Source organism: Notamacropus eugenii, chromosome 1, assembly GCF_028372415.1.
Source record: "Notamacropus eugenii isolate mMacEug1 chromosome 1, mMacEug1.pri_v2, whole genome shotgun sequence".
Taxonomy (NCBI): domain Eukaryota; kingdom Metazoa; phylum Chordata; class Mammalia; order Diprotodontia; family Macropodidae; genus Notamacropus; species Notamacropus eugenii.
The window spans coordinates 303,594,585-303,666,673 of NC_092872.1; the positions used below are offsets into that span (position 1 = coordinate 303,594,585).

At 36.4% G+C, this 72,089-nt stretch overlaps 2 protein-coding genes across 3 annotated transcripts in view; one reads left to right on the top strand and one right to left on the bottom strand.

Annotated features, from left to right (window-relative positions):
* Positions 1 to 5,011: 5,011 nt before the first annotated feature.
* C1H14orf39 (chromosome 1 C14orf39 homolog) lies at positions 5,012 to 44,054 on the bottom strand. Of its 2 annotated transcripts, none has more exons than XM_072629386.1 (19): positions 43,763 to 44,054; positions 43,447 to 43,506; positions 38,200 to 38,253; positions 38,049 to 38,105; positions 36,440 to 36,566; positions 34,871 to 34,960; positions 30,487 to 30,674; positions 30,362 to 30,404; positions 27,655 to 27,775; positions 26,140 to 26,231; positions 24,974 to 25,110; positions 23,192 to 23,268; positions 19,600 to 19,676; positions 19,456 to 19,514; positions 18,365 to 18,426; positions 16,552 to 16,730; positions 13,380 to 13,518; positions 11,940 to 12,000; positions 5,012 to 6,053 (listed from the first exon to the last, which is right to left on the bottom strand). In XM_072629386.1, exons 3-19 carry the CDS (start codon positions 38,243 to 38,245, stop codon positions 5,854 to 5,856), a joined length of 1,755 nt encoding a protein of 584 aa, XP_072485487.1. In that variant the 5' UTR covers positions 38,246 to 38,253; positions 43,447 to 43,506; positions 43,763 to 44,054; the 3' UTR covers positions 5,012 to 5,853. The 2 variants fall into 2 exon arrangements, with proteins under 2 accessions (XP_072485487.1, XP_072485488.1); XM_072629387.1 differs by having other exon boundaries at positions 43,872 to 44,044.
* Positions 44,055 to 71,922: 27,868 nt separating this feature from the next.
* The window catches only part of SIX6 (SIX homeobox 6), a 2,278-nt gene continuing 2,111 nt past the window's right edge, over positions 71,923 to 72,089 (top strand). The window contains exon 1 of the mRNA XM_072640738.1: positions 71,923 to 72,089. This exon is cut by the window's right edge and continues 405 nt beyond it. Within this exon, the coding sequence (XP_072496839.1) occupies positions 71,923 to 72,089 (167 nt within the window).

Consider the following 72,089-nt stretch of genomic DNA (forward strand, 5'->3'; position numbering starts at 1 on the left):
ATGTTAAAAATTGTTTTTGCATGCAACTGGGAAATAAATTATAAAGCAATGGGGTATAGAAATCTATCTTGCCCTACAGGAAAATAGAGGAGAGGGGAATGGGAGAAGGGGGGTGATAGAAGAGAGGGTAGATTGGGGCAAAGGGAGAATGCTGTCCTGGGGTGGGGATAGGGGAGAGATGCAGAGAAAATTTGGAATTCAAAATCTTGTGGAAGTGAATGTTGAAAACTGAAAATAAATCATATTAAAGAAAAAAAGGGAGTGGGTATATTGAACTCCAGGTAAAGGGAGTTTCCTAGACCAAAATTCTAAGGGTAAATTTCAGCTTTGTTGTTTTTGCCATAAACTCCAGTTTGCATATTCATCCTCTACAGTCACTTGTAATTCCACCAGACCACTTTGTATAGGCCATAAGTTTTATTCTGCTCAAGTCCCCAATAAAATTAATATTTTTTCCTAGTAATTTTATATAAGGTTTTCAAAATCTGTATCAAATGCAGAATGTGATGTCTCCAATATCCAAATAAACTTATAAATTTTGGGGTCTTTTTCTTATTGGTAGGGATAGGAAAATCCTGAATCTTTTGTCAGGCTTGTGGGAGAATCTCTCACAGTTCCTTATTCTATTTTATACCTAAAAATTTTACTGTTTGACCTGGTCCTTGAATCTTTGCAGGGTTAATTTCCCACCCTTTACTTTTCATATGCTCAATTAAAAGCATCAAACTCTTCTCCATTTTTTCCCTGTATCATAATATCATCTATGTAGTGAATAAGCTGTATACCAGGTAGTTCTAATTCATCCAAACATTCAGTCACAATCCTCTGACAAATAGTAGGGCTATGCAGATATTCTTGTGGCAAGTGGACAAAAGTACATTGTTGGAACTGCCAAGTGAAAGCAAACTGGTCCCATTGTTTAGAATCTATTGGGATAGTAAAAAAAAAAAAAAGCATTGGTTAAATCAATGACTGTGTACCAAGTCCCATCATGTTTCTGAATCCTTTCTATTAAGGTAACGATATCTGGAATAGCAGCATACAAGGGAAGAGTCACTTTATTCAATTATCTATAATCTACTGTCATCCTCCATGTCCCATCTGACTTTTGTACTGACCAAAGAGTATTATTCCATCTAGTAGTTGTAGGGACTAACACTGTTACCTCAACATATTCCTTAATAATTTTATTATTCCTTTATAATTTCATCTTGCCCATCTGGCATATGATACTGACTTAAAGTAATTATTTCAGAAGGTTCAGGTAAAGTGATTGGGTCCCCCGTTTTTTTTTGCTCACTAAAATTGTGTTAATTCCTATCTTCCTTACTGCAATTTGGTATCCTGTCAGGTAAATTTAAAGTCATACCTCTCAATATTTCTATTCCAATGATGTATTTGGGAACAGGTGCAATGACCATGATATAGTCTTTCTTAGGTAATTGTCCAATTTTCATCATTAGTTTAATTTGTCTGACTGATATTTCAGCTCCTCCCAGTCCTGTGATGATAATAAGAGTATCATGTTCTAATTTATCTGGGTTTCCATATATAAGAGAGGCCTCTGCCCCAGTACCTATTAATGCCCTAGTTACAGTAGTTGATCCATTTTTCCGGTATATGGTGAAACTGATGTGGGATCTGCAGTCCCATCTGTGTATTTCTTTAATCTGAGCTGGGTCTTGGCCAATTTCCTGTTCTCCCTGCAGGTATGATGAACTTGGATACAATGATTCAGAAGGATCTGTAGAGGTAGTTCTTACTTTTTTATTACATCTAATATTAAGTCTCTTTTCTTGGTACATCTTATATAGTTCATTAGTTGAAATACCATCTATTCTTTCAAAACCTATTCCTACTCTTAATAAAGCAGTAAACAATTCTTTCCTTGTTAATCTATTCTGACTTTGAATCCGCTGACCATTGGCTCTTCTCTCTTGAGTAAATTTATCTTTTTTTTTATCTTTTTCCCATTCCCCTAAGTCACCTAACTGTAAAATATTATCCACTACCTCTGAAAAAAGGTGCCATATTTCCCCAATTAGTAGAATCAGAATTATGTGTTTATAAGCAGGAAGAGAAAATCTGGAATTCAAAATCTTGTGTAAGTGAATGCTGAAAACTGAAAAGAAATAAATTGAGTAAAAAAAAAAGAAAAAGAAGAAATGGTGAACAGGCAGACTTCAGAAAAACCTGGAAAGACTTATATGAACTGATCCTGAGTGAAGTGAGCAGAACCAGGAGAACATTGTACACAGCAACAGCCACAGAGTACAATGACTGATTTTAATAGACTTAGCCCTTCTCAGCAATGCAAGAATCAAAAACAATTCCAAAGGACTCATGATGGAAAATGCCATCCACATCCAGAGAAAGAACTATGGAGTTGGAATGCAGAGTGAAGCAGACTATTTTCTTTTTTGTTTTTTTCTTTCTCATGGTTTCTCCCATGTTGTAATTCTTCTTTGCAACATGACTAATGTGAAAATGTTTAATAGGAATGTATGTGTAGAACCTGTATCAGATTCCATGCCATCTTGGGGAGGTAGAAGAAATTTAAAACTTACGGAAGTGAAAGTTGAAAACTAAAAAGAAACATAAAAAAAAGTCCAACTCTGGCCTGATCTTGCTCTGCTCCAGTCCTTTGCCACACTTGTAAGATATCTCCACTCATATCACTGCATGTGTGTGCCCCACCCTCCTTTTTCCATTTCCCCAGTTGCTCTCTTGTGTTATTTTCCCTGATTAGAAGGTAAGCTACTTCAGAGTAAGAACTCTTCTTGAATTCTTCTTTTTGTATCCCCAGGGTTTGGCACAATGCCTGGACACATAGTAAGGGTTTAATAAATTTTCATCTCTCTCTCTCTCTGGTCTCACTTGTCCTAAATGAGGTCAACTATATCTCCCCTTCAGAGCTCTACAAGCACTGAGGAGTTAGGGTCTCTCCTAATATTACAGACTCAAGCACGTAATGCTTGTGTACCCCTGACCATTTCACTGTAAGCCACTATTGCATGCCTATCACCTCACTTCCATTTAGTCAGTTAACATTAATTTTATTTTTCCACAAAAAACCCTTTATATCCATTTCATGTTGTTTTCAAATCCCAGAAATTAGGTGAGAGAAAAAACCCAAAGGGGACAAATACAACTGAAGAACACAGCATCTCCCAAAGGTTCTCAGTTTTCACAGGAGCCTGGGGACAGGAGGTGAACAAGACCCATGTACATCATCTACTATGTAATTTAGTTGAAGGGGCTCACACTCAGAGCCAGGCAAAGATCTGGAGCAGCACAGGCAGGACCTCGGCTCTCATCATCAAGGGACTCCAAGTCTATCTGAACTCATTCCCTTTCCAGCTGGTCATTCACTGGCCCATCCAATTCTGGATCCTCTTGAATGTTGTCATCATGCAGGTCTTCAGATGAACTCTATCTCCCTCTCCCACATTCTGTCCTTCCTCTTGTTCTTTGTCTTCACTACTCTTCCCCTTCTGGGTTGTGAACTCACCATTAGCATTAGTCTCCTCCTCTATCTTCTCCTGGGGGACCTCTCCTTCTCCTAATTGATCTTCACTCTTCACCTGTTTTGACTTTCTCCTAGGCAGGTTTGTTAGTGTTTTGTTTTGCTTCAATTTTGGATCCCAGGAGCCTCCATTTGAGACTAGATTTCTGCTGCTATCTCCATCCTTTTCTGGTTGGTTTTTAAAATGGCAAATCTTTTTTTTAATGTGGCCACCACACCTGTGTTTCAAAGGCTGTTTCTAAGGTTATATTTGACTTGAAGATGGAGCAAGGTCAAAAGCACAAACTTTTCCCCTCAATGCTTCCCCTATCCTAGTCTCTGGGGATAGTGAGCTCAGACTTGGCCTAGTTTCTGCACAGCGGAGGTCCCAAGTTCACTCCAGATGCTGAATAACTGATAGATAAGTTCTCATTTTAGCTACTACAGGACTGGGCCTGTTCCTAGACCCAGAATCTTATAACTTAGATCATTAATTAAAAAAAAAGCTGGGAAGGACCTTAGGTATAATTTATTTCTATTGCCTCTACTTACATAGTTGAAGAATGTTCACAAAGTTTAAATGACTTTTCAAAGGTTATCCAGGTAATAAGTAGCAGAGACAGAATTTTACTCTATATCCTCTAGTTTCAAATTCAGTCTGTATTTGTGTGCTACCACTTCATATTGCCACCATACAGTCTATGTCTTTCTAGCATCAAACCATTTACCTCATTCAAAATGTAGATCAAACCAAATTCTATGTATCTTACAAACAAAAACACAGTAAGCTAACAGACTTAATTTTTCACTTTTCAAAGTTTGTATTGTTATCGTTTAACATAGCTTCCTATTTTCCTAAAGGCTTTCCAACACTGGCTAAGTTATCCACAAGACTTCATGTAATATAGTTAATGAAAAAAATATTCTAGATAGGTGTGTGTAAGGTGGATCTGTTTTATTTGTAAGATACTAGTTTTCAGGCTCATGGCCTGTAAACAATCTCATCATGCTTGTGCATCATTATATAACCTTGCATAATATGAACGTGTGAGTTAAATTGTAAACAATCCACTGCACTTGTGCTATACTGAATCACCACAATATTGCTAAAGTTAGTGTAAACTTGTGAGACTATTGCTGGCAAACTGCCTTCATCGTGCGCTCCTCTATAAATCAAGTGAGCACTGGTCAGTAAGTGATGAATGTGAATACTGTATTTGCCTCAACTGACCCCCACTGAGGTTTAGGGGAATGTTGTAGGAGTTGGTGCCCCCACTCTTATTCACACCTGCACCCCCACAAGAAGAGGCATTGGGGATGCTGGAGGAGTTGGTGTTCCCATTATCAGCAACCCCTTTGAAAAGAATAAAGAAATAAATCTCTATCATGTCTCCACTGCTATTCTTCTGGATACCAGGATCAAGAGTGAACCTGCTAGAGGTCAGAGCTCAAAAGCTCCTGTCTTATAGTAGGAAATTTCTGAAAGAGTTACACATAAACCAAAGGTGCTAAATGACATACTATGTTTATAAAAACTGATGGTCTCAAGTATTTTAACAAAAAAGACATAACCATATTTATAAATTCTATATATAAAACATAAAGAATCAGTCCTTCGTAAATTAACATAAGAAATATAATTTTTACAGGGCTTCAACACAGAATATAATTAGTATATCAACAATATCACTAATGGCACAATAATATAATTTCCTGAATTTGCATCAATTATATAAAATATGTTTCATTTAATTCTATGGAATATAAAATATTAAAATAATTATTCTTGTTCCATTTTCTCTACTGAAAAATTACATAAGCTCTTTTTCTTAGTAGTGCTTAAATCACTTCCTGGTAACTTCTTGGTAAGTTAGATATTTGGATGCACAACACTAGGGTACCATTTGACAGCACTTAGAAGCAGAAATGCCCCCCGTTAACTAGTACCTAAGTGCCTGACAACACCGATAAACACTGTGCAGGGATGCACTAAGCAATACTGCAGTGGCCTTGAAAGAATTATGCTCCTTCCAAAGCATATAATATAGAGCCATAGTGTAATGGGTCCAATCAGGCTCAATACTTATCATTAATACCTGCACAAGTGTAATTCCAGCCTAAATCAGAGACATGGAACCACATTTAACGTAAGTAATAATTAACCAATACCACAGATATAAAATTTAATAACAAAGACTTTTTTCCAAATTCAAATCCATATAATCTCCTAAAACAACAGTAATGTATTACTGCCTCAACTGAAAGGGGAAGAAAATAAAACAATATTTCTATTTTCCAGTAAGAATACAAAATCATACTATAAATTCTTGGGTAGCAAAATCATGAATTCAAAAAAAAGTAAACTGCTTTGAATTTTGTGAAGATGAAAAACTGTTTGAAGAAGAAGAATGCAATAAATGTTGATCCTGTTCAAAGGAAAATGAAAAACTAAAATCATCTTTTCCATCTCCAAATGTATGAGTTGAAGGTTCTGATGAAAATGGGAATGTAAAAGTATCTTCTCCTTCCAATTTTCCGAATAAGCCTCCTGAGAAAAACAAATATGAAATGTATAATATTCATATAAAATATGTAAAATATGGTATATGTCGTATGCAATAAACGAATTATGTTGAAAGTTACAATGAAATAGTTATTAAAATTTTAAACTTTAAAAAGTATGATTCTTATTTCCTTATATTATTTTAAATGAAAATATTAGATACTATTTTTGATAACTGTCTTTATGAAAAATCAGGAATAAAATATGAAAATACATTTGACCATAAATCTTGATTTTAAACAGTACTTTTCTGATGTTCTAACTATAGGCAAGTAACCTAAGAATTTTCAAAACATTCAAAATTTTATTTTATTTCATGAATGCTAATTTAATTGACTATGTAGTAACTCCTTGATGATATCTTGAAATTTTAAAATTTCAAATACTTTCAAATGAAATAGGGATTATTTCAAATGCACAATCTCAGAGTTGAGAAGGACTTCAAGGACCTGACCACTTAGTACGAATCCTTTCTACAACATACCTGACAATGGTCATCTGTCCTTTGACCATTCTACTTACGGATAACTTTAGGATTATCTAAAATTAAGAAATTTTCCTAGAAAAGAGTGTGGAATTTGTAATCAAAAGGCCTGGTTTCAAATCCTAACTCTGTGACTTATTTCTTGTGCGGGTATTATCTGAAAAGATTGACATGGAATGACTGAACGAGTTATGGTAGATGAATGTAATGTCATACTACTGTGGCATAAGAAATGATGAACAGGTAGATGTCAGCAAAACCTAGAAAGACTTATATGAATTGATGCTGAATGAAACATTATACACAATAACAGCCATAGGGTGCGAGGTCTGTTTCTGATAGAATTAGCCCTTTACAGCAATGCAAAGACCTAAAACATTCCCAAAGAACTCTTGATGCAAAATTCCATCCACACCCAGAGAAAGAATTGTAGAATCGGAACACAGAATGAAGCAAATTATTTTCTCTTGTGTTATGTTTTGTTTTGGTTTTTCTCATGGTTTTTCCCATTTGTTTTAATTCTTCTATGTGACATGACTAATGAGAAGATGAGTTTAATAAGAATGTATGTGTAGAATCCATATTGCATGCTGTCTCGGGGAGGGAGTGGAGAGGGAGGAGGAAAAAATTTAAAACTTATGGAAGTGATTGTTCAAAACTAAAAACAAATAAATTATTTTTTAAAAAATAGACTGACATGGACTTCAGAAGGTCTTCACCAGTCAACCTAGACACTGAAGATACATAGAAGATGGAAGCAAGGACAGATAACAGGAATACAAAACTGTGGCATGGTCCTATAAAAGTAGTGTTAAAAATGCTAAAGTTCAGAATGAGGAGAAGTTGGTAAAGAATGCTAAGTAAAACAAAAAGAGAGTTTTGGTTTGTTTTGCTTTAGTTATATTGTGGCAAAGTGGTGGCTTAAACAGGGATAGGATCACTGATTGGAGCTCAAGAGGTGATGAACACAGACTGTGGAGAGGAAGCAGAGCAGTTCAATTCTTATTTTTCTTTTTGCCAAAAATGACTTTTACACTAGAAATGACAATTTTGAAATGTACTAACAGGGAATTAATATAAAAACTACATGAAGAAATAGGAGAAGACCAGCTATTTGCTTTTGATAAATTCAAGACACCTAGCCTAGATGAACAACATTCTCAAGTACTGAAAAGAACTGGCAGCACTGACTGATGATTCCTGGTCAGTAATATCTAAAAACTTAGGGAAGACAGGAAAGTTTTCTCAGCACAAATGAAAAGCAGATATCTCAATTTTCTAAAAAGGAAGAGATAAAGTCTGCTAATTATGGGCCAATGAACTTGACTTCAATTCTGGAAGAAATTACAGAATGAATCATTAAGAAGACGGTTAATGAATATCCAGAAAAGTAAATGAAAATGGCAAAGCACCAGAATGTTTTCCTCCCCTCTGTTGGGTGTTCTCCTCCCTATCTGACCACTCTTCTTATAACCTTTGCAAGTTCATCATACATCTTCCCACCTTCTTAGTGAAGGTCTGTCCTGAAGCTTTGTCCTACGCCTCCTTTTCTCGCTTCTCCTTTCTTCTGCTTTGAGGTATTCAATTATCATCTTATTAATTGCCATCTCTTCCATTATCATCTCTTACTATCTTGCCATTACATATAAATGCTCTGCTTCTGTATTCATGAACCGTGAAATTCCCTTATCTGATCACCATCTATCACAGATCCACCTCTCTGCCTTGCATGCCCAACTCTGTTCTTTATCCTATCTGACCTCCAATCCCTCAACCTCTCAGTTCTTTTCCAGCCATGACCCTGTACACCTTGTGCCTTTTTCCATCCTGACCCATTAGTGAACCAGTTCAACATTACACTATCTTCTTCTCTTGTGTCCCTTGTCCCCTTAATGTAGCACAGGTCTTGCCCTGCCGAGCTTGAGCCTTGTGTCACTTGTACCACCCTTTACTTTTGCGTCTAAATATATGCTGCTAAATAAAGCTTGAAAAAATCATGAAACTATGCTGACTGGGTCCACCAGAAAACTGCTAGATAACTTTAACTAGGCCCTCACTGCAGTTAGGCAATTCTTTTACACTTCCCTAATTAAATTACTACCCTATTCACCACAATAGTACTTCTAAATCTTTTCATCCCTCCTTAAACCTTCCATGGTTCCTTCTCCCTCTACCTTCTCAGTTGAGAACACTGTCTCATATTTTACTTAAAAAAAGAGGCCATTCACTGAGAGCTCCCTCCTCTTCCTTCTCTTAATCTCATTTCACTCAGATGCCTCTGTAACTATATCCTCCTCATGCCTTCTCTTTGCAAGACAAACCCCTCTATATGTACAAGTGATCCCTTTACATTCTGTCTGCTTCAGCAGATTGCCTCCTCTATTTTACCAACTCATTTATTTATCTTCTGTCTCTTCCTATGTACTAGCTGCTTTTATACTGCCTATAAACATGTCCATGTGTCCTGCAAACTCAAAAAACCATCACTTGATCCCTCCATCCTGGTTAACTACTGTTTCACATCTCTCCTGCCTTTTGTGGCTAAACTCCTTGTGGCTAAACACTTCTTACAGTAGTTGCCTCCACTCTTCTTAATTATCTATAGCCTGGCTTCATCATTCAACAAAACTGCTCATTCTAAACTTATTAACAATCTCTTAACTGACAAATTTAATGGCCTCTTCTTAACCCTCATTCTTCGTGACCAGCCTGTGACACTGTCAATCAACCATTTTTTGATATTTTCTTTTCTCCAGGTTTTCGGTGCATTATTTTCTCTTGGTTCTCCTATCTGACTGATTCTCAATCTCTGCTAATAGTGAGTGCCCAATGTACAAGAAAGGGGAGAGAATAAGCATTTATGTAGTATCTACTATCTGCCACACATTGGACTAAGTACTTTACAAATAGTAACTCAATCTTCACAGCAACGCTGCAATGTAGGTACTGCTATTATTCACATTTTACAGTTCAGGAAACTGAGGCAAAGAGAGGTTAAGTGACTTTTCCAGAGTTACATAGCTAGTGAGGGATCCACCCTGGGTATTCTTCTGTTCTGCCTCTATACTATTTCACTTGATGATCTCATCAGCTCCAATTGATTCAATAACCATCTCCAAGCCAATGCTTCTCAAATCTGTGTATCCTGCTCAAACCTCTCTGATGACCTCCAGTGTGCCATCTTCAACTGCCTATTAGACATCCTGAAGTGGATGTCTTATAGATAGCTCAAATTCAACATGTTCAAAAGTGAACTCATTATCATTCTCCCCTCAACCTTTCTTTCTTCCACACTTCCCTATTACTGTTGAGGACACCATCATCCTGCCAGACACTCAGACTAGCAACCTAGGTGTCATCCTTGACTCCTCACTCTCTCTCCTTCCCCATACTCAATCTGTTGCCAAGACCTGTGGATTTTACCTTCATGACATTTCTTGCATACATCTCCCTTCTCTCCTATGACACTGCCACCATCCTGGTGAAGGCCCTCATCACTCATGCCTGGACTATTGCAACAGCCTGCTGGTTGGTCTGTTTGCCACAAGTCTCTCCCCATTCAAGCCCAACCTCTACTCAGCTATCAAAGTGATCTTCCTAAAATGAAGAATTGACCATGTCACCCTTCTACTTCATAAGCTGTAGTGACTCCCAGTCACTTCCAGGATCAAATGTAAAATCCTCTGCTCAAAGTCCCTCATATCCTGCCCCACCTGTCAAGTCTTTTTACATCATCCTTCCCAACCCCCAAAATACTCTGAGATCCAGTGGCACTGGTCTCTTTGCTGTTCTTGAAAAAGACACTTCATCTCTTACTCCAGTTATTTTCACTGGATTCCCCCACACCTGAAATGTTCTTCCTCTTCATCTCCACCTCTTGGCTTCCCTGGCTTCTTTCAAGCCTCAGCTAATATCTTTGTTTCTATAGGAAGCCTTTTCCCATCACTCTTAATTCTAAGAAATAATCTCTGTTGATTATATTCAATTACATATATATAAACAATTATATCCAATTTATCTCATATATAGCTTGTCTGTACATAGTTATTTGCATGGTATCTTCCCCACTGGAAGCTCTTTGAAAGTAAGGACTGCCTTTCCCCCTTTTTTGTACCCCCAGCACTTAGTACAGTGCAAGGCACAGAGAAGGTGCTTAATTAATGTTTACTGACTGATTACAAAATCTATATATCCAGCCCCAATCTTTCTCCTGAATTCTTGTACATTTCTGGTTGCTTGCTGGCACTTACACTGGATTTCCTATCAGTATTCCAAACTCAACATGTCTAATACAACATTCATCATCTTCCCCAATAAACTCACTTCTCCAAACTTTTCTATTTCTATTAAGGTCACCACTATCCTTCAAATCACCCAGGTTTAATACTTTAGTCATCCTTAACTCTTCTTTCTCCTTCACTATCCATTTCTTTTCAGTCCTACTTTAATATTTCTTATATCAATCTCCATCTTTCCATACACGTAGACTCTACTCTAATTCAAGCCTTCATCACCTCTTACCTAGACTTTTGAAGCAGCTTCCTCATTTATCCAATGAAGTAACATGTAAAACATTTTGCAGACATGCAATTTCATTGCTAGCAATACAGCTAGGCACCTTGTCGTTAACTTGTTCAAGATCACAGGGCCAGTATGTGTCAGTGATGGAACTTCTGAACCCAGATCTTGTTGACTCTGAAACCATCTCTCCTATGCTACCTTGTCTCTTAAAAAGCTGTATAAATATCAGGTACTATCATTTGTTTCTATTATTTTTATCAGTCTCTTTGTTTCTAGTCTCTCACTTTTCCACAGAACTGCCTAAGACTCAGGTTTGACTACTATGTCACTTTCCTGCTCTAAAACCTTTACAGGCTCCCCAACACCTCTAGGATAAAATACAAACTGCTCAGCCTAGTATTTAAGACCCTCTACAGCTTGACTCCTGCCTACCTTTTCCACCCACGCTTTAGGCAAATTAGCTTTGCCAGAATTCAAAACTATAACTCCCACCTCTGGACAATCACTCAAGTATGTATTACATGACCTCTTCATCTCATCTTTAAGAACCTTTCATGTCCTTCAAGGATTCACTCAGGTGTCTCTTCCTTTATTAAGCCTTACCTGGTCCCCAAGTTAATGCTCTTCTCCTCAATTTGCTTTGCATTATATTTTCCTGTTTATGTGTAGTGTTCCCACCAGTAGACTGTTAACCCCTCAAGAGAAAATAGCTTTATTTTTGTCTCTGTATTCCTAGTGCTTAGCACAGTACTTAACAAATTTCCCAGCAAATAGAAGACATTTACTAAACATCTATTGAATTGAGCCGAATTTTTAATAGATAACAAACTTCAAGTCAAGGCTATTATATTTAATAAAATACTTACCAATATCTTTTTCTGAGGAGGAGACAGGATTTAAATTTCCTGAAGAATAATTTTCATCAAACTGAAAAATAATTTCCATTCAATTTAACTTATAAGAGCAACATGAAATAATTATAAAATACATATTTAAAAGTGTAATGCAGTCCTTTATGGTTTTCATAAAATAAAATTGTAAAATAAAATTGTACAAATTGGGCTAAGATGTGAAATTATTGCATATATATATATATATATATATATATATATATATATATATAGTAATATATATATTTATATATATACAATAAAGAATTGGCTGCAAAACTGGACCTCCATGGTAGCATGAAGTAAACTGACTTGTATGCTGATGCTATGAAAAATGGTACTTATTGTGTATTAAATGCATTGACTATAAATGCTAGTGAAGCATAATTTTTAGTTATATTCAATTCTCCTATCATTCTGAAGGAAGGCTTGTTGGATCAAACACTTAAGGTAGAATTATACACAGTAAAACTAGAATCTAAGAGCAATTTACAACACCTTTTCCCTATGTATTATTCCACAGAGTTGAATTTATACGTATACTTCAAAATATGGAAGAATTAAGTAAGCGTTAAATACTTGTAAAATTTAAAATACATAAACTGAAAGGCAGGATGGAAGAAATATATAATATTTTAAAATGATTTATTATTTGAAATGATTTAATTTAAAACAAATTTTTTAAATAAATAAATTACTCAAAATATTTTTTGCAACTCCCCCTTTGGAATTCTCTCCACACATTTTAATTCATTTGCATATTCTGTGATAGCAAATTTTTGTCACTAAAAAATGGATCTGATTTTCTGAAACATCTAAAACTCATTTAGAGCCAGGTATTCTGAAGAGTAAGATAAGTGATCGATCTAGTTAGATATAAACTGTTAAACTATTCCCCCACAGATAAGGGTTATCCAAATAAATATATGAACGGGCAGTTTTTAAAAGAAAAATGCAAACTATCAATAACCACATAAAAAAATTTGAAATCACTAATAATAAGAGAAAGGTAAAACTAAAGTAACTGAAATTTCACCTCACACACAACAGACTGGCAAATAGGACAAAAGGCCAAAACTACATTTTTGAGGAACTGTGGAGCTATGAATTGGCCCAGTATTGTGTTCTGCTATGTATTTGTATAACGATTCAGTGTATGTATTCTGGTGAAGCAATTTGGAATTGCACTAGAAAAGTCATTAACTTTTGGTTATGTGCTTTGACCAAGTAATAGCATGATTGGACATATACTCCATAGAGGTCAGAATGGGAGCGGGGGAGGGGTTTTAGGTCTCTTATATCCATAAATATTTTAACAATACTTTTTGTGTTAGCAGAGAACTAGAAACAAAGTAGGTATCTATCAACTGAGACAAAAACAATTTAAAAGAATAAATTGTTGGTTTCTGATATTACCTGATCAGGTAAGTTTTCGTTTCCAAATTCAGAAGACTCAAATAAATTAAATCCAGGTGATGTGGAAGAAGAACCCAAAAGAAAAGAAAATGCAGGTGGTGTCTTTTGTGATTTGGCTTCAAGTCCTATATTGCTAAGCCTGTTGCATAAACAGAGAAGTTACTGTTATACTCTTATAAACAATTTTTAAGGAGAACCATCCCAAACATCTCTGTATGTACTCATCTCTTCTTTAACCGTGAACAAGCCAGTAGCCAAATTTTCTGATAAATCAAGCATTTATTGAGTGCCTAAGTACTTAACACTATTCTAAGTACCCAGTAGATAAAGAACATAGTCTTAGTTTCAGTGAACTTATTACTAATTAGGAAGACAAGAATAAAATCAATAAAACAATTAGAAAACAATAATAAAAATGTACTAAGTAATGCGGTAAAGACTGGAAGGGAATGATCAGTGAAAGTATAACCAAACAAGATCTGATGTGGGCCTTCAAGGATAAATAAAATTTAAATAAATAAGAAAAGGGACAGAAAAAACATTCCAGATTGTAGGAGGAACATAATCATGTGCATGGTGAGTGAAACGGAACAGGATATGAAGAGGAAATAGTGAGGAGACTAAGCATAGTACCACAGAACTTGAGAACTGGGAGGGAATGCAGCTGTTATTCAGACTACCTCATACATAAAGGAATCCCCACTATGACATATCTCACAAGTATATAGTAATGAGAACTGATGATGGATTATGAAAGGATGAGAAATAAGGATGTTTACTTTGGGATCTATCACTGCGGGCCTTGAAAGCCAGTCAGAGGAGTTTGGTTCTATTGTGATATGCAGGCTCTTGGGCAAGGGAGAACATGACAAAAACAGTGTTTTAGAATGATTAGATTAAGCATCTGCTCCAGTAAAGACCTAATCTGATGTCTGATGGTGGCATGAAAGTCACTCTGGGTTCTCAAAAGCTATGACAACTTGAGAAAATTCTGATAGATCTCACCAAATTGGAAACGCTTCATATAAAAAGGTGGATATAGTACATGTACAGTCATGACAAAGGATATATCTCATCTAGATTAGCCTAGCTAAATTCAGAGAAATTCATTACCACATTGGCTTCAGCTACGTCACCTACTTGCCTTGAAGAGAACACTAATATGGACAAAATGACAGATTGCTGAAGGATTGAATTAAGTCCCATAGTGATGTGAAACGTTATTATTGTGTGATCCAGATATTAAAGCCTGGATGGACAAGTAGGTGGCACAATAGATAACAGTACTGGGCCTGGAATCAGGAAGACTCATTTTTCTGAGTTCAAATCTGGCCTCAGACGTTTACTACCTGTGTGACTCTGGGCAAGTCACTTAACCCTGTATGCATTAGCAGTTCCCCATCTGCAAAATGAACAGGGGAAGGAAACGGCAAACCACTCTAGTATCTTTGCCAAGAAAACCCTAAATAGGGATAACAAAGAGTTGGACAGAATTAAACGTCTGACAATTTTTTTTTTTAAAACCTGAACAAGTGTGGTGGCAGTGAGATTGGACAGGAAGGGACACATCCAAAAAAGCATTTTGGAAGAATCAATATGAATTGATTATAAATCAGACATAGTGGATAAAAAGGAGGACAAAGTGTTGAAAGGGACTATAAAATTTCTAGATTAGGAGATGGTGTCAATAAAGAAATAAGGAATTTGGGAAAACAGAACTACTTTTGGAAGAAACTAGAAAGTATTAGTACAAAAATACTAGTAGAAAGTACAATCTTATAGGCAACAAACTGAAGACCTTAGAGCAATAGGTGAATACAGGTAAATAAACTTCCTAATACATACAAATGTTATTATAATCACGTATTTAGAGATAGGAAGGGCTTAATTGGTCATCTAGTGCATCCAATCATCTCATTTTTTAATAGATGAAGAAACTAGGGTCCAAAGAGGTTAAATGACTTGGCCAATATCAATTCCAAAGGTAGTAAATCAATCAACAAGAATTCATTAAGTTTCTTCTCTGTGCTAGGTGCTGGGAATACAGACACAATGAATGAAATAATCCAGATTTTTCACTCTAAATCAAACATTCTTTCCTCTACAGTATTACAAATATTGGTTATAGAAATAAAAAAGAAAAAGTCAAAAGAATAACTATTAGCAATAAGCAGAAATAATTATCTTTATGGACAACAGGGTGATTTATTTGAAAAATCCTGGAGAATTAAAAAAATGAGAAAATAGTTTCAGGAAAGATGGAGGAAACAAATCTACAAAAATCAGCAATTCTACTTTTATTTGCTATTTCTATTTGAGCAGTTTTGACATCACAGAAGGGACTATACTAAATTAAAAGCTGAAGGCCTTATTTATTTGGCCCTGCTGATCTCTAAAGTATGGGACTTTATGTGATATGTAATATTTTATGCAATATTATATGATATTCCCAACGGAGTACCTAACAGATTACAACTGCAGTTTCACGTTCTATAACATGGACAAAGGAGATGGATGTAGGACTCCTCCATAGGCTGAATGATGGAATTTCTATGTGATGGTATCTTTTGTTTATTCTGTATGAAATCATTAATCTATAATAGGACAGAGACTAGACCTAGATGCAACTGATTTAAGGAAAACCCAGATGAGGAAATTCCCTCCACTAGTGTAGATCAGCATCTTAGCTGCAAATTACAGTCTTTGAGCATTTCCTAGGTCACTGAGAGGTTCGGTGACTTGTCCAGGGTCACACAGCCAGTCTACATCAGAGACAGGACTTGAATCCAAGTCTTACTGGCCTCAAAGTCAACTCTCTATCCACAGCTGTTCCTTCAAGATAATTAAATCTAACTGTTCAGCAATGTAATGTTAAACATGTTAAATCAGGAGATAAAGAAGCACAACTTCTTAGTTCTAGTACTGTCTTCCCCTTGACCCTGGCTCAGTCACTTATTTGTTTTTACCGTTTGTTTCCTTAGCTACGAAAAGGGAGAAAATCATTCACCTTGTTTAGTTCTTTGGAATTTTCATATAAAAATCTATAGGCACTACGGTGTACTGCTATTATATCAATTATACTTTTAAACTAAAGCAAATCTTTAATAATCTATTATTATTATAAATAAATAATTTAATAAATAATGAAACATGAAAGAAAATAAAACCCTACAGTTCAGATGAAGGACTTTTAGAAAACTCTAATTTCTCCACAAATTCAGGTGTTTTCAAAAATTCAGGAGTTCTTAAAAATCGAGGCCTTTCAGGAGTTCTTGGAAATTTTTCAATGTTTTCTCCAGTTTCATCATGATTATCTTCTACTAATTTGCCCATGTGTTCTGTGTGGCAGTCCTGTCAATTCACAATACATAGAAAACTATCAGAAAAATTTTACAGTATAAATTAAATAACACAAAACATTTTGAGTCCTGATGAAGAAATAAACTATAGTAATCCATAATGAGAACAAAGCAGCCCCAAAACCAACTCAATTTGCAAACATCTGATTTCTTTATCAATCAAAACCATGTGGCAGACAGAGGTAAGACTAGTTTAAATATAAACTCAATTGTGAGGCGGAGCAAAGATGGCTGAGAAGAAGGAAGTAACACAGTGAACAATCCCTAAACCTCTTCTAAATAGATATAGAAAACACACCAGACTGAATCCTGATGGGGAAATCTGAGACAAAATCACAGCCAAGTTGTTTTCTAGCCAAGTTCAGCATAGAGAAACAGAGAAGTCTATGGACACTGGAGACAGCATCTGGCCAGTTACCCTATGAAGTACTCCAGAGCATAGGGAGAAAACTGTGCCTCAGGGCAAGAGGAGGTCATAGACCCATATTGAGCACCATGAGGGGAGAAAAATGTCAACTGGCAGCTTTGTCATACACTACCTAGTTCCAGGTCACAGATTTAGGACAGACTGATGAGGGGAAGTGCATTCCCAGGTAGGGAAGCCCTGGGCTGTTAATGGAGAAAGGAGTAGATAAAACCTCCAGAGAAATAACCAGGGTGGCAATCCCAGATCTAAGCAGATTTGTAGTATTTGTAGCTCTGTCACTCTACACCAGCAGAGCTTCCTGCATGGGCACTCCAGTATCTACAGGAAAGCTTTGCACCAAGGCAAAAGAAGGTCCCAGACTTATATTAGGGTACCTGAACGGGGATAAGTGCTAATTTCCAGCTTTGTCACGCACTTCTCAATTCTAGTTCAGAGATTCAGGGCTGAAGGGGGAATTTTATATATATCTGGGTATTTAATATTTCTGGGTAGGAAGACCTGGGCAGTATACAAAGGAACAAGTTCAGAAGCAAGCAGCAGAAGGGTCACTCAGACCTTAAGAGGAGAACAAGGTATCTGTTCCAGTGCAGAAATCCCAGATCAAAGGGAGCTGACTGAGCCAGTAGCAGTTTACTGTTGCTGAGATCCAAACCTAGTTCCAGAAATTAGAGGTCAGGAAGGGGAGGTGGGGGTGGTGGCTATCAGACTTCACTCTGGTTCAGACCACTTTGAGAGCAATAAAAGTTTGCAAGTCCCTTGCTTGAGTTGTCCCTGAGATCCTGGAACAGCAATACTCAATATCCCAAGAAAGCAGCAATAGGAACAACCCAGATCTCCCCTACAGAAATATACAAAGCCTGGCCCAAACAGCAAGCCTGAAGTCAGAAAGCAGGCTGGAAGAATGAGCAAACAAAAAAAGCATCCCGCCATAAAAACAAAGAGTATCCTACCACTATAATGGTGGCAGGAATACTAAAGACACAAACCCAAAAGAAAAGAATGTCCCCAAAACATCTCAACAAAACAGAAAACACAGCACGCATACAAATTCTACTATAGTCCCTGGAAGAGATAAAAAATTAATTTTAAAATGTTTTTTATTAATGAAATGAGTTTTTTTCAAAGTCAATTTAATAGCTGTCATGCTTAAAATTTTTTTTAATAGATATGAGGAAATCTGAACCAAAAGAATTACTTACTTGTGGGATATCTGTTGAATCTTTTAATTCTTTTTCTGTTTCTTTTTCTCTGAACTCAGAATCTGTGTTTGTTAAACAGGAACATGCTATTGTTTGCATAATATATTAACTTATTAAAAAGAAAGGTTTAGTGGTAAATGAAAGTAACATTTTACATATAGATGTACATATATACATATATATACTCTCGTAGGAATTGCTCTTCCTTTCCAATCTGAGTTATTTATGTGCCTTCCAAGATACAGAACCTTCTGGCACTCTTTTTAGATGATACAGGAATAAGACAGTTACCTATGCACATACCTAGTGTACATAAATAACAGCATCCCTTTATAACTCTACAAACTGCTACCAGAAGTGTCTGCTCTTTGACTCTAACCTATTTCTTCCTAGTCCTACTCTGCCACATTGAATGAGGGCTACACAAGGGCAGAACAGAATGTATATGAGATAAGGATGTAATTTTTTTTCCTCTCTATAGTGGTAACACCATTCCATTGCTTTATGACAAACTAATCTTTGCTATACTGATGGAAGGAGAGATAAACTAATAGTATTGGGGCAAATTATTTAACTGAATTCAAGGAAAATAATAAAATATCTATTAAACAAATTATTAGTATGTCAGTGTATTATTTGGACTATTCTAATGTCTTTATGATACAAAGAATGTGGCATTTTTTAATAACATCAATACCAAGACCCACTATTTTATCATCAAATAGATGGGAAGACATAAACTACATAAGTTAGTGAAAACTGTCATTATCTTTTATATTACTGAACTAATTTTTAATAATTGTGGAAACTCAAGTAGAGGGCCTAAAAGCCAAGTATGCCTGCCTATGCTCAAAAATCAAAAAGAAATTAGGATATGCCAGAAAAAAAATCAATGTATGAGCAATTAAGAATGCAGGAAAAATTGAAAAAATATTATAATGCAAGTAAACAGCATTTCTTCATCTTATCCTATCAAATGTACAGTAAGTAAATTAAACATTTACTTTTAAAAGCCACTATTATTGTACAGGGTAAAATCTAGAAATAACTTGTCCTCATTAATTCATAGGAAAAATAAGAACAGCAGATACCTGTACTTCCTTTGTCAAAAGTGTGCTTACAGTTTGACTGTTTCTCAAGAATCAGTGATCTAAAATGTACAAATATAAGTTTGTTATTTACTAAGTTATTGTTCATTTCAGTAATTAAAGCATTTTCTAATTCTAGAAAATTACCTGAATTGTATCAAGTTTTGTGTACTTTCATGAGCTGAAACTTGAGAACATTTGTTCATCACAGAGTCATCAAATTCCTGCCCAAAATAAACACAAAATTTGAAGTAGCTATACAAAACTGTTACTTAGAAACTTTTTTTTTGCTTTTGATTTGGCACTGCCACTGAAATACCCTACATTTAGTCAAGGTCAACACACTTTGCCTGGATACTAAATGCAAAATATTATGCAAGGTGCTGAGTTTCACCATCTTTGTTCTCAACGACATTATGTACAATCTTACTTGGGGAGACAAGGTGTTATTAATTACAATAGCTCACATCTATGCAATGTAATACAATGCTTTATCAAGAATATTCACATAAATATTCAAGTAACAATACAACGTAACATTGCTACAATAAAAGGATGGCTTTTTACTTATCTCTTCCACATCTTATCAAAGTTAATTTGCCAATTTATTCTACCCATTCCCCAACTTCTTGGTCCTCAATTCTATCCTCTCAATTAAAACAGAAAAAACCTAGGCCACAAAATCTAGAGGCTTAAAAGCTGAGATTTTTACATACTTGATTTAAAATAAAGGTTAATGTTTTTAGAGGAAAAAAAGAAACTATTATCGTCTTCCTTAGGATGGCAAGAGTCAGAATTGTTTTGACTGAGGAAAAACATCACAGTTGTGAAGGTACTGGAAGGGACCTTAAACATCATGAATCCTATCTCATTTTCTTGATAACCAAAGCCTTGAGAGATGAAGTGTCTTACCCAAGACAACACAGAACTGAGATCTAAGCCCCAGTCCTTAATTCAAATCCAGAACTCCTCTTATCACTCCCTGTTGCTTCTTTGTTCATTGCTTGAACTCTGCCTTGTTCAACTTTTTCTGTTACTCTCTTTGACCTCTATCTAGACTTGTAATGATATTAGTTATCCCTTCCACATGAAGGGGGTTAAGGATGTGGGGTCTGTGCAACCTAGAAAATCTGTTTTTCTGCTCTTCTTCTGTACCAGAGAAGTTGATTTTTTTCTTCCTCTTTTATGGGGTGTTGACAGTAACTTACTGTAAAATTTGGGTTGATACAATACAATACTTTATGCATTTCTGAGTTTCTAAACTTTTTCTGTGTTATCTGTTGCACAAAACTCCTCAAAAATTCCCATTTAATTTCTTGTGCCGGACTACAATATATCAAAACCCCAACGGGGCAAATCAAGGTGTGGAAGGGATAATTATATTATTACATTAAGGTCAAACAAGACTGCTTTACATAATACTTCACAATGACATAATCCCTTTACTGTCTGCCAGGCAATTTATTTACAACTCATAAGACAGAGCGTGCACATATGATTGTTCCTCTAATTTACACACAAGAAGCTGAGGTTCAGATTAGCTAAATGGCTTGTCCAACATCACTCTGCTAGTACACGGTGGAAAAACAGGAACCTTTTCTCCACCCCAGGAGGAAAAATAGAAAAGTCTAGAGTGACTTATCTTTGCAAATTATCCAGGAAAATGAACTGTTCCTTGAAAAAACTGCAAGACAATTTTCCAAGAATAAAGAAGAAAATGGAACTGAAGAGGTAAGAGGGAATCCTTATATCACAGTGGTGTTGTTGAGCTTGTAAGAAGGTAGGCAGATGTCTGTCACTCTTTCCCTCACACCTTTCTGTGGGGCCATGCTACTCTTCTCCCCTTAGGTGTGACTTTCTGATCTTTCCTGTGGTTCTTCCCCAAAGAACAGTGGCTTTTCTTTTAAAGTAGGCCTCTGAAAATGGAAAATCTCCTATTCCTACCTCCACTTTCAAGCTAGCCAAGCTAATCACTGTCCAAGTCACTGCTGCTAACACATCTGTCTAAAGAAACTCCATCAAAAGTATTCTTTGCCCTCATAAATCGTAAAAATGAATCAATAACTACTCTCTTCTGACACCAAGCTCTGAGCCAGAGATCTCACTCTGACAAAATACAGGGACTTTAAATCTATTATACCTCCTGATACATTCACACAGTAACATGTGCAGTCTAACAAAAGTAGTTAAAAGTTTTTTACTTCCTGAGTATTTAAACATAGAAGGATAAACAAGCTTTCAAGAAACAAGTATAAGTCCACTACTTCTGGGGAAGGCATCAGGCTCACTTTCTCTTGAAAGACAGGAAAGGAAATGGAAGAAGGAACTGAAGAATCACTGTCTTCTGCCTACAGCCTGATCAGATTTCAGCAATACAAGATCTGGTCACAAGTCCCAAGGATGGGAGAAGCTAGATTATGAATCAAAGAGGAAGAAGAGGCTGGAAGATTTCTTTCTGAAACCAGCAGGAGATCAATACTTATCTCCTGAGAGACACTGGCAAGAGACAAAGCCAAGATGGTGCTACAAATTCTCCTCAGTGACAGAAATACTTCTGTCCCTTGCAAAAGTAACAGTAATATACTTGACATTTACTAACATGCATAAAAATAAATACCAGCACTTCATATAAAAAGAACTATTAATCTAGCATCCCTAGTACCCCAGGTTGCTATCACAGAAGACAACTATTATTAATGAGGGTCCTGGTGAATATGGAATCCGTTGCCCAACTGAAGGAACTAGGAATATTTAAAATGGAAAAGGCTTAGGGGACCATAATTAGTTCTTGTTGTTTAGTCACTTTTCAATTGTATCTGACTCTTCGTGGGGTTTTCCTGGCAAAGATACTGGAGTACTTTGCCATCTTCTTCTCCAGCTCATTTTACAGATGAGGAAACTGAGGCAAACAGTGTTAAGTGACTTGCCCAGGGTCACACAGACAGTAAGAATCTGAGGCTAGATTTGAACTCAGAAAGATGAGTCTTCCTGACTCCAAGCCTGACACTCTATTCACTGTGCCACCTAGTTTTTCTTTTCAAGTATATTAAGGTCTATTTTGCTGAAGAGGGATTAGATCTATTCTGTTTGGCCCCAGAAAGCAAAAGTAAAAGCAGTATGAAATTGGGAAATTTCAGATTAATTTAAGAAAAAAAAACTTTCTAATGATAAGAACTGCCCCAGAAGTTAGTGGACACCCCACCTTAGAAAGGGTTGGATGATGCTCTGAAGTTGTATTACATAAGAGTTTTAAAAATAATGGTAATTGATATTTGTACAGTATTTACTAGTATTAGGTACTACACTAAGCATTTTACAATTACTATCCCATCTGATCCTCACAATACTCTTAGGAAAGTAGTTGCTATTATCATCATCCCCATTTTATAGATGAGGTGAAATGACTTGCCCAAGGTAACACACATTAAGTATTTGAGGTCACATTTGAACTCAGGTCTTCCTAACTCCAGTCCAGGGCTCTATCCACTGTGCCACCTAGCTGCCTTAATACCTTGAGCTAGTGATACATGTGCTAACTGGTATGGTTGGCTTAGACTATACAACACACATAAAAATTTGCCCTATTTTTGTATTCATATTACACACACACACATATATATATATATATAGATAGATAGTACACATATTACATACATATATATAATATAGCATTGTGTGTGTGTGTGTGTAACACACATAATACTTAATTCTTATTCTCTTTATAAAAAAGAACAGATACCGGTATTGCCTTTCTCTCTGGTCTGAAGTCAATCTTGGCAAGTGTTGAATGACTTGATGAACTTTCTTCTTTTTTATCTAGGTTATAAATAATTAAATCAAATTATTTTCAAAAAGTTCATATATCATGTCCTATAGGATTGAACTTTACCCTGTGACTTGATAAAAAAAATCAGGTTTACATATGACAGTGAATTAAAAGTGATATACCTAAGAATTATAAAAGTACTATGTAACCCCCCAAGCCCTGGGTTACAATTAGACAACCCTTTATTCTACCAATATGGCTAGGCACAGGGCCTAGACCTGTAATTTCACTGAAATAGGAAATTTCCAGATAAAGAAACACCTTCTACCAATGCAAGTCAGCGTCTTCTCTGCAACTCAGAGTCTTAGAACAGGGAGGTCTTAACCTGGGGTCAGTGAACTTACATTTTTTTGTTAATATTTTGACAACTATATATCAATATAATTGGTTTTCTTTGTAATTCCATAGATTTTATTTTAGGCATTTAAAAACATTATTCTGAGAAGGGATCCATTTTGGACAGCCAAAAGGTCTATGACGCAAAAAAAAGTTAAGAAGCCCTGTCTTAGAGAAATGACTACAGCATCCAGCAGGTAGGTGACCTGTCTAGAGGCAGAAGCAGGCTATAAACTGAGGACTCCCTGGTTTCCAGGTCAGTTTACTATACATGATGCCATGCTATCTCTACAATAGTTATCTTTGCTGTGAATGACAATGAACTGATTACAGTGCCTGGTGAAATACAAACACACTGATTCAGCTTACAAGGTAAGCAGTGTCAGAGACGGGGGAAAATTGATATCCCTACTTAAAGGTACAGTGATGATACGAGTTAGTTGATCTGCAGAACTATTAAAAGGAGCCAGCCTAAGAAGTATTAAGGGCCAAGGCCAAGTCTAGAGCAGCTCAGACACTACAATTCTGCTTTACAATTTAATTCAATTTAATAACCACTTATTAAGTGCCTATTATATGTAAGGCATTGTGATGCGTACCAGAAATTATTATTGTTCAGTTGTTTTTTTCAGAGATGTCTGGTTCTTCATGACTCCATTTGGAGTTTTCTTGGCAAGGATACTTACTGGAGTGGTTGCCATTTTCTTATCCAGTTGATTAATGCAAACAGGGTTAAGTGACTTGCCCAGGGTCACACAGCTAGCAAGCATCTTGAGGCCAAATTTGAAATCAGGAAAATGTCTTCCTGACTCCAGGTTTGGCATTCTATCCACTGTGCCACCTAGCAGCCCCTAACTATACTAATAATACAAAGACAAAAAAACAGTTCCTGTCACTGAAATGCTTACACTCTGTTGTAACTTACTTACCAGTCTACAATTTTATCATACAACTCCAAAAGAGAAAAAAATATTTACTTCTAATAGATATTAGAATTTCTTATCTTGACAACTGTACAACCAGAGTAGAGTTTCTGGTTGTGGTTTTACTAGTCTCCCTCAGAGAAAATACAGGTGCTTAAAAGAGGAGGCTCATTTCCTTTTTGCCTTCAGGAAAGAGCAGAGACCACCTTCCTCAGCCTAGAGGACAAAAATGGGTTCAATGTATTATTCAAGGGATATCTCACAATAAAGACTATTAAAAGGGTTTCTTACTCTATTTCTTTTAATTGAATAATCTAACTTTAAAATTATATAATGTTTTCTATATGATGGGAAGCATCATGGCATAGTAGATAGACAGCCTTTGATCCAGAAAGAAAAGAAAAATAAGAGATTTAGTTGTAAACATAAATTTTACCTGTTCCTCTTGGTTCTGAGAAATGTCTATCATTCCTTACAGGTCTGACTAAATTCTGAAAGCTATAAGGAAGAAAGTGTTGACTATTTTGAAGATTCTCATTTAATACACGAAAATGTCCATGTTCTTCAAAAATTCTAAACAGAAAATTCAGTAAAAATATTAAAAATTAGTCAAGCATAACAGGATTTAGAATAGAATTCAAAGTGCCCTTAGAGAAAAAGCACTGGCTATGGCATCAGAGAACCTGGGTTCAAAACCCAACTCTCCTTCAGCGTCTATGTAATGTTGGCAAGTCATTGCCCTCCATGGACATCAATATTCTCAACTACAAAATGAGAAGGCTCAATGATAAAGGTCCCTTTCAGTTCTAGATTCTATGGCTACTATTGTACAATCTAATCCTTTCATTTTACAGATGAAAGACGTGAAACAGAAATGGATTAAATAACTTGCCCATGGTCACACAGTCAGAGGAAAAAATACGACTAGATTCTAGGACTTCTTATTAGCTTCTGTGCCATTTCCATAACACTCTATTTCCTTATATCTTCACAATTCAATAAACATTTGTTAAATGCCTACTATATGCCCTCAAGGAGCTTACAATTTGAGGTAGACAACATACTAACAAGTATATACAAGCCAAGCTATATACATGAAAAATAGGGAATAATTGACAGAGAGAAAGCACTGGCATTGAGGGATTGGGGAAACCTTCCTGTAGAAGGCAGGCTTTTGTATGGGACTTAAAGGAAGTCAAGAAGTAAGTAGTTGGAGTGCATGAGTGAAAGTGTTCTGGGCTTTCAAATGAAGCTCACAATTTAGATACACATATGTTGTATTTCTTTCATCCATCTATAAATATTTTACTCCCATCTAACTTTATAATCTGCCTAATTTTCCCCCTCTCCATGACACAACAGTAAACACTGATGGATATAGGAAAGCCCAAAATCCTTCTCCCAATGCAGATCAATACCTTTTCCACAAGAATGCTAAGAGGTCACATAGGCAGGCAGTATGTGAGATGGGGAGTTTAAACCTCTATGAACTTCCTATCTCTAAAGTGGACTATCTATCCATTATGCTGCACTGCCTTTATAATACAGGGCACTATATAGTTTTACAATTAGAATATTTTGTTCACATAAAATTAAACTTACCTCTCTTTAAATTTTTTCGTTGTTTCTAATTTTTTACTTTTTTCTTCTGGGATTTCTGAAAGGTTCTTAGTTTCAGAAATTCTAACAGTCGGCTAAAAATTTTAAAAAAACACAACAGCATTTAAATAAATATTTCTGAAAAATGCTAAACCTTCATTAAATTTGTGATAACTAATGAGCACTAAAATTCTGCATATAACCACATTGCTACTTTATGCACTTCCAATCTGTAGTTGAAAAAGTTTCCCACTCTGCTCTTTACAACTACTGGCAAACTTAGCTTCTGAAAAACTTCTAGACTAACTTTCCTATAAACAGGGAGTTAGAAGCAAAAGGCTATTGGTTTCTCCCATTTGTTTAAAAGAAAATGGCAGGCAGGTGGTACACACCTGTAATCCTTGCTATTGGTGAAGCTGAGAATGGAGGATCTCTTGAACTTGGGAGTTCTGACTTCAATGGGTTAGGCTAATCAGGTGAATGGACACTAAATCTGGCATCAATATTGTGAGCCTTAGAAGTAGGGGAATCACTAGATTGCCTGAGGAAGGAGGAGCTGGCCCAGGTCACAGATAGAGCAAATCAAAGCTCATATGATGATCAGAAAAATAGCCCCACAAGTAACTCCCGCATATCCAGTGTGAGGGAGGGAGGGAAGGAAGGAAGGAAGGAAAAAAGAGAAAGCATGAGAAAGAAAAAGGAAGGAAGAGAAAGAAAATTGTACTGTCCTCAATATTAAATTATATAATACTATTTTATATTTTAGAATTGTTGATACAAAATCATTAACATGAGATTTTTAAAAATTTATAAAATTTTTAATGTCATTAGGTTATTATAACTTTAAAGAGAAAGAGAAGGAAGGGCAGAAGGAAGGAAAACAAAATTCTTGTAACAAATATGCATAGATAAGCAAAATAAATTCCCCCATTGGTCATATGCAAAATATATACATATATGTGTGTATATATATATATATATATATATATATATATATATATATATATATATATATATATACACATACACATATATGTCATTCTGCACTCTCAGACTCTCTGGCAGGAGATGGGAGTAATTACTATTTTTAAAGGAAACTCCAAGAACATATATTCAAGAACATGATAGAAAATAAATCTCAAGCTCAGGCTGAATTATTGCTGAATACTTAGAATGAGTATGTATACTGTTACTTATTTGCAAAAACAAGGCCATTTGAATTACCCCATGTGAAAATTTAAATAAGACTTCTGTCCATGACACAGTCTTAAAAATAAGAATGTTCAAAGAAAATCTTAATTGCAACAATTTTTTTTAATTTAATGTTAAAAAAGTCATTTATATCACTTCTGATTTCAATAAAAGGATTTATTCTAAATTATAATAGCTTTTAAACCCTGCATCAAGTATTTCTCCATCTTAGCCTACCTTAAAATGGACCATTTGAAAATACAGACTATAATTTATGTATTTACTTCTGTATTAGCTGATATTAAACATCTACATCAAAACCAGTACCTGATTTAAATAATTAATTTTTCTTTCTATTTCATCTGTTTCTTCCTTCAGTTTAGATGACTTGTGGATCAAAGTTGAAGCACATTTAAGGACGTCATTAGTTTTAGATCTCCAATGAACACTTTTGTGTTAAGAAATCATTATTAGGGAAGTACATTTACATCTATAATTTATACAGTATAACCAATTTTAGATAAGATTATTTGTGAAAATTGAACATTTTATAGCTACAAAACATTTACAAGTATAAAACTATTATTTAAGCCTTTAACATATCATAGTTTTATAAATATTATTCTGGTACATTGTGAAGCCAGAATTCCTTAAGGGTTGGCAAGATTTTTCTGGTGTATGTATTGCTGCTGCTACTATATTATTATTCACTTCAACATTTTACAAAATTAATTTCAGTCATTTAAGAAAATAAATTTAGCTAATGATGGTCATATAAAATGCCTACCAATACCAAATGTCTATTTGAAAACAGGCATAAGTCCAGTTCAAGAAGATAGTCTGAAAAGGATATATATGAAGGATTTAATCTTACACAAGCTCTTACAGTGTATGCTTTTGTGTCATATAGAGGTGGAGATTAGAAATCAGGCTGGGAGCAAAATATTTACAGATGGATAAATGAAATATAAAATAAGCAGCTTCACTTTAATCATATATTATGAAATATGTCAGATTATGTAATCAACTTTAAGATGTTCCTTATTTACATGTCTAGTTGAGAGGAAAAAATATCATCAAAGGTGTCTGTCACCAAAGGTTACACAGTATCCAAATCAAGGATTTTCTATAGATGACAAAGTCCTAGAGATGCTCTTATTTGTGCTGAACTTTGTGATAATTGCATTACATCCTAGACTACTACAGAATTTCCTAAATGAGATCCAAAACTATTCAAAAGAGTTCAACTCAACATTTCACAAAGGAAAAACAGAGTGGATGAAGTATGCCTATGATATGCAGTTGAACAGACAACCCACTGAGTTGTTGACGCACTGTCAATGGATAATAAACAGGCCAGAATTGAAAAGAGGAAGACAGAAAGCTGTTTTTCATTTGGAAATGGGTAATACTTTTAATGACCCTGAGGTTCTCCTTGAAACAAAAACTAATCTGTTAACACCAATATTTTTCAGGGGTGCTACGTGGCTATGACTTCTAGAATACCCAAATATCTGAAGAACAATGAACTGTGGTACACATAATAAATCATATGCCCAGAAGGGATACAGAAGACATCATCACAGAGATGTCAGGTGATCCCACAGTAAGAGATGAACCTCCGTATCACACAGGTGACACAGAGGAAGAATCCTGGCATGATTTGTGAGAAGACACGGACAAGATTCACACAGGATGAGGTGGGAGGGACTGCAAATCTACATCACAGGAGAGAGTATGTAAGTCAATGAAACCATAAATCCATTTAAATTTTTAATTACTGACAACCATATTATTTGGGAAGGCTTTTCTTTTTCTAAGAGGATTTACAAAGCATATACCATACAGTTCCACAGGAAACAAATCATGACCTACATGGATGTCCATATGTTCAAGCTAATTTCACCTCAACTCCTATTTAAGGAGCCAGGATTCAAACCACCTAGAGGGTGTGGGCCTTACTACAAATCTTCCCTAATCAAACTCCCCTCAACGGGTGGGTAAGATCTTTAAAGACTCTTGATTGGTAAAGGCAAGATTCAATCAGGGCACTTGATTACACTAAAACAAAAACAGCAAAAGACCCTACTTTACTTGCCTTTACATTTGCCATTACACCCCTGTACCTAAATCCTCTTCTTTATCATTCCCTTCCTCATCCCCTTACCCAGCTCCACTCAATTTAATCTAATACTTCCCCCTCATATGATTACCTTTCTGCTGGCTTTTATCATTTTACTGTTTGTCCCATCCCATTATATTCCTGCTCCACAACATAGCTTTGCTCCATACCTCCAAAGCAACAAGTCTCTCCCTCAAGGGGTTAAAGAATGGATAGGAAGCATGGAATACAGCAAGTGGACAATGGGGAACTAAGTAGGCCACAGCAGAAGACAGACTGAGACCACTGTCTACAGGTGAGAAAACAGGAAAAGTAACAGGAAAGTTGGGGAAACTAGCAAGGTTTGGAAGAGGCAATTGACTAGAGAAAATACAAAGAGAATGGACAAGAAAGGATGATAATGGAGTAGGGGAGAAAAAGAGATGTCAAAGTGGCAAGACGTCAACCAAAGGGTTATGGATTCGGGAAGATAAAAGTTCAATGTCAGGGATGACTACACTCCTGCTAATCTGGTAGTTTGGATCCATCAGGAGACATTTAAGAAAGAGAAGGGGAGAAACAGCTTCTACTACACTGAAAAGCAATTATCAATCAATATAAATGAAAGCTTTCCCTCAATATGACTGAACATACTATAAGAAACTGTCACTGGAAGCCATATAAACTATATAATTTTATGTCGTCTTGAGTTTGTTTCTCCTGAATACATAAATAAATACACATATATGTAAATATACACACATATGGACACATAAATATATATATATATACTGTCTGAGAGATTTTGAAGTAATTGATTTGAAAAATTCACCGTTATTGAAATAATAATGACCTATGGTCCTAAGTGAAATATTAAAATTCAAATTCAAAAATAACTTTATAATTAAAAATTGGAAATACAGGTGTGGATACATTTGTAGTGTCCATTGAGGAAGTGATTTAAAAGGAGCAGGCACTGAAAAACAAGATTATATTTAATATTAACTCATAGTATTTGTGGTAAAAACAATATATTAATAATATAACTATTTTTGTACCTAAAAGTTCCATAAGAATACTTTCCTTAATTTTACATTGCTCAGTACATGTTAATATTCGGTTTTTTATTTCTTCCATTTCTGCTTTATTCCTATAATACTCTTGAGCAAAAGGAGATTTTGAATACTGGAGCTGGTATTGCTTCAAAATATCTTTACATTCTCTCAAATGATCTTGATACATTTTTCTGTTAAAACAAGAAAGTGGAAATTGATAAACAATATGAAAGATATATATATATATACACACGTCAGTAAACTGGTAAATAATTTTTCATTACTTTTCAAAATAAGTAGATAAAATACTATAGATGCAAAACAATAAGTGTACTATTCAATTAAGACAAATACATTCTAATTATGTTCCTGTATAATCACAATACCAGATACCATCCCATATCACTGTGGAAGCATTACTGAATTATCCATATTTATTCTTTTAAAATATCAACAAAATGGACTCTCACACAATACACATGTGGACAATCCCTTCTCCATTATTAATAATGCCAAATTCCAGTTCCAAGAGCTTGCCAGCCTCTCTCTTAGCTGCTATGCTGGCTGTCCTTATCTACTCTGAGTTGGTTCAGACCTCAGATTATATTTATCAATCGTTCCCACAAAGTACATTTTAGACAATATATGTAGACATATAAAACCTACAAAAGCAACATATTCTTTATATTGACAATACAAATAATTTCAACGAGGAAGAAAATGAGACTGCCAAGAGAAACCAATATGAATATATATGCTGTCTCAAAAGTCTTAGTACAGTTTTAAATTTTATCAGTGTTAGTAGCTTAAAACTACACTAAGACTTTTGGAATAGTGTATACAGTCAGATAGTTAACAAGTATTTATCAAGCACTTACTATATGCCAAAAAGCACTGAAGAAAGGCCAAATGCAAAGTCTCTGCCCTCAAGAAGTATACATTTTAATGGTGGAAAAATGTAAATAACCAGGTGCACACAAAATATATACCTAGTAGATGAAGGCACTCTGAAAGAGAAAAGCATTAGCAGCTGGAGGGACAAGGAGAGACTTTCTGCAGAAGGTGGGATTTGAACTAGGTCTTGGGAAAGTTAAGGGAAACTGAGAGGCAAAGACAAGGATGCAGAGAACTACAGATACGGGACATGGTCAGTCTAAAGTCACAGAGGCAGAAGATGGAATATAATGTCCAAGATTATTGTAGCTGGACTGTGCAGTACATTGAGGAGAATAAGATATAAAAAGTCTGGAAAGGTAGAAAAGGACCAGGGTATTAGCAGCTTTAAAGGACAGAGGACTTTTTATTTGATCCCAGAGGTAATAGGGAACCACTAGAGTTCATTAAGAAGGGGGAAAGGGCAACATAGATCTCCCTCCAGTTAAGAAAAAAATCTCCTCAGCAGCTGATTCAGAATAGAAGAAACCTGAAGCAGAAAGACCAAATATAAAGTTACTACAGTAGTCCAGGTGATGAGAACTAGGTGAGACTTGAGGTTTTATGAGCAGAGAGAAGGGTACATACATGAGAAGTGATGTAAAGGTAGAAATATCAAGATTTGGCAATGGATTGAATATGCAAAGGGACAAGCCAATAATAACACCAAAGCTCCAAACCTGGGTGACTGGAAGGATGGTGATACCTCAAAGGGAACTCATAGTAAAAATTAAATTTTAAAAAGACAGGTACAGAAGATGAAAATATGGAAAAATAACTGAGAAATATTAATTACAAAAAAGAGGCAGGGTCTTGTAATCTTTTAAGATGTTGAGCTCCAAAGCTTAGAACAAATTGAGGCTTAGCAATGGATACCAAAGATAACAAAAAGGATTTTTTTAAGGTGTGTTATGGAAAACAGAAATATTGAAGAAGGGACAGTACCACTGCCCTGGGTGCATGGGATTATGACAATGAGCAAGAAAACAGAACTACTCTATTTTATCTTCCAAGAAAAACAGCCTTTAGACTAGTAATAGGGGGAAAATAAATACAATACGGCCTGAGACCTCATTGAGAATACTGGGAATTATAGTTTCTCTTTGCCCTGGGAGGAACGGGGCACTCTATCAAGGACTGTGAACTGGAATACAGTTTCTGTTTCAAGAGGAGCTTCTGAACTGCTATGCAGAGGAGAGAGTAAGGAGAGAAAGTATACAGATGCACAGCTGGACAGATGGTTAAGACAAAGAAGGAAAGAACCTAAGAAGATAGTGTTGAAAGTGTCCAGGCTATACCAAGGAGCTGACATACTCTTCCACAGAGGGCAGATGGGACAGCTGTAACCAAATCACGATACACTCCTGATAGTGAACTTGCCCTTGGCCAAAAATTCAGGTTTCTTTTTCCTTTTCTTTTTTCCCCCTCCCATTCTGACCAAAAGGGCAGATATTTAAATCCAGAGTTTTCATTAATTAGAAAGATGTTTCATTTGCTGCTTTAAATAGTATTTTAAGGCAACTTTCCATAGATAACGATAAAATCAATCTATAATTGTTTTTGACTTGTGTATATCATTAATTACAAACAGAACATAATGGAAGATGCCAGTGATTACACTGGTTTATACAGAATAATAATCCACAACAGAAGGGCCATACCTCTGTCCACAAGAATTAGAGGAATCTCTAATTCTGAGCTTAGGACTTTATTAGTAACCTGCATTAATCAGACCTCCAAAGTAACAGAAAAATTAATCCACATCCAGATTTGGTATTCACACCTCATCACTGGCCCTCTGCCCCTCTAATTGGAGGATAGGGTCATGAACGCCAAAACCTCCACTTAAGGAGAGGACTCTAGACAAATATCTTATTTTCTACCTAGCTGCCTTGCCTTGGGATTTTTCTTAACTTCTCTGTTATGCTTCTGCCCAAGTACCTTCCTGGGCCTATCCTTACCCTCCCACTTTTCAACCTTCTTTGTGTGTTATCTTCTCCCATTATGCTATAAGCTCCTTGAGGGCAGAGACTGCCTTTCTTTTTTGTATGGATTTGTATACCCAGAGATTAGCACAGTGCCTGGCACACAGCAAGTCCTAAAAAAATGTTAATTGACAATTAACAAACCAAAGTATTTGGTCTCTTCACTCATATAAGTTATTCAAACTAAAATTGCTAATTTTCCTCCACTAAAGTCCTAATAACTCATCATGGTATGGAGATGACACAGTTCTTCAAAGCTATGCCAGCAGAACATAAGCCCTTCTAGTGAACAAAGACAAGAGCCATTGGACCAACGGTTTACTATGATGTCCCAAAGGGACAGTGAGGACCAACAAGTGGTTGTCAGGCCATCCCAAAGAACAAGTCCTCCAGTGCTAAGCCTCTTAAGAGCACATATGGCCAACTAGAAGGGCCAGGGCACATAATCACCCCACTCTTACCCTCATTACAGAACTAATACATAAAACATTCTTCTCTTCTAATTGTGTTTAAAGTACAATTAATATTTACTTCTAAAAAATATCATGTTAAATGTGAGGATTATGTTACATTCAGCATTATCATAATCTTATTTTGTTTTATCATCTATGAACTACATCTAACCCCTTTCTTTTCCTTAATAATACACAACTCACCAGCTAAGTAAAGTATCTATAAAAAGAAGAATCTGTGTTACAAAACAATAAATATCATCTCCCAAAGTTTCTGCAAAACAGTAAAGTCCACAAATGGGTAGAAACAAAAAATACTGTTTCTAATTATCCAAAGTTTAAATGTAAAGACCATTAGTCAAAAAAAGCTTTCTTGCTACACTGATTGCTCCTAGGAAAGGGTTCATAAATAAGGGCCTATTTGTGCATACAGTGGGTTACATGGTATTTGGCAACATGGAAGATGAAGCACACTTCTGGACAGAGTCCCAGAGAAGAGCCAGGATTCCCAGACTAACTATGGAAAACACTTCTGGCCCATGGACTGATTCAAATATATTAAGATCTGTGAATGAAAAGAGATGTCCATAATTTGAAAACTACATGTCTATATTTATACCATGCTGATGCACTCATCTTCTGACAATGTAGATGTGCTCATATTCCATCTAAATGTCCCATATTTTTATGTATACTTGGCTTTGCTCCAAGAACATGTGTACAAAAACTCTAAGGAAACCTTGGGTACAGAGATCCCAACAGTGATACCAGCTGTCATTTTCCTCTCACACTTACACAGCTTTTGTAGCACACCCTTTGGAGATCATTGATCTACAGTCTTACGATTCAGTTGCTAAACATCAGAAGCAATATAATTCACAAAGAAGTGCTAACACAATTACTTTTTAAAATTTCCTTGAATACAAAGTATTTTCATTTCAATTATCATTCTTACATCCTATTTCTTATTGTTAACAATTATATTGTTTAATGATTTGAATTAGCATTGTACAGTACTTGTCTTTTTCAGTAGTTTCCTGGTGATTCTGAAATTGGTCCTGCAAATAAACTTCATGTTTATGAAGAACATCATGTGTCGGAGTCCAGCTGTGGAACAATTTTATATTCATTAAGAGCTTATCAGATGATGATAACAAAGATAAATTTTAGAAAACAGATGTACCCAACGAAGGGTATCAATTTTCTTCTCTTTGAGATGACTTTCACGATTTCACAGAGGAAAATTTACCATGGGCTTAAAGAAGAGAAGATAACTTCCTATGCTCTGTTTATGCATCCAAACACAAATGCACTAGGGTTTTTTTTCAAGAATATTTCCTTACATATGCACTGGTTTGGAAAGTGGAAGAGAAGAGGCAAATATTAAGAAAGCTGCCCACAGAAATTACTGTTATTCTATTTCAGTTCCAACATGACTTAGTTCCTTTCTAACACCCAAAAGCCAGTTTTTCTTTATCACCACATGGCTGAAATATTAACTCAACATTTCTTTTGGGGCAGCCACTTCAGAGAACTGGGTAGGGGGTGAGGAAAGATTTTTCTATCCTATAGAAACTTAGAAGGGCTTGTTGTTGCATCTTCCTAAACTAAAAGGAGAAAACCAAACCCAGTTCAGTTCTAGACAACTAAAGAGTGAAATGACAACAAACAACCATAAAATCATTTTTTTTCATTTACATGGCCTGGCCCAGGAGGACACATGGGGGAAAGGACCCTAGCAATATGAAAATCTCCAAATCTTACGATAGTCGCCATTTCTGGTAGACAGATCCTGCCCATTGCTCAATGTTTCACCTCACTGCTATATTCTAGTGCCTTGAAATTCTCATAAATTTAGGTTTCTGTTTTTCTTTTATGTTGGTATTCAGATTTTTTTCCATTTTTCTAGTACTCCTTATGTAAGCCTTGCAAAATACTTCCCACTTATTTTTTAACTCTGGGACATCTAACCTATTTTCAAAGAAATAATTTTATTTTCAAACACAAAGTATAACAGATTCCATAATGATTTGTATATAATAGGCATTCAATATTTTGACATAAAAATAGGTATCAGTAAAACGAAGCAAGTTAAAAACCTAGTAATGACAATATGATCATATGATATAATGCACAGAAATATTTTAACCTAGAAGAATTAACTACTGGACCCAGAAATTAGATGTTGAAGGAATCTTTACTTTCTGGAATATTTGTTTGGAAAAGCAATTGGTTTTAAATAGGATTCTCTTCATTTACAAAGAAGGTCCTGAAAACGGAGAAATTATTTCTAACATTTTACTCAAAAATAATCTTGTATCCATTAAATTATCTAGAATTTGGCATTAATAGGGTTTGGTTTAGTGGGATCTGAATTAATGAAATGTTTTTGTACATTCTTTTCTACGTTGGTAAATGGCTTTAAAAAGTTTATACCTGATCAACTATTGCATTTGTCAATGTAAGATACTTCCTTATGCCCCTAAAACTTTCAGAGACATACTTTTAGCTGTTACATTTATTTAGAAATCCTAACTAAAAAAAATTAATAACAAAAATAAAATTTAATCTCTATCAAGTACTTACTTGGCACAGTCATCCTTGATATATTTGCTATGCTTATGGTAATGATCAATTTCATCTTCAGTTGTGCTTATTTTGTCATGTAGAGTAACAATATTCTTCTTTTTTTCTCTTATACTTGTAGAGAGTACTGAAAACAGAATAAATATATTTCATCTAAATACACTTACCAGAGGACTAAAATAAACTTATATGATAACTGATTCTACCAAAAAATCTTATTATTTAATGACACTATGAAATTGAAGACATTTAAGGGTGTTGTACAATTTTTATTAAATCACTTCTAAATTCTGAATGAATTTCACACATACCATTAAAACATATAGTCACTATCTCACTCCTTCCAAATAGAGTAATACAACTAAAAATATTAAAATCAAGCCAAAAATTCTTAATACTCTGCAATTTTAGACTGTGGGGAAAGCAAAAAATTCATGTTTTTAGGAAGAATCAAGAACTTAATGGCTTTTTTCTTTTATCAATCTTTAAACATCATTTAAAGTTTTCTTTTTATTCATATCTTTTGTTTTTACAGCATCTTCATTTCTAAATCTTTGACCACTTTCTTCCTTATGTAGCAAGCCATCACTTATAACAAAGATTTAAAAGAGAAAAAAAAGCAGTTTGGCAATATCATCCAAGACTGACAGTGAATGCAATATTCCATGTTCATAATCTCATCCACTTCCCAAAGAATGGAGGTAAGTACATTTTCTCACCTCTTGTCCTGGATCAAACTTATGACACAGTCTTTAGTTTGTGCTTTTTGTTCCTTCTATCTATCTAATACAATTACTGTGTATAATCATTTTACTTAATTAGCTAGTAGCTAATAGTCTATATTGCTTTACAATTTATGAAATATGTTTTTTCCTCTGATCATTACAACATGAGATAGATAAGATAAACAGTGTTATTCCCATTTTATGGAAGAAGAGAAGGTAAGTTAACTTATCCAATGCTATATAGCTAGGAAGTGGCAGTCACGACTACAACCCAGTCTTCTGAGTCCACACATAACGCTCATTCCATTATACTACTGCCTGGCCTTCATATTTATAAAATTATTTTCAGAACTATTTTACTGGAAATATAGTATTTTTCAATTATGACAGTCTGCATAAGTCATGATGACTGCATAAACAAGCATCATGGTGTAGTGGATAAAAAACCAGTCTTAGAGTCAGGAAAACAGGAGCATATACCTTGTCTCTGATTCATACATAGAAGTCATATGACCACAAGCAAATCAACAAGCAACTCTAGAAGACAAAGGGGCAGATAAGTTATCAATCTGCATTGGTGGAGGGAGTTTCACCACTGAGTTCCCCGTACCAATGAACCACAGGTTTAGACAAAAAGAGAAAAATGAAAAAAGTATTCTCTCAAACAAAACAATATTTAATATAAAGTTCTTGTTGTATATTATTATAATGTTTGTGTCACGATTACTCAGTGATTTAAAGCTATACTGAACAAGACAGAAACATGGCTGCACTCAGATGAAGCCATTCTTTGCAAAGAGAATGCTTTTTTCATTTTTCTCTTTTTTGTCTAGATCTTAAGTACTAACACAAATAAAAAGTATGTATCATATAAAACTACTTACAAGCAATCTGTTGCTTTGCATCTTCTTTAGCATTTGAATCTTGCTCAGTCTGGAAAACTAAAATTTTTTTTGGTTTACTTCATCGGTAAAGTATATTAAAAAATAAAACAAAAGGCCTTCATAATTTTTTTAAATTTACTTTGTAACTTACCCAGTTCTAGCAAAAGTTTGTCCAAAGCGATAAATTGGTCGTTCATTTTGGATACTTTGGGAACAAAAGTGGGAAAAATCCATTACTAACAATTATGAATTTTCTGAAAGTAATAAACATTCTTATACTCTAAGATTTTTTTTAAGTTACTACTTCTCCCTGTCCTTGAACAACAACAAACAATTTCAAAAGAACAAGTTTTTGAAACTATTAATAAATATAGAGGCCTCAATGGAAGAGAGAATGTTTTAATAGTTAAATCAACCAACAAGTATCTATGTACTGAACAATGTGCTAGGTCCTGGGAATACAAAGATAAAAATCAAACTGTCTCTGCCTCAAGGAGTTTATAATCTATCAGGAGCAACCACATGCTCACATAAATAAACAGAAGCACTAGCATATAGGTGGGGACAAATCACTACAGACCTCATGTTGTAAGCAGCACTTAAACCAAGCTTTCAAGGAAAATAGGGATTCTCTGAGGCAGAGATGAAGGGCAAAAGCATTCCAAGGAAAGGATATAACCTGTACAAAAGTTTAGAAGGGTAGACGGAATGTCACAAATGGGAGAAAAAAGTGGACTAATTTGGATGGACTACAGAGTATGTGAAGAGGAATAAACCTAAGTCTGGAGTTTAAACTGTTAAACAACACATAGAAGAGTTTTGTACATTATCCTAGAGGCAAGGGGGATGCTGGAATGTCTGAGCAGAAAAGTGAAATAGTTAGACCTATGCTTTAGATATAACTGTGGCAGCTGGATTGCTTAGAGATTTAGCATTATATTTGTGGGAAGCAAGAAAGTTCTGTTTTCCACACTCCTAGGTGATAAGGGTTGTGACCTAGCATGGACAGGTTAGAGGTCAGAAGCTAATGCACAGGCTCAAGGAGCTGTGTGAGGTATCTATCAGAGAGGAAAACATGGAATCACATGGTCAGGGGATGGTATCGCGGGAGATCCAAAGTCAGGAAAACAGTGTAAGTCCCATCTTTCTGCATGTGTTGTAGCCATCCTATAACTTCTCTGAGGAGGCTACCTGTGAATGGACATAAAGATTAATAAAAGCTTTCCTGATTTCACAACAGGTATTGTCCTTTGTTTAAGGTGAGCATGTTTCTCACTGTTGGGGGCTTGTTAGATAGGCTCCCTTCTAACAATTCTCATCTAGGTCAAAAAGTTGGAGGCAAAGACCCCAAATAGGAGGGTACTGCAACAGTCCAGATGACAGGCTGTGGCCATGTGAGAAGAAGCTGTGCAAGCAAAATAGACAATAGAACTGATCTGACGGAGGGAGGTGGTCCAAAAGTGCCAAGTGTAAAAGATGACTACAAGGTCATGAAACAGGGTAATTAGAAGGATGATAGTGCCTCAATAAAAGTATGAAGGTAAAGGGAAAATAAATTCAGGAGGAAAGACAAGTTATTTTGGACCTAGTGAGTTCAAGATGGCAATAGGACATGCAGCAAAAAATGTCCAATTGCCAATAAAGACTTGAGCTCAGGAGAAGAAACAAGAATTGGGTATACAAAACTGGGATTCATCTGCAGAGAAACAATAATTGAACCCAAGGGAGCGGATAAAATTATTCAAAGGTATAGAGGGAAAAAAGGGCCCACTAAAGAGCCTTACGTTTCATCTACAACCAGTGGATGATCCAGGAAAAGGAGACTGAGTAGTCGCACGTAGGAGAACCAGAAAGAACAGTGTCACAAAAAACCAGAGAGGTGAGAGTATCCAAGAGAAAAAAGCAGCAATAGTGTCAAATGCTACAGAGAAGTCAAGAATTAAGTCTTGTGAACAAGTCATTGGATTTGACAATTAAGAGATCACTGGTAATTTTGGAACTTTAAAATATGAAGTCAGAATGCTGATGGTGAAAGGCAGAAGAGTGAGAGGAGAGGAAGTGGAAGTAGTGAGAATAGACAAGATTTTTTTCTGATCTGTGAAAGCAAAAACAGATATAGAAAGAAAGCTTGAGGATATGGTAAGGTCAAGTTAATGTTTGTAAAGATAGCCAAGAGACTTTCATCTACCCTCTGTAGATGAAAGGCAAAATACTGTATGTATCTATTTATTTACATGTTGCCTCCCCCATCAGAATGTAATTACTTTGAAAGAAGGGATTGTTTTTGCTTTTCTTTACATCCCTAGCACTTAGCATAGTGACTGGCACTTAGTAAGGACTTGTTGATTGACTGATTAGGAAACAGCTAGAATGATATACTCCATAAAATATCTAAGACTTGAGTTCAAATCTTACTCCAAACACTAGCTGTGTTACTCTGGACAAATCAATGAACCTCTCTCAGTCTCAGTTTCTTCATCTGTAAAATGGGGATAATAGTATCAACCTCACAAGGTTAATGGGAGGATCAATGAGACAGGAGATATAAAGTTTTTACAAATCTTAAAGCACTATACAAATGGTAGTCATCATCATTATTATTGTTGATGGAATAGGCATATTTTTAGAGGCATCAAGAGGAGGGAAGGAAGGAGGAAGAAAGAAAGAAAAAAGAGAAAGAAAGAAAGAGAGAGAGGAGAGGGAGAGCGCACAGTAGAGAGAAAAGGACGGAAGAGAGGGAGTAAGGTAGAGAGAAAGGGGGGGAAGGAAAGATAGAATAAAGAGAACAGGGAATGATTTGGGGAGCAATCTGCTCCAGGAGATAAGAGGGGATAAGATCAAAAGTACAAATGAAGGAGTTGGCCTTGGCAAGGAGAAGGCCACCTTTTCATCAGAGACTGAAACAAACAAAAAGAGAATAGGAAATGCCAAGTTTTGAGAATTCATGAAAATGGCCCCTTTTCACCATAAAGTATGAAAAAGAGAGGGAAGGGAGTGGTGTGGAACCCGTGAGAAGATGAGGCATGCATTGTATTTCAGTGAATTAAGCATAGCCCTAAACTTAGTCACAGTATTTGGTCTGGAAGTTCAGCACTGACACAATTTCTGTGACCTTAGGTGAGTAACAATCTCCCTCAGCCTCAGTTTCCTAACCTATTAATATGGGAATGAACTGATAAGCAATTCTTAAACTGTGGGTCCAGATCCCATAAATTTGGCAACTGAATGTGCAGCAACCAAAACTTAATACAAAACCAACTGCATAATGAATCAGAGGTATTTCTGGCAGTGCTTGCTTGTGTTGCATCCTGCAACTTCACTGTAGTCTTGGCTCAGACACAAAACATTCACACTTTGAACTGTGCATACCCTCAGGCCACACAACACCAATGAATGTTGCCAAAAGAAAAAGGGATCTTAAGTGGAAACCAGATGATCTAAATTTCTTTTCCAGATCTAAATCTATGAACCTAAGAAGAGATCTGGAACAAACACTGAAGGGAAAAAATTACAAAAGAGTAAGAGAATGGCCTTGCAACAGGGAGAGCCCAGTTGAGACTAGATAATTTAAATTTGTAATGGACCCCATTAGCATGGCTACATGCTTGGGAAGTCATGCATACATGACTTCTTCCAGCACAGTTTGGCAGTAATTTATAGGAGTAAAGGAGTCAGATAGTGGGATAATCCAGGTTTGGAGTTTGGCAAGACATGAGATATTGGACAAGGATGCAAGCAGTTTGCAAGAAGAAGTTAAACTAGTTCACTAACCATCTGATGAAGATCAGGAATGGAAGTGAAGCTAGAGCAGGGTTGATGATCTGGGAAAGAAGAGAATGAACTGAATGAATGAAAAAAAAGTATGGATTCATCACTCACTATGGGCAGAACACTACACAAATCTCTGGATATACAAAAACAAAGGTTAAAAGTCCCTAGCTGCAAGTCAGATGGAACGGTCCCAAAGTCCTTAGAGCACAACAGTAAAGCAGATGGAAATATTTCTTCTGTCATTTCCACTGATAAAAAATAAATCTTATCAGCTGAACCATTTGGCAATGTCAAGGGTTTTGGTAGCAGTAGTTTCTTTTCGGGATCTTCAGTAGGCATGGCTACAGCATCTACAGTGGTGGTCAGGTTGCATCTCTACAAGTCTTTGCTTCTCAGGATGATGTCTGAGGGCACTCGGCTAGAAGCATTGCTATTCCAAAGCCTAGTGGGCTCAAGATCCTGGGCTGTCCCCTTCGGTGTTTACTAGTTTACATTGTGACAATGTCTTTGAGACCATAGAGATTTGGTGGTTTTTATAAGACATGTTTAGTTTATCCTACTTTAATATCACAATAAGACCACTAAGATTCTACATAAACCAAAAATAAAGACTTTCACACTAATATTAACTGATTTGAGTAATACATATTTTATGCCTGAAGTACACGGACTGCTCATCTCATCCTTTACAGGAAACCTTTCTCAACGCTTTTATCCCATATATGGCTTGGAGTGTGAGTGCTCATAAACCACATGCATGTGCACACATGTGTGTTTGTGTATTGTCTCTCTCATTAGATCACAAGCTTCTTGAGGGCAGGAATTGTCTTTTGCCTCTTTTTGTATCCTCAGCGCTCAGTGGTGTCTGCAACCTAGCAGGTACTTAATAAATATTGATGAACTGCTTCATCTATTATATACAACAAATATTTTTTGTCCTGATTTATGATTTCATCAGTGTAGGAATTAAGAAAAATTACATGCAAATCAATAACCCTTAGGTAACTTTTCTTGAAGAGTTGCCCAGAGCCTTAAGAGGTTCCAGATGATTGCCCAAGATCATACAGCCTGCATATATCAAAGGCAGGGCTGGAACCTAAATCACCAGGACTCCAAGATCAATTATCTATTCTTTGAACAAGGAGGGTTGTTTATGTGTATGTAACCCAACCTCCTAACTAAGACGGGTGGGAGGGAAGGGCAGCCCTGTGGTCCACAGCTGCCTGCAGAATGGAACTCCTGACTGGTCAGCAGCTGGTATCACAGTGGATAAAGCCCAGGGCCTGGAGTAGGAAAGACTTGAGCTCAAAAATGAAAATGCTCCATCTACTGGAGAGCTTTGCATTAAAATATGTAACTATTCACTGTTTGGTTGTTTCAGTTGAGTCCAACTCTTCTCCACCCCATTGAGGTCAGCAAAAACTAAATTAACTACTTTCTCTCCAAATATTATGCACCTAGAAGCAGCTAGGTAGCACACTAGGCAGAGCCCTGGACTTGAATTCCAGAAGACCTGAGCTGAAAGCTAGCCTCAGATACTTACTAGCGGTGTGAACCTGAGCAGTTCATTTAAACTCTTTGCCTCCCTTTCCTCATGAATAAAACGGCTGATAACAATAGCACTTACCTAGCCCAGGGCTGTTGTGAGGATCAAATCAGATACTTGTAAAGTTCTTAAACACAGTGCCTAGGACAGGGCAAATACGTGTTTTATACACATAAATGTTATATGCACATACATAATAAAATACAGAAATGTTACATATAATATAGATATAAGTGTTACATAATACAGAAATGTCTTATATGCTATATATAAATAAACGTTATATCTAAATCATCATCCCCTCCCCCTCTCCCTCCCCTTCCCGCCCCCTCCCCCTCCCCGCCCCACCATTCCCCAGCCTGGCCTGGCCTCGGCAGTCCCCACAAGACGGAAGAACCTTTCCTGAGGAAGCCTCGGCTGGAGCGCCCCCGGTGAAGTCACTTCGAGCTCTGGGGGTCTTAGCCCCGGAACCCCCAGGCGCGGCCCCCCGGGGTCGTCCTCGTTACCTCGAGAGCACACGCCCGCGACAGCCTGAGCCACACAAAACTCCCCCCGCAGCTTCCAACGATAGGCTCTGACGTCACCGGCTTTCCGGCCTCTGTTCGTGGCCAGGATGGAGAACAGAACGCAATCACGTGGGGATTGCGTGTGTGTCACGTGGAGGTTGCGTGGGTGTCACGTGGGGACGTAGTGCGTCCCTTGGGAGGGGCGCTGCGAGAGTCTCCTGCCTCGCCCTGCTGAAGCGTGATTGGAGGCTTCGCTAGCTCTTGGAAAGGACTCGCAATGCTCCTGGTGCTAAGGATACAGTGTAGCACAGTTCTGTGACTGTAATAACCGCTTAATCAACGCTTATTGATTCACTAACACAAGTTCCCAAAATGAAACCAAACCAAACTTTTTGTTTGAGGAGCTGTGCAAAGGGTCCTTAGTAATCCTCTAGGGTAGAAAGAGTTGGGGGTCTGTCAAGGAAACCCCTTTTTAATGTGTAAGATTTAGAGCCAGAAGGGACCTTAGAAATCATTCATTTTGCAGAAAGAGAAACTGAGGTTTGACTTGCCCAGGGTCACCCAGAAAGCCAAAAGCAGAACCAAGATTCACACCTACGTCATCTCCCTCCTGCACTAGCTCTGGTCAACTTTTTCTGATGTTTTCATAACATGCAGGTGTCAGGGCTGTGTTTTGCTTTCAGGTGTTCCTAATAAGAGAATGTGCTCCTATGTCTTATATTAACCCTAAAAGAATCAAAGAATCAAAATGTGCAATTGTAAAAAAAAAAAAAAAAGCAATGAAGAAATGTTCTTTGCCACAATAATAATAAGTTCAAGTCGGTTTTTTTAAAGTATGTTTCAGTTGATCAATGACAGGTAAGGTCAACTCATTAAATACAAGATACCCCCAGATACTTGATACGTTGAATTGTGTGTGTAAGGGTTAGGAAATGGTCTTGTGATGCCACTGGTAGAGGGAACCAGCTCCTAGATGAAGAAACTCCCTCTTTCAGCGCAGGTTAGCATCTTCTCTCAATTTATAATCTTAAGAGAGTTGCTTAGAGCACTGAGACAGACATCAGTGAGGTACTCATTGTCACAAAGCCAGTAATGTGTCATAAACTGTACTTGGTCCTTGATACTAGTATTGGCTTGCAAAGTCAGTTTTCCATCCATATCCCCATGCTGACGCTTATGTTTTCTGTATAACCAAAGTAAAAGGAAATTTAAATTTTTTTTAAATTTAATTAAAGCAAACTAACTTCAGAGAATAAAACTTACCTTGCCTTAATTATCTGTGTGCTTCAGATTAAAGTAAAATTTGATTCAATCAGTCCAGATAATTCCTCTGTTCTGCATTTTACATTTATAAAATCAAATTTAGTTTAACAAAATTATAATTTAAAAACTCGCCAACTCCAGGAGTCTTCTTTACTTAAATACATAACCATTAATTTATCCTGTATATTTTTGTTCTTCACATTCTAAATTAAGGCAACACTGAATTTATATTTTTTTAAAAATGTTTTATTTTATTTTTCTCAATTATACATAAAAAATGATTTTAACATTTCTTTTTCATTTTTGAGTTGCAAATTCCCCTTCCTCTCACCCCTTCTTGAAAAGGCAAACACTTTAACATAGATTACATGTGTGCACTCATGCAAATTATATTTCCATATTAGCCATGTTCCATACTATCCAAAAGCAAACACAGCCAAAAAAAAAAAGAGAGAGAGAAATAAAGAAATTGAAAAAGAATACTGTATAAACTCATAGGAAGTTTGAGTGTTCAGTCTTGCACTAGCCATCCTTGGAGGGGCAGCTAGGTGGTGCAGTGGATAGAGTACCAGTGCAGGAGTCAGGAGGACCTCAGTTCAAATCTCACCTCAGACTCTTGACACTCACTAGCTGTGTGACCTTGAGCAAGTCACTTAACCTCAATTGCTCCATCTTGGGTCATCTCCAGTCATCCTGATGAATATCTGGTCACTGGATTCAGATGGCTCTGGAGGAGAAGTGAGGCTGGTGAGCTGCACAGCCCTCCCTCACTCAAAGTCAAGTGCAAGTCACGTCATTAGTTCTCTGATGGCATGGTCTTCTTCAGAAGCAAGGACAAACACACAGACTCCATCAGTTCTTTATCTGCAGATGGATAGTAGTTTTCATCATAAGTCTTTCAGAATTGTCTTGGATCATTGTATTGCTGAGAATAACTAAATCATCCACAGATGATCATTGTATAATATTGTTACTGTGTACAGTGATCTTGTTCTGCTCATTTTACTTTGCATCAGTTCACATAAGTCTTCATAGGTTTTTCTGAAAGCATCCTGCTAGTCATTTCTTTATAGTACAATAGGATTCCATCACACTCTATACCACAACTTGTTCAGCTATTTTCCACTTGAGGAGCATTCCTTCAGTAGATAACTCTGCCACAACAACAAAAAAAATGATACTATATATATATATATATATATATATATATATATATATATATATATATATATATATATATATATATATATATACATAGGATGTTTTCCTTTTTCTTTGATCTCTTTGTGATACAGATCTAGTAGTAGTAATAGCTGGCTGAAAGGGTATGCACAGTGTGGTTGCCTTTTGGACATAGTTCCAAATTGTTCTCCAGAATAGTTAGATCAATCCACAACTCTACCCAGAGTGCCTTAGTGTCCTCAATTTTTACAGCATTTGTTGTTTTCCTTTTCTGTCATAATCTGGTAGATATGAGGTGGTACCTCGAAGTTGTTTAATTTGCATTCCTCATCAATAGTGATATAGAGCACTTTTTCATGTGCCTATAAATAGTCTTGATTTCTTATGCTGAAGCTGCCTGTTCATATCCTTTGACCATTTATCAATTACTATTCGTCCTTTATTTTCAAAGAAGACCAGTGATATAACTTGGTGATGTCTCAACTTGCTCGTGAATTGAATTTAAGTAAGGCAGAATTGCACAAGATCATCAACTTCACTCTGTCTTCCCGAGTCATTGAAGTCCAGTGGCAAGAAGAAAGTCAAGATGACTGGCGATGGTCCAGGATGCAATGGATAACCTTGGCATCTTAGATGTCTGACCAAACTCTAGGCACTCCACAACACCTGCTTCATCCACCCTCATGGCCACTTGAATAAATTGTTCTTATCTTCTCATTCTGCCAGGAAAAGTCTTCACATGCTTGGGGTAAACATCCTCCTAACTCAAGCCCTAGAAATGATTGTTTTGTAATCCACCTTCCCCCTCCTTCACCACTTGTAATTTATGTATATAATCTGTGTCTTTACTCCAGCACAGAGAGCATTCCTCACTGAAACTGATTAATTACACTAATCCTTAATTCCTGGCATTCCTGTCTTTAGACCTGGTATTCAGAGATTGAAGACTCATCCTGTCCAGACTACATTTAAAATTCTCTTAACACTATAATGCAACAAATATAATAATCAATTTGGAAAACAGAAACAAAAGACACTAACCCAAATCAATTCTTAACCATGAATCCTACGTAATGAATGGCTCAAAGGACAAATCACAGAAACAACTAATAATTATGTGCAAGACAATGACAAAGATGAAATGACATGGCTATGGTGGCATGGTTGTTGTCCTTTGTGCTTGAAGAGGACCAAAATGACATCACTATGTTGCAGTCAAAGTACAGTGGCTAATCAGATCAATACGAATCCGGAAGTCTCTACCACATGTTGGGCACAAATAGTCCATATGAATTTGTAGAGTGGAGATGTCTCCAAATTTGCACATCTCACCTTTCTCTTTAGCTGCTGTAATTCCACTTTTTTCATAGAGTACAACTCCTTCTTTGATTCAGGCATGTCAGGCTTATGTTTCACAATCGATTTCCAAAGTTCTTCAGAGAAATCTTGAGAATGACTTTGAATTGCTTCTTCTGAGCTCTATGTGAGTGCTTGCCTTGTGTGAACTGGGATCCAGCAAAATCAGTCTTCAAGGGAAAAAATATATCCCTAAAAACTTAAATTTGCAAAATAGAAAAAAGAGGTGATTAATGAAGTGATTGTGCATTTTTGAAAATTATAAACCCAATACATAAATTTAAAGTAAGCACAAAAGAGGATATCTTGAAAATCAGAGAAATCAATAAGTAGATAAAAAAGGCTATAGAAATTTTAAAGAAACCTAAAAGTGATGTCCTATTTATAAAGAAAGCTAACAAAATTGATAAATTTTTATTTACCTGATAAAAAGAAGAGGCCAGATAATCAAATCAACAAAATGATAAATGAGCAAAGTGAAATCACAATGAAAGCAGAGTCTGCTATGCAGTCATAGGCCAAAACAACAACAACTTGAGAACAGAGAAGAAATACAGATTTGCTAGGTTTCCAAGCATACATGAGTTCCTTGTCCTGTTAGCCAGTTGTGTTTCCATGAGCAGGTGAGGGAGGCTGTGCAAAATGTTGCTGTATCCTTCATATTTTATTTATATGTAGCTACGAAGATTTCTTTTTTTTTTTAACAGAATCTATCTATGAATGTCTCAGTTCATCCCAAGATCAGATCTGAACTTAAAAGGGCCTCAGTCTCAGGCTCATCCCTGATATTTGGTAGAGTTGGCCATTGGGATGAGATGGCTCACATTTTGGTTGTATTGGAAAAACGTCAATGCAAACACAGGGTATATAATTCGATGGCCAGATGCCTCCTGGTGATACCCAGCTTCTAGTGACTTTCTGGTCATGTGTAGGGAGTCCTCTCAATGAAACAGGAAGCACAATGGGTGCTGGAAGAAGCTGACAGAGAAGGCAATCAGAGCATCAGGTTCAGCATTTCCTAGTTGCTATTGACCATTCTACAGAAGTTGGTCTGCTGGCATAAGAATGAAAGTAAACTGGTGCAGCACTCTTAACCTTTGAAGAACTTGCTCTGAAGGCCAAGGGGCAATTCATAGAGCTAGTGACCACTCTTGATGGGACTGGATGGCCACAGTTGGCAGCTAGGCACCCACTGACCTGAGGAAGGAAATAAGACCCTGACCTAGAAGCTGTACTGCAACCCACTGAAATCAGAGCCATAAAACAGAAGAATGAATGAGTGACAGTGTCCCAGACTTACTCTGTTACTACACTACTGGAATATGATTTTCTCCACTAAGGTACCAGGAGGAGGGCCAGCTTTTTCCACAAGTGAACTTTGTAGATTATAAGAGAAGTACAAAGAGTACCCTGATGAAAAGTCACTAGAAGCAGTGACCTCTGAGAGTCATTAGAACCAGTGCAGAGACTCCCTGCAACAGAATTCTATAGGCTTAGGAAACTCCCTTAGGACTAATTTCTACAGTCAGCTAAGTCAATTAGAGAATCCAGACAGGAACTCTACTTAAAGTGGCTGAGATCAAAATTTCTTTTTACCTGTCCCCTTAAAGATGAAATCACGTTGGAGTCAGTTTCCTAATAGTTGTGTGTATGCTGAAATCTGGTTCAGAAAGTACTCTTATAGCAATAATTAGTCATTTCCCTTATATTAAGATATATGTCGTGTGTGTGTATATGTGTGTACGAGTGAGAGAGAGAGAGAGAGAGAGAGAGAAATAAAGAGAGAGAGAAATAGAGAGAGAGAAAGCTATTGTTAGGAATCCATATTTAGCACCTTATAACTCTCTACAGGAAGAAAGTATTGATGATATATGCATATGATTTCTGAATAGGTTAACAGTCATTGGCCTCTTCTATTTCTCTAATGAGCCATACTTTTAGCCATCTTCCCCGTACTGATCTTGGACTGATTACATCATGAGTTGATTTTTTTCTAATGCCTTTGGACAAATTAAAATTGATTCTACAGACTCCTCTATTTGCTCTCCAAGGAAAAGTAGGCTTCCATTTAGCTACAACTTCATTTTGTCTTCCAGTTTCATTTAGGCCAATATTGATAGAATTCAGTTCCTCCAACAGCATGTGAACACATTAAACATTAGAAAAGGATTTCACACTTGGCCCCAACACTTAAACTAATATTTATAGATAATAAAAATTTTGTGATTCATAGTTTTCTCTGCCCATCTTTTTTCATTTTTCAACTACTAAAGAAACAAAATAGTTTTCTTTGTTTTTGAATTATTATGGTGATAAACACATGCATAGCTAGGCAAGCAATGATAATAACTGATGTTTTATTTGAAAAATGCTTTACGCTACCTCACTGGAACCTCACAATAATCCTGTAAGGCAAGAATTAGAGATATCATTACTTCTCTTTTGCACATGAGGAGACTAGCACTCAAGGAGGTTAAATGACTTTCCCTTGGTCATGCAGGCACTAAGTATTTGTAGTGCAGTGGGAAAAGAATTGGGTTTGCAGTTAGGGGACCTAGGTTTGAATCTCAGATCTGCTGCTTACTACCTATAAGACCTGAAGCAAGTCAAAATCTCACTGGGCCTCAGTTTCCTCATCTATAAAATGAGGGTACTTGAATAGATAGTCCTTTCCAGCTCTAATTCTATGACTCTATAAGCTTAGGTGTTATATTCTTAATGTGTTTTTGCTTAATTCAAAGATCTTTCCCACCCATGAATAGGCCATGTGACCTGCTTAAGTCGCATGGAAGCCTAAGTCACATGTGGTGGAAGGAGGTAGAAGGAAGTGGAAAGAAGGGTAGAACAGAGCTGGGAGGAAGTTGGTGAGAGAAGTTAGAGTGGAGGAGAGAGAAGACACAGAGAAGACAACTAGTCTTGTGAATGTTTGCTTGTGGGAAGGCCACAGCAATGGGGGAAAGGCTTAGGAATGGCACTGTCCCCTGTAGTGTTAATGTATTTGACTTCTTGGTTACTATGATGGATTTGGCTTTCTGGTGTTGGGATTTGGCTTTCTGGTATCTGAATAAATGTTTTTCTTCTGCCTTCTATATAGAGAGTCTACTATACTTTGTGATTCAGAACTATGCTGGCATATTCATAGTCACCATTGGTACTACGAATTTTTACCTTGGTGATACAAGTGTCAATGGTAGAATTCAAAACCAGGTCCTCTTTCTGCCATGTTTAGCACTCTAGCCACTATGCCATGTTATTGAGGTGGTAATTTCTATTATGGCTTAAACAGTCAAAGCTTGTTGACTTTTCAAATCCAGTGTCACAATGAGCATAAAACATTTTTGGAAGATGACAAATAATAAAAGCTGCTTTATTTTAATTGAAAAATCTTTTTTAAAAGTCACAATAAACATATTTCATATGCTTATGTGTGTAATTATTTTTTAATGTCACTCAAGGGCATTGCATTTTGATAGTATGGATTATATTTAAGAGCATACTATACTGAGACCAATACAGTACAATATATATTCTATTTTCATCATTAACAGAAAAATACAAATCCCTATTTTTAGTTTAGAGCCTATAATTTTTATTGATTTCATTTAATTAATTAATTCAACAAAAATGTATGACGTGTCTACTATTACTATTGCAAAGCATTATGCTAGGAACATGAGCTCATTTTGACAAAGAATGGGTTGTAGACCTACAATAACTTATTATTCTAAGAAACAAATACTCATGCTAAGGAGGGAGAAACTGGGCAGGCCCAAGTATGGCAGAAAAAGCTTTGGGAATTTAAGTACATACTGAATAGGAGTTAACAGTAAATACTTATTTTAAAAGCAACAACAGACATGATATTGAAATTAATGAGTTTGAATCAGAAAAAATCCTTATATTCAATATTGATGAAATCTTTATAGAATGTATCTAGTTTGGTTCCTCTTTTTATAATTATAAATTGGCTCCATTAATACCAAAAGTGATTAAATGAATACAAAATGTGAAGAAAAAAAAAAGGAAAAAGGAGACTGAAATGCTGAATCAACAAAAGAAAGGACTTTTTTTTAAAAAAAGGTAAGAATAATGACTTTTGAGTATACAAAAAGTTACCAGTGATTTCTTCATCTCTGAAAAGTGTTGAAATGGGCTTAACTTGCTCTGAGACTTCAATGAAACATAAGCAAGAACTTCTTGACTGTAATGGTCATTAAAAATTTAAACTGTCAACCAAAGAAGGTTATCCAAACTGTATCCATATAGCTCTTTAGTAAAAGGGTAGAGAACCATTTATCTTAGATGCCACAGGATTCATCTGCCTAAAGGCAGGAAAATAAACCACATGACCACTTGATATCTTCCTTTCAACAATCACGTAGGTTAAAAGCCAGTTTAAAGCCATATTATATGTGGAGGAAAAGAATCAATATCTAATAAGTGCAAATATATTTTGGGAACTACTTGAGATTATATGGACATTCTGACATATATTTCGGCCTACAAATAGGCCCTTTTAAAAAAAATCTATTTCTATCTTAATTGTGTTGCAAACAAGAGAGATTGCCAAATAAGTATTTAGCTAGATTCAAAATAGGTAAGATGCTCCTGTAGCAATTTTTAAAAATTGATTATTTTCATGTAATCATGCCTGTTCTAAATAGAAATAGCTATTTCATCATTGTGAGGCCTTCCCAGAATGGAGACTCCCTCCACTGTTGCGGATCAATAATTTTTCTGCAACTTGCAGTCTTAGAAAATCAATAAGACAAAGTGACAGCCATACTGTTGGATGAATAACCTTGATTGACTTAGCTCTTCTCAGCAATGCAAGGATCTAAAACAACTCCAAAAGACTCATGATGTAAAATGCTACCCCCATCCAGAGAAAAAACTTTGGAATCTGAATGCAGATGGGAGTATACTATTTGCTTTATTTTTCTGTTGCTTTATTTTGTTTCTTCTTTCTCATGCTTCCTCCCATTGATTCTTATTCTTCTTTACAACGTGATTAATGTGAAAATGTTTAATATGAATGTATATGTAGAGCCTAGATATGTAGAGCCAGATTGCATGATGTCTTGGGAAGGGGGGAGGGAAGGGAGGAGGACAAAATTTAAAACTCAAAATCTTATGCAAGTGAATGTTGAAAACTTAAAATAATTTTTTTTAAAGAAAAAGAAAATTGCCTGGGATACTGTGAATTCCTCAAGGTCATACAACCAGTGTTTGTCAATGACAGGACTTAAGCCCATGTCTTTCAGACTCCAAGGCTAGTCTTCTGTCCACCATACCACATGACTTCTCAAAAACTGCTATTACTATGTACCACTGCTAGGGGAGATTGAGATTAACCAGAAGAAACTGACAGGGGATGAGTATTGAGGCTTGACTATCTTTGCCTCTCTTTGTGCTTATTCATTCCTGATTAGACAAACAAGTATCCTGAGGTATAAATGCCCAGGTGACCTTGAGAATTTTGAAAGGTCTGGAGGTCTTATGGCTACATCACAGTAGCAATGTTTACTACTATAGTGACACAATAGCTTGTACCAGAGGGGTAATGGATCACTAAAGGAAAAATTTCCACATTGGATTTTGGCTACTGTAAGGAGAAGATTCTAGGGACTTCATTGAGGCAAATTTTTTTAATGAAGGTTGGACACCCTGAGAAGAGTTTTCCCTCAGCCTCTCTTCAACCATTTATAAGATGGAGGAAACATCTCTTGGGACTTAAAACGGGGAATATGAGATCTGGCAGAGAGGCTCTGACTGAGAGGCAGCCAGCCAGAAGAGAAGTAGAGACTGTTGCCTCAGAAATGGGGAAGCAAGGCAAGGCTGCTTCTAGGTCAGTGGGCAACACATCTAGCAACAGCAACTGCAACAACCTGATTGGAAGAAGAGCCCGGGTGATAGTGGACTAGCTCCCCTTGTCTTCTTTTTCATCTTTTCTCTCCTCTCTCCATATGTTTAGACAGAGCTGAGTAAAATCTAACATGTCCTATTTTTTTAGGCTCCATTGCTGATGGTAGTTTGCAAAACTGATTCCCTTTTTATGAGTATTTGCATTGTCGGCAGGTGTGTCATTGCTTGAGATCAGAGGGTGCGCGGAGGGAAGGCACTGAGGGGTTTTGTATTTATGTTGGGGTCCTGAAATTCTGGCTGGGAAAATTGAAAGACTTCTGGGACTATCAGTTCACTGTTTGATTTGACAAATGATCCTATAGCAGAAAAAATAAAATTTAAACTCAGAGCTCTTTTAGATTTCCCCTAGAAGAGTGAGCCCTCTGGAGTCAGAGTGCTGCTAAGGGAGTGGGGTTGGATTCCACCTCTTTTACCCAAAAAAAGGGAATCACTGCTAGTAGTGGAGAAGAAGAAAGCCCCCGCTTCAAAGCCAGCCCAGTTGGCATAGTCTGTGAGGATTTTTTACTCAACCTCTTTCAGGTTAGGAGGGGAAAGTGAGAATAGATACTCCTTGTGTTGTATATATAATGAAATGGAGGCCCAGAATGATTATATTTTTTTTTAATCACTTGAGTAAGTAAGAGTTAGGACTTGAACCCAGAACTCAAATCTAGAACTTTTTCTACCATGCCCCTATAGTTCCTTATTCGTTCATTTATTTAACATTACATGATATAGTACATTGTACTAAGGCACTAACAGAGATAGTCCAAACTAAATGTGCCAATAGCAGCAGCAATTGTTATGTTATTGAAAATAAGACTTGCCGTCATGGAATTTACCAACATAGATAGCTATAATATGTAATCTGGGATTATAAGCACATTGCAAAGTTATGAAAAAAACAAAATGTTATGTGAAATCCATGGGGGGAAATTGTTACTGATGGGAGGGGGGGGTGATCAGAAAAGGCTTCATAGAGGTATTTGTGTTTTTCAAAGAGAAGAAGGATTTTATTTAAACTGTCTAGTTAAGTAAAAGGAAAATACAAATAAATTGTAAAAATTATTCTTATGTCTTCAGAGTCAACATAATGGTAATATTGATTCACTCTTGGCAGTGAGGTAGTGCAGTATATAGAGTGCCAGGCCAGGAATCAGGAAGACTCAACTTCCCAAATTCAAATCTGCTAGTCATTCAACCCTGTTTGCCTCAGTTTCCTCATCTGTTAATTGAGCTGGAGAAGAAAATGGCAAACCATTCCAGTGTCTTTGCCAATAGGGTCATAAAGAGTCAAACATGACTGAAATGACAACAACAATTTCACTCTCAGAACAGAATATTCTCTGAAATATTCTATGGAAAAAAGATTTTCGAGACAGATGTCATCCATTCTTATTATTAATTTTAGGCATTATCTTTGGGAAAGTTCTAACACCAGTGCATAATTCAGACCAAGTGCTAAAAATTATTAATGAAATTTATTTTTTATCTGATTTCTTTCCAGGTCTGATGCCAAGTCAATGTGCAAAAACTGCCTAATTAAAAACAAATCAGAGCCAACATGATTGCTTTTCAATTCAGACCAAACATTGAAAATGTTTTATTCCTCAAATTTGTCTCCAAAAGATACCTGAAACCAGTGCATAATACATTTGTCTTATAAGTGGAGTCAGCCTTTGAGGAGTTGATTCAATCTTTTGCTTTCTTCAGTCTGACTACAATACCAATCTGATGAGATAAGATTTCAGAATAGGAAAGTCACCTTGCAAGTTTTAAGGGTTTGCTTTTAGGCTTCTAATAAAGAATCAAAGGACCAAGAACATGAAGCAGTACAAAACATAAGTAAAGGAGATGCAGTTGGTATTATTTGGAAATCCAGTACGTCATGTGAATTGAGAGACATCACTACTATAAAGACCTCTCTTATGGCTGTCATTTGTCAAAGAGGACCATGACATCAGGGAGGTGATGCTTGATGTGCAAGGGAATTGGATTTAACAGAGAGAGGGCTATTCAAAGTCACCAGCCTTACTTTCTCCTCCAGAACCATCTGGGTCCCATGGCCAACTATAGATCAGGACGACTGGAGATAGCCCTCCCTTAGACTTTTAAGACCAAGATCTACCTAATGATTTGTCAAAATGATGAAGAATTCAAAGAATGAAAGAAAGATGCATAAACCAAAGCAGAACCAAGAAGATAATGCATATAACAATCACAGTAAGGAAATAAGCATTTATTGAAAGAACACCAACAGAAAAAGAAAGTTGTATAATTACAGTGACAAAGTTTGACCTACAGAAAAAAAAGAGAAATTGTCTCTTCCCTTGTTTGTTGAATGGGAGAACTATAGATTTGAAACATTACATATTCTCTCAGGGATGGTATACTAATGAACTTTGCTGAACTTCTTTTTCTTTTCCTATTTTACTCTTTCTTACCAGGGATGTATCTTGGCCATATCCACTTCAGGAGAATAATTTTTGGTGTCATATAGAGACAAAATAGCTTTGTGATATGGGGAAATTCTGAATGATGTAGCTCCTAATAATTTAGCTCAGCACTTTCTCTGCAATTTATAGTTTAAAAGAATTCCTAAAGCACTGAGAGGTTAAGTGAAAGATCTCCCCTATAGAAGTGTCAAAGGCTCTAAATTTATAACATCTGTGACTTTATGCAGCAAGGTAATGAAGCAAGCTTTTTCTAATTTGCCCTTCCTGGAGAGTTATAGAAAATACTCACAGATATTCTCTACCTGGGAACTTAGGAGAGCCTATTTCACACCAAAGGTAACTCAAGTGCTTGTAATGATCCCTTAATTGACTGCTGATCAGAAGAGCTTAGGGGAATGTTGAAAAGAAGAGATTACTCATGGCCAGAACTTCTTCACTAAGGCTCTCCAGGCTGGGACCTCCTGGCTATGACTTTTTAAGAACAAGCTTTGACTGCAAGGAGGAGTGGGAAAGAACAGTATCTTCTCTCTACCCTTGTGATATGGTGATCTCATCCATGTGTCAGCTAGTGTTGGGGGAGATTGAGATTAACCAAAATTGACTGACTAGGGGCAAGGGGAAGGGCTATCTTTTCCTGTCTTTGTGCATGTTCATTCTTGATATTAGTGCCCAGGTGACCTTGGGAATTTTGAAAGATCTGGAGACCTGTGGGGAAATGGGAAAATGCCAACTAACTTTTGAAAATGCACAAAGCTCTGTACTGAAGGAAAAAAGACATATATAGGAGTCAAGCTCAACGCAGACACAGACATGCCTAGGAGGCTACATGCTAACTCATGGTCCTAGAGGCAAGGAGGACTGGACTGGCCCTCAAGAACTCAAAGAGTAATTATTACATATACACATCAACAGGAAAGAGGTTGAGGAATGAGGATTACCCTTTAGTGTATCCACAAAGTTCTATCTCAACAGTCTGAGTCCTCATGGTTGCCAGGAAGGACACCTCCATCATGTATATCCAAATATGCTCTGCTTCTTACTCCACTTTGAAACTTTTCCTGTGCTCAGCAAATCTATAGGGTACATCTAGCAGTTTTATTGTTCTTAGGGTCAGAAGGGGGCTCAGAAATGTCCTTTTCCAATGCCTTGAATCAAAGCAAATGGTCCATGTGACATAAATGTTACACAGTCCCAAATTTAAATGCAAAAATCTCAATTATCCCCCAATACAGAGTAGTGTAGAGTAATAAAACAAATGATATTTTACACAGCAATAAGAGGTTCTTGTATGCTTAGTACATATCAAGGGCCTATTCCAACCCAGGCAAATCAAGAAATGAGACAGAAAATGAAAATGGTGGGGGGGGGGGAATACAAGGAACCAACAAAAGGAAAACTAGAGAAGATAAAAAGCCAAATTTCTCCTAATGGAGAAACTTTAATTCTAGCCTACCTCCCAAAACAGATAGATATTTATCCACAAGGATTTGTGACCCAGGGTCAACTAAAAAGTAATTCTTTTACCCTCAAGTAAGAAATAAAACTTTCCTAAGTGAAAACTTCCACAATTCTCTCAATGTATAGGGTCCAACTAGGACACAGACAAAATTTCTAGGGGTTGAATTCCACATAGGGCCCACCAAAATTTCCCCAGGGGTCTCTGTACCCTTTATCAAAAGATGATTCTCTTGGAAGTCTAGGTAAATTTCCTTTGGATTTCTACACCAAAGGACACCCCCAGATTCTCTCAAAGGACCACTGCCTTGCAGAAGTAATCCTAGTGGAATTTCAAACTCACTTAACAAAAGGACCAAGAAAATCAGTTCAAAAGAAGAGAAAAAAGGAAATGAAATGGGATCAGGAAAGCTCCCGAAAATGATTAAGTACTCCAGATTAATTTGAATAAACCTCTCAAAATGGAAAAGGTCTCCCACATCTAGCTCTTATAGACTCAGAGTTTCATTTTCTCAACTGCCACTCACCCAAAGAGAGGCTATGTCTCCCTTCTAGGGCACTTTGGGTATCTCTTAGGGCCTAGAATGATTTTTCTAATGCTATCAGAATCAGCCCTCATTCTTATTTATTCCTCTCAAAATCAATATCAATGATTACTGTACCAAATAATTTGCTAGTGCCAGCTAGTATCTCTTCAGTATCATTTAACAGGTCAGTGTCTCCTCACTGTCAACAATTAGCAATTAATATCAAATCAGCTTTCACAAAAGAATATTTATTGAGAAAATATAGTAATATCCAAAGTACAAAAAGATCCCTCCAAGTCAGGGAATTTACTTCAAACCCTAAGGAGATCTGACTCAACTGGGCTTAAAGTGGTAGCTACAAACATTCTTCTTACCAAGTCCATTTCAGAATGCAGCACAGATGAGAAATGAGTCACTCTCTTGCTTATTGGACACTGCATCTTGGCTGCTAGGTTAATTCACAGTTGATCAGGAATGTTCTCTCTAAGTATGCTGCTATCAGCTTTAGGTGATATATAGTTTCTACTTACTAGACCTCCTCTTATCTTTCAAGCTTTACATGGTCCTGACTGAGTCCATTCTGCCTGGGACATCCCTTCACCTAGGATCAGGAAAGAAAAACTACAATAAGTCAAAGAAACAGAGATGTTCCCACATGTTGGCAAGGAATAGCAGTTGAAGTGGTCACCTCCCCTCCAACCAGACACTTACTCAAAAGTTGACAGAGAGAGAGAGAGAGAGAGGGAGGGAGAGAGAGAAATATTTTAATTGTTTGCACCTTTTGTAAGGACAGGAAACACAAAATACCTGGACATGCTCTGAGGAGGAGGGTGGTGGTCTCCATTTTATATGCCTATAAAAAGGTTCACTAACCTACCTCCCTCATTACTGATAGCAGATTGTACATGCTCAAAGGACTGAGCCTATATTGGCCCATCCCCTGTAATTTCTAATTAGCAATAATGCACAGCTCTTATATGTGCTAAGGCATAAAATATTAGCCCCACAACTAATTATTCTAAGATTTAGTTTTTGTTTTAAAAGCAGGTTAGTTTAGTTTTAAAAGCAAGATTCCTAGAAGCAATAATACAAACTAGTTTTTTGAAAATTATCAATGGCATCTTAAATTCAGTTTCGTTTTCAAAAGAAGAAATGAAGAAAGTATTTAAGATGGAGTAACTTGATAAGGAACTGGATGAAGTGTAATTTTGATGAATTCAGTCATTTTTCAGTTTTCTTGAATTCATTTTTTCAGTTTTGTTTGACCCTTCATGATCCCATTTGGGGCTTTCTTGGTAAAGATACTGGAGCAGTTTGCCATTTCCTTCTCTAGTTCATTTTACAGGTGAGGAAACTGAGGTAAACAGGATTAAGTGATTTGTCTACCATCACACATTTAGTAAGTGTCTGAATCCAGATTTGAACTCAGAAAGATGAGTCTGTCTGACTCCAGACCTGGCACTCTGTCCACTTTGCCACCTACCTGCCCATAAACAATACCTGAACTCTAATTATGTCTACTTCACAGTCTCATTCAGTTCCATTCTCTTGCTCATATCCTTCTAGAGAAATAGCTACTTTAGGAGGATTTTCAAGGGCCCCATTTCCTCCCCTGAAATCCAAAGTCCACAGCGTAACAAGAGAGATTCCAGGGAAACTTATTCTTAGGATAATTGTCCTCTTCAGGGTGACTTCATAAGTTTTACACTACACTCTGACCATTCAATAACAAGGAACATCTCACCCCAAAATATCTGTTTTAAAAACAGAATTAGGGTTTCAGATCCCACAACCACATAGCTCCATTGATAATAAACGTGCTGGCTTTGTTAAAATCCCAAGAATAGTTTTTGAAAAAAATAAGAACAAAATATTGGTCCTCAGGAGCAGCTAGGTGATACCATAGGGCACAAAGTGCCAGGACTGGAGTCACAAAAACTCATCTCTCTGAGTTCAAATCTGTCCTCAGACACTTACTAGCTGAGTGACCCTGGGCAAGTCACTTTATCCTGTTTCCCTCATTTCCTCAGCTGTAAAATTATATGGAGAAGAAAATGGCAAACCACTCTCGTGTCTTTGCCAAGACAACCCCAAATGGGGTCAAGAATAGTCCAACATGCCTGAAACAACTGAACAACAACAAAATGTGATGGAATACTGTTGTTCTGTAAGAAATTATGGAAGTGATGGACTCATAGAAACTTTGGAAGATTTCTATGAACTGATACAGAGTGAAGTAAGCAGGAACAGAAGAGTAATTTATGCAATAACTAATATATTGTAAAGGATAACAATTTTGAAAGACTTAAGAATTTTGATCAAAGCATAATCTGATCAATGCACCAACCATAACTCCATAGGTCTAATGATAGAACATGCTTACCTACCTCCTGACACATAATGGACTAAAGTTGTAGAATGATACATGCATTATAAAACATGGTCAATTTGTAGATTTGTTGTACTTGATTATGTTTATTTGTCACAAGGTTCTTTTTTAATTGGAAATGGAGAATTGGAGGAAGGGGAGGGGTTAGTGATAGAGGAGGAGGAGTCTGAAAAGGAGGAGGAGATGAAGGAAGAGGAGAAAGAGAAAGAGGAGGAGGAGAAGGAGGAAGAGAAGGAGGAAGAGAAAAAGAAGAAGAAGAAGAAGAAGAAGAAGAAGAAGAAGAAGAAGGAGGAGGAGGAGGAGGAGGAGGAGGAGGAGGAGGAGAAGGAGGAGGAGGAGAGGAAGAAGAAGAAGAAGAAGAAGAAGAAGAAAAAGAAGACGACGACGACGATGAAGAAGAAGAAGAAGAATTATTCACTGAACACACTAAAGAGAACAGAAGAAGTTCAGGAAATACCCAAATAAGTAGGATGACTTTGAAACCAATGTATTGGAGGTATTATATTCTTTCATTTTAAATTCGATTTTATTTTCTGTTCCAAATTCACTCTCTTTCTCCTCTCTGTCCCCCAAATGTATTATATACTTTTAAAAAACTTATAAACAGGGATTCAAGATTTCATAGACAATCCTTCTTTTCTACTCTTTGTATATGGAAATGTTAACATTTCTTGGTGTATGCCAAGTTAAAAATAATAATAAATAACTTAAAAATAAAAGAGATTAAATAATTTCTCAGAACCTTTCTCTACTAAAAATCAATGCTTTTAATAATGTCAGCCAATTAGAAGTTGTCTGAAAATATGTTGACTACCCATTACTTATTAAACTTAGGAGAATATTTGGCCTTATATTTTTTACTTCTGAATCACTTTTTGCTTTTCAATTTTATGAATCTTTACAGGATTGATCTTTCTGTATTTTAAGAGGAAAACACTACCTTATTGTAACATTCGGTGGATAATATGTAATTTTATTACATTTATTTTTGAAGGAACATATTTCAAAATTTGCTTAAAAAATTGGCAATATTTGTATTTGGTAATATTTTAGAAGATAACTAATAAATTAGTTTTTCTACCTAAACCATAATATTGAGTGCTAAGCTCCATTGATCTTAAAAATACTCCTGGAGGCCAGGTGGTCATGGAGAGGAAACTGCTAAGATTCTGGGCACAAAAATCTCTTTCTGCTCCTAGACTAGTGTACACGCTTGATTGTGCCACCTTGGAGGAACTGAGATCTTACAGATTCCCAGCGTATATCCTACTCTTCACAGAGAACCCAAAAATCAAGTAATTGGTTGGGAAAATGCCCAAAAAAAGGAAAAAAATAAGACTATAGAAGGTTACTTTCTAGATGAACAGATATCTTCCCCCATCCTTTCTGATGAGGAAGAACAATGCTTACCATCAGGGAAAGACACAGAAGTCAAGGCTTCTGTATCCCACACATCCAAAATAAATATATCATGGGCTCAGGCCATGGAAGAGCTCAAAAAGGATTTTAAAAATCAAGTAAGAGAGGTGGAGGAAAAACTGGGAAGAGAAATGAGAGAAATGCAAGAAAAACATGAAAAGCAGGTCAACACCTTGCTAAAGGAGACCCAAAAAAATGCTGAAGAAAATAACACCTTTAAAAATAGACTAACTCAATTGGCAAAAGAGGTTCAAAAAGCCAATGAGGAGAAGAATGCTTTCCAACAGCAGAACTAGCCAAATGAAAAAGGAGGTTCAAAAGCTCACTGAAGAAAATAGTTCTTTCAAAATTAGAATGGAACAGATGGAGGCTAATAACTTTATGAGAAACCAAGAAATCACAAAACAAAACCAAAAGAATGAAAAAATGGAAGATAATGTGAAATATCTCATTGGGAAAACAACTGATCTGGAAAAATAGATACAGGAGAGAGAATTTAAAAATTGTGGGACTACCTGAAAGCCATGATCAAAAAAAGAGCCTAGACATCATTTTTCATGAAATTATCAAGGAAAGATGCCCTGATATTCTAGAACCAGAGGGCTAAATAAATATTGAGAGAATCCACTGATCACTTCCTGAAAGATCTCCAAAAAGAGAAACTCCTAGGAACATTGTAGCCAAATTCCAGAGTTCCCAGGTGAAGGAGAAAACACTGCAAGCAACTAGAAAGAAACAATTCAAGTATTGTGGAAATACAATCAGGATAACACAAGATCTAGCAGCTTCTCCATTAGGGGAATGAAGGGCTTGGAATAGGATATTCCAGAAGTCAAAGGAACTGGAATTAAAACCAAGAATCACCTACCCAGCAAAACTGAGTATAATGCTTCAGGGGGAAAATGGTCATTCAATTAAATAGAGGACTTTCAAGCAATCGTGATGAAAACACCAGAGCTGAAAAGAAAATTTGACTTTCAAACACAAGAATCAAGAGAAGCATGAAAAGATAAACAGAAAAGAGAAATCATAAGGGACTTACTAAAGTTGAACTATTTACATTCCTACAGGGAAAGACAATATTTGTAATTCTTAAAACTTTTTTCAGTATCTAGATGATTGGTGGGATTACACACACATACACACACACTCACTCACACACACACACATGCTCACACACACATAGAGAGAGAGAGACAGAGAGCACAGGGTGAATTGAATAGGATGGGATCATATCTTTAAAAAATGAAATTAAAGGGTGAGAGAGAAATATATTGGGAGGAGAAAGGGAGAAATGGAATGGGGCAAATTATCTTTCATAAAAGAGGCAAGTAAAAGACTTTTCAGTGGAGGGAAAAAGGGGTGAGGTGAGAGAAAAAATATGAAGCTTACTCTCATCACATTCGACTAAAGGAAGGAATAAAATGCACACTCATTTTGGTATGAAAATCTGTCTTACAATACAGGAAAGTGGGGGAGAAGGGGATAAACAGGGTGAGGGGATGATAAAAGGGAGGGCAGTGTGACAAGGGAGCAATTGGAAGTCAACACTCTTGGGGAGGGACAGGATCAAAAGAGAGAATGCAAAAAACGGATGGAGGGAAATATAGTTAGTCTTATACAACATGATTATTATGGAAGTCATTTGCAAAACTACACAGATATGGCCTATATTGAATTACTTGCCTTCCCAAAGGGAATGCGTGGGGAGGGAGGGAGGAAAAGAAGTTGGAACTCAGAGTTTTAGGAACAACTGTTGAGCATTGTTCTTGCAGCTAGGAAATAAGAAATACAGATAATGGGGTATAGAAAGTTATCTTGCCCTACAGGACAAAGGAGAAGATGGGGATAAGGGAAGGGAGGGATGTCAGAAGGGAGGGCAGATTGGTGATAGGGGTAATTAGAATGCTCTCGACATTTTGGGGTGAGGGAGGGGAGAAATGGGGAGAAAATTTGGAAACCAAAAATTTTGTGGAAATAAATGTTGAAAACGTAAATAAATAAATTTAAATACAAAAAAATACTCCTAAATTCACTATTCATTTAGTAATATATAATATGATATTATTTCATTGATGTCATAAATTATCCCACAGTGTATTAAACAGATTAGCATGCTTTTGTTTTATTGAATTTTATTCTTTCTACATATATTCTTGAAGGAGCATTTTATGTTTATTTCAATATTTGCTTATAAATTTGGCAATATTTACATTAGATAATATTTTGTCATAAATCAAGGAATCTACTATTAGTGAGAATGAGCCAGTAGAAAAAATAAATACATTCATAACATATTTCATTACTAAATTGGATATGTTATATTTTAAGGTATTAATTCTCTTTCTAAAATATAAATGAACACAAGTTTGAACCACTTGTTATGTAACCTGAGAAATATTTTGCTGGAGTTATTACCCTATTTTTGCTGGCTTGCCTTAGTCTGCTTTAGATTTGTCTGTGAGCAAAAAGCAGAAAGAAATACTGAGGTACATTTTTTCTTTACCAATTGAATTTATTACTATCTCTGAGAAATGAGGTGAAGTGGATATGACTGAGCAAATTTCTCTTTCTTGGTCTTAGCTTCCTCTTCACAAAATAGCAAGGGAGATGGGTTGAATTAGATCATATCTAAGAGTTCTTCTAGTTCTGATATTTGTAGATAGCCAGAAAACATAAAGCAATTGCATAATAGCTTTATTTTAAAATACTAAAGGCAAGTCTTTATTTTCAGAAGGTAAGATGGTTTTTATTTTAAAAAAGAGGATTTAATCATTTCCCTTATTAAACAACACAAATTTTAGGTTATTTTAGAATTATTTTTCTTGAATAGTTTCAGAACTCTACAGAGGGGGGAATGAAAATATGAATAATGTTCAACACAATCAGTGGATCTCTGAAAATAAAGAAAATCAAATAAGACAATTTCATTTTGGTCCTTACTCTACCCATGAAATGTAATACTAATTTTCATAATCACAGCTATGAAACCTTCAGAATCCTGAAGGCAGCATTACTCCAAATAGTATTTGTTCACAAGAAAGCATAAGAAAGAGAATTTTCAATTTTCTGTGTTACACTTAGTACACTGGATGAACCAGAAAAAAAAATAGTTTGAAGTCAATTCTGGACCCTACTTAGACACTGAATTATTGAATTAATTGAATATTCTGCACAAATAAAACCAATGTATCTAAAATTAGAAAGAAAACAAGTAACTAGGGGAAAATATTTGCAGCAACTTTCTCTGAAAAAGGACTAATTTTCAAGATATTTGTGGAATTGATTTAAATTTATAAGAATAAGAGCTATTCTCCCATTATTCTCCTATAGTCAAAGTATTTGAGTAATTTTCAAAGAAATAAATGTAAAACATATAAAATAGCCATAAAACAATGTTCGAAATCATTCATAATTAAAGGAATACAAACTAAAGCAACCCTGAGATTCCCACTTCACATCTATGAGATTAGCAATGTTGATTGACCCAAAAAATGAAAATGATAAATATTGGAGGGGTTGTGGGGAAACAAGTACATTAACATACTATTAGAGAAGCTGTGAGTTGATCTAGGAATTCTGGAAAACAATTGGGAACTATGACCAAAAAGCCACTAAACTGTGCACACTTTGATCCAGTGAATACATCTACTAGATCATACTCTCAGATATTTAAAAAGGGGAAATGCATTCATATATACAAAAATATTGATAGCATTTCTTTTTGCAGTGGCAAAGAACTGGAAACTAAGGAGGCATCCAACAACAGGGGAATAGATGAACAAATCATGGTATATGGATATGAATGAATATTATTGAGACAGTAAAAAAATGACAAAAGAGGATGATTTAAGAGAAATCTAGGAAGATTTATGTGAACCTATGAAGGCTTAAATGAGCAGAATCAGAAGAATAATTTATACAATAGCAGTATTATGAAGACAAACAACTCTGAAAAATTTTAGAACTCTAATTCAATAACCAACCACAGTTCCAGAGGAAAGATAATGAAGCATGCTATTCATCTCCTAACAGGGCACATATACATACATACATACATACATATGTATATATGTATGTATACATACATAAGTATGTATACATACACATGTACATGTGAGTATATTCAAATATCTGTATAACATACATAACACAGATATATATACACACCAGTATGCATGCATATACATAATGATAGCTAGCATTTATAGTGCTTTAATGTTTACAAAACAGTTTACAAATATTATTTCATGTTATCCTTACAACAACTCTGGGAGGTAAATGCGATTATTATCCCCATTTTACAGATGAGGAAATTGGGACAGAGAGGGGTTAAATGATTTCCCCAGGTCACACAGCTGGTAAATGTCTGAGGTCAGATTTGAACTCAAGTCTTCATGTCTCCAGATCCAACACTCTGTCTCCTTCACCATCTAGCTGCCCACATACATAACTGTGCATGTATATATACACATATTTGTGCACATACACATATATACACATATACACACATATTTAGACATGGCAAATACAAAAATTTGTTTTGCTTGACTATTATATTTAATAAAGGGTTTTGTTTCCCTTTTTCCAGTGTGGGGAGGTAGGAGGGAATAGAAAAATGCTTATTAATTAAAAAAATTGAAAATTTTAAAAGCAATAAGATAGAATGCTCAAATTATTTGATATGATATGCTTCATACTGGCTATGGAGAGGACAAAAAATGGGATGGCTAACTTCAAGGGACACCATCTGGAAAATAAGAATCCTAAATTCTTTAATGATATGTAGAATGAAAAATTACATTTAATTTAGAATAATGACTAAAATGCTTAAAAATTTAAAATGTCGTAATTGCTGGTGTGTCTTTAAATAGTTTTTCAAAAGAACATTTGAGTGGTTAAAAAAAAAAAGAGGCCAATCTCTGGGGAAACACATGACTGTAACATGTAAAAATCTGACCCAAATTACCAAACCTCTGGAGTCATCATCTTCCAGCTATGTGCCTCTGAGACCTAACATAGATTACCTTCATTTTAGTACATGATTATCAAAAAAGTAATTCAAGTACAGTTAATTATTCCAGGAAGAAATAAAGTTCCTGGCTACTCCATACTTTCAACTCCAATATCACGATACAATAGCAAATAGAAACATGCTAACATAGCATCCTTTAATTTTATGATTTTATGATTATGATTACATCAATCAAACCTGAGAATTGTGGTGCTATTTTGCTTATACTTTCTGGCTCATAGATTGTGGCTCATTCAGTATGAAAAGATCTACATATAACTAAGGAATAGGCAGATAGGTGGCTCATTGGATAGAGTACTGGGCTTGGAATTGCTAAGACCTTAGTTCAAATCCAACCTCAGACCTTTACTATTTGTGTGATCCTGGGCTTGTCACTTGGCCTCTGTTTACCTTAATCCACTGGAGAAGGAAATAACAAAGCCACTCCAGTATCTTTGTCAAGAAAACCCCATGAACAGTATTGGCATACTATGGTCTCTGGAATCACAAAGAGACAGATACAGCTGAACAACAACAAAACTAGGGAATGTCCTTTCTATGCTAGAAAAGAAAATGTATCAGAAAGTAAAAGACTTCCCATTACTTACTAAAAATCTCAGACTGAGCTACTTGGTATTGATTTTTAACAAGAGGACATTTAGAAGGACTGTATAACTGAAGATTTATAATAAAAGCATTTTAAGGCATTAAATCTACATATACTCAACAACTTTATAGCTTTCTTCTTTTTCTCCTTTTTTGTTGATCAAAACTCTTGCCCTCCTCCCCCACCAGTATAGATTAGATAAGCCCCAAGCAAAATTTGCATGGTTCCTATCTGCCCCAGGTTTCAGATTTACAAACTTCAAGTTAACAAAAGAAAATCACAAAGTTCCATAGAATTTGAAATGGAAGGATAACATGGAACAGAGTACAGTCTCTGAAGAATATCCCTGCTTTCTTTTATATGTGTAATTAACTGAGAATAAGAGGTGGAGACAAGGTGAGAATGAAGAGGACTGAGGAATGAAAAGTGTTCATTTATAGCAATACAAAAAATATGTGAGATTAATATTTATCCCCATACAAAACTAAGAAATATCAAACCAGGGTTCCTTCTCAGTCCCTTCTCTCTTAATTTCATAAATAGATGACAGGCAAGAATTAAGCTTCACTAGTATGTCATTACTAGTTTGCTTGAATTTATATGCCCAGCTAAACTTGAAGTTCCTTGATGGCTCATTTCTTTCTCTTTATTTCTTGTTTCCTCATGTTAAAAAAAAAAAAGGAGGAGACATTGACTATTCACTAGTAAATTCCCATGAAGTGTCTACTTAATAGCAGTGCATCATTTTCTTTGCCCCCCAATTTAATAAAACTCAAACAAAAACTCTTACATTGAGAGACTGATGATTTCAGAGTCTGAAATTTGACTAATAATGAGAGCACCATATTAACTCTTCACCCAAGGCTTTTGTCCAACCTCTTTTTAGACTTACTTTCTTACTAGACTCTCACAAATGTCTTTATTATTTGACCCACTAGCTACCTAAATGTTTCTAACGATACAAAGTCAAAATTTTCCCATCTTAAAAAAAAAAATTTTCCACCCAACACCTCCGTGATAGGCACCTAAGACCCAAATAATACCTGAAGAACTCCAGGCTTAATTGTGCATTCAGAACCAACCCAAAGCAGATGATGATACACTTCCAACACTTAAGTCTCACCTTTCATTTGTTTATCAGCTAGAGTGAATTTTAAAGAACTTTGGTTTTGTATTTCTCAATTTTATAAAGGAATAAATTTTGCCCAGTTACTTTTTAGGTTATCTTTCCATAAATGAGCATACCTGTTCTCTTTATCTACGATTCTCTGCTTTACTTTCTCCCCGTTCTCTTTCTCCAAGTGAGTTAAACACACATGGAAAAGCAGACCCTTTTCTCTGGGCCCCCTTCAAGATTCAAATTATCCCACCTTTGGAGTGGTTTCACACACTTGGGGTTACCTACAAAAATCCAGGTCTCTTCGAATGCTTTTGTTTAGATCACTCTTCTCAATTCTACACAGGAAAGGTAAGGGGGAAAAAATACAATTTTCAGAACACATAACCCTACAGGCGAGGAGAGTTGGACTTAAGGCACACACTGGGACATTTATTGTGGAGGATCATGGCAATCATAAGCAGCTGCAGAAAACATAGTTCTTTTCTATTCCCTAGATCCCCGCCGGCTAGCCGTGGAAAGGCGTGAAAAGGACCTGAGTGTGTGACTCGAAGGAGAAAGAGAGAGAACCGAAAAAGTCTACGGCCATGGGAAATGGAAAGCAGAAAACATCTCTCAGTAAATGACAGAAATGCAGGGGGAAAGGTGGTAGTACCTTCTTATTAACCAGAGTATAAGCTATCATGAGAAAGTCTCCCCTGCAGCTTTGATCTCTCCCCAGTTCTTCCTTCTCAGTTCACGACGAGCCAGAGAACTGCGAAAACGAACTACCTGTTTTCTATCAAATGTTCTCATTCACTTTTAAAATCGATTCATTGTAAATGTACTAGAAGCATACATACTGTCAATGCAGCACTTATATTCAAATCAATTAATTTTAATGAATTCTTCATTCACTTCTGAATTAAATTATCTTGTATGGGAAAGCCAAAGAGAATCTAGAACTAAAAAGTTTCCTCCGCCTGGGTTCTCTCTAATTAGGAGGGTTTTGAACATTTTAATCATCATCAACACCGCCGTTATTTGTCTCAGTCCTGTCGGGTTTTATAAAAATGAGCAGCAGTGAAAGCCTTTCTGTCTAGTTAACTGCCTCACAAAAATGATGTAAATGGCCAAAGGGCTTTCTCTCTCTCTCTCTCTCTCTCTCTCTCTCTCTCTCTCTCTCTCTCTCTCTCTCTCTCTCTCTCTCTCTCTCTCTCTCTCTCTCTCTCTCTCTCTCTCTCTCTCTCTCTCTCTCTCTCTCTCTCTCTCTCTCTCTCTCTCTCTCTCTCTCTCTTCCTCCCTCCCTCCCTCCTGCTCCCTATTCCTTATTTCTCCTTCCCTCCCTCCATCTTTAGTGAACTGTGTAGATCTGTGAAAATAATATCAGAGTTTTCCGTCAGAATGAGCTTAGCACTGTACTGAGGCATAGCCTAATATGACCCGACACCTCCAACCATCTGCGCTATCTATCTGCCTTCTGATTTACCAAATCCGCACAGGCAAAAGATAAATTGTACTTGATACTAAAGAAAAAACATACAGGCCCAGTTCAGTTCCATTGCCCTGAGACCATTGTTGAATTTTCCAATCTGGCTCATTTCTTACAAGGGCAGTACCTAGCAAAAGTTGTTCCCAGTATTTTCCTTGTTATTTTTCTTGTTTCCCTCAAACTAAACTCATGCTGGTCAAACTGCTAGATGAGAAAGAGACAGGGGACAGTAACATTTAGGAAGGATCAATAAATTGCCTTTTTTTTTTTAATTCCCCAGAAACATGACTTCCAAGAAAGCTCTTCCTGGAAAGTACTCTATGGAATAAAGCACCAAAATCCTTCAGGGTTCAGAAAGCAGTTTTCCCTGATCAAAGCAATGATGCTATCCTTTTTTTTCTTATTTTCTTTTTTCCTTCCCTTTTGCATAGTCTCCTCCTCTTTCATTATTTATTTACTTATTTATTGGTTTATGTGCTGAGACTCAGTTGGAGAGTTCAAAGATGAGAGCTTCCTATTCTCATTTCAATAATTTTTCACTTTAGCTGAGGGAGATAAGACCAACCTACAAGAAAGAGTTGAACTGAATATTTAATTACAGCCTCAAAAATAGGCTTTTAATTCTCTGCCTTGATCTCCATGCTGATTTCTTACGTAGGATTGTTCTAGATATTTGTTCAAGTTCATTCAACTTGAAGGATAGGTTGGTTTAGTGAAAACCTAAAAGTACTAGCTTTATTTGAGAAACAAGGCTGAATTCGATATCTGCAAAACTACTCTTCTTGACAGAGTTCAGACCTGTTCTCATAATCAATGACTACTACAAGTATTTCCCTTTCCAAATTTTAAGGTTGTGGTATTATGTTTTAGGGAAGTGGGGAAGAGAAATCTCTAAACACTGGGGAACGGAAAAACCTCTTTCTGTGGGTTCTTTCCTGTCCATACTGCTGTAGAATGTTTTAAGATTTGTAGCTGGGGTGAAAAAAAAAAGATGCGGTAATAGGTATAGGGAAGAATAAATGGACCCAACATACTAACCTTGCACATATATAAAACCTATCTCAATTTGTGTAATCAGTCACAATTTTTCTAGACTTCATTTAGTTGGACTTGTAACCTGGAGGTTTGTGGGTTTTAAGTTTACTGAAGACTTAGACTCTATAGTCTTTTTTTTTTCTTGCCCCATTTGTCCTTTCTATGTAACTAGAAACTCCAACAAGTAAAATTCCCCAGAAGTCCAGGAGCAGTTTTTCTCTCGTGAGTACTTAAAGGCGACACCCGGTTCGGGAACTGTAAAACACAGGAACTCTCTTTTCCCTTTCTTTCTCCCCGTTGTCCACCTACCACACAGTAAGTATATTTTTCTCCGGCTCCAGTAAAATACCTTAGAAAGTCCAACTGTGAGTGCCAGAGCTCTGGGCGCTGTCGAGCTCTGGGAGGTGCTGAAATCTCTCCGCTGTGCTGCTCGCAGTCTTGATTGGCAGATACTGACAGTGATTGACTGGGAGGTCTCCACCGCGCTCAAGCAACCAATCTGCCAAGTCCAATAGCAAAACAGGAGCAACAGCAGCTGAACTAGACGTGTTTTTTTAAACCCTTCCTCCCATCACTCCCTCCTTTCTATCCTCCCCCACCCACCCTTCCACATTGCCGCCTCCCCCCCTACCCTTCCCCAGCAACAAGCCTGGAGCTGGCAACATCTCCCAGTAGACCTGACATTCGGTGCTGCTTTTCAGTCCCTCCGCCACCCAGGAGTAGCCGGCACAGCCTTCATCAAGAAAATAATCCTCATCCTCATCCTTCACTGGACTCTTGCTGGGGAAATTTGAAATTTGCTTAGATTCCCCTCCCTCCGCTACTGGTGGGGAAAGCAGCCTCTGCAGTTTTCTCCATGTTCCAGTTGCCTATTCTGAATTTCAGCCCCCAGCAAGTAGCTGGGGTATGCGAGACCCTGGAGGAAAGCGGGGACATTGAGCGTTTGGGCCGCTTTCTCTGGTCCCTGCCTGTGGCCCCCGCAGCGTGTGAAGCACTGAACAAGAATGAGTCCGTGTTACGAGC

Excerpts from the sequence above, each read along its gene's own strand:
- C1H14orf39 (XM_072629386.1), bottom strand. The coding sequence starts at position 38,245 with ATGAACGACCAATTTATCGCTTTGGACAAACTTTTGCTAGAACTGG. Across the intron at positions 34,961-36,439 it reads ATCAAGGATGACTGTGCCAA|CTGGACTCCGACACATGATG; the intron begins GTAAGTACTTGA and ends ATTGTTCCACAG. Across the intron at positions 6,054-11,939 it reads CTCCTCAGAAAAAGATATTG|GAGGCTTATTCGGAAAATTG; the intron begins GTAAGTATTTTA and ends TGTTTTTCTCAG.